Raw genomic sequence first — 72,089 nt, 5'->3', positions numbered from 1 at the left:
CCTCCCCTCAGCGTGACCTTTGCCCCCTCTGACCAGCAGCCACACTGGCTGTGCAACTGAGAGCAGGGTCAGGGGTCAATAGAGAGTGTGGAGGGAAAAGTCTGTTTCTCACCCTCTCTTGTTTTCTCTCTTTCTCTGCACAGCTCTGTCTTCTGTTTCTCTTGCGATTTCTTTCTTTCTTCACATCCTGTCGTCTGTTGTGTATATTGCTCACCCTTTCTTTGGTGCGGGCTATACCACTCTCTGTTTCACTACGTTTCTGCTTGTTTTACCCGTTTAGCCCAGTGTCCACAGCTGTCTCCTGCCAGGTGTGTATCTATGCCCACTTGAACGCCCCATGTTGCATAATGTATCTGTGGACAAAATGAAATTGTTGTGGTGGGCACATCAGTTTGTAGTGGACACATGTTTTTTGTGTACAAAAGTCAAAACATGCATTTGAACATACACATACAAAAATATCCTCCCTCATCCTTCCATCCTCTCATCATGGCTCATTTGTTTGAACATACACATCTAAAAATATCCTCCTCCTCCTCCTCCCCCCATCCCTCCATTCTCTCATCATGCCTCATTTTCTCAATTTCCTGTTCTCCCTGTTCCCCAATTAACTCTCCTGCTCTGCAGCCATTTGCTGAAGGGAGCTGGCCGAGGAAAGATTCTGATTCGACAATACCTTCTAGCCAATGGCCTACTACACAACACCCACATGACCAAGGTCCTCCCTCCAGCTTCATAACCACTCCCTCGTGTTAATCAAGTTCTTTATAGAGGCTCCTCCCTCATGCTCAGAAGTAAAAACATGGTGAGAGCTAAGAGATGTGTTTGAGCACCATCGTGTGGCTGTTACGTCTTTGAAATGAGACCCTTTCCTCACATCATGTTATTATTTTCCTTTTATTCTGTGCCCAACACAAAATTAAATGGTCTATGAATTACAAATACTCAGAAAGTCAATGTCAACACATTTTGTTATTGTTTTCAAAAATGTGGGAATTTTCTATTATTGTATCATCAATTTCTCATCAACTGGGTTGCCTGGGAGTGGAATATTTAAGTCATTGATGTGTTGAAGTATGCCATCTGCTGGCCAGAAAAAAATTAGCACAGTATCCCCACCCTACCACTCAAACACTTAAGGAGAAGTTTATCTTTAATCCTATGTATAACACTTGTATTTTCATGAACATTTATGAGTATTTCTGTAAATTGATGTGGCTCTCTGCAAAATCACCGGATGTTTTGTAGGCAAAACATTACTGAACACAACGCGCCAATGTAAACTGAGATTTTTGGATATAAATATGAACTTTATCGAACAAAACATACATGTATTGTGTAACGTGAAGTCCTATCCAGAACGCCGATGCCCGTCTGGTGTTCAACCTTCCCAAGTTCTCTCACGTCACCCCGCTCCTCCGCACACTCCACTGGCTTCCAGTTGAAGCTCGCATCTGCTACAAGACCATGGTGCTTGCCTATGGAGCTGTGAGGGGAACGGCACCTCCGTACCTTCAATTTCACTGAGTGTTGTCAAATCAATCCCGTTTACGGGAGCGGGAAGGGATCACTAAGAGGTGAAAACAAGTGAAAGGCACAAAAGACACCATGAAGAATCACTTACAAGAATATATCCCTGATAAGAAGAGATCACTTACAAGTATATATCCCTGACAATACATGATTTACAAGAATTATCCCTGAAAAGAAGAGATCACATACAATAATATATTCCTGACAAGACATCATTTACAAGAATTATCCCTGAAAAGAAGAGATCACATACAATAATATATTCCTGACAAGAAGAGATCACATACAAGTATATATCCCTGAAAAGAAGAGATAACTTACAAGAATATATCCCTGACATTAAGAGATCACTTACACCACTTTTCATCATGTCTTCCCATAGCCCCAACAGCTGATAGAAGCTTGAACGCTTTGACTGAAATCAAACCTGAACCCTTGAGTCCTTCAGTCTTCTCCTCACCCAACTGAACATCAATATTCAACATCAGAAACCTTTTGATTTTGAACGGTCCAAGCAGTACATACCACACAGTTATACTTCTTCCACTGCTCATGAACCCAGCAACCATGGAAACATATCTACTTGTTTATGAACCATTGGGTTGAGTCAGAGTATCAAGGCCACAGAAATCTAATTGGCTTTTAGATGTGGTGAATCTGCTGACTGGTGACTACCTGCTCCAGGGAGTCAGTGACCTGAGTGGGATCACAGAGCATAGAGATCGGATGATATGTATAAATCAGAAGTTACGATGGGGGGGTGCTGCATACAGGGATTTTAAAGATCATAATCTGAGGGTGAACAGTGTGTGTGTATGTGTGTGTGTGTCATGTTCTCAAACTGTCCACCATTATAATGACCCAGCCACATGTCTCAGTGAGAGAGGAGGAGGATATGATAAAACCATAAATCTACTCCCTGGGGGATTAAGCCACATTCCCATTCATCAGTGTCCCTACCTATGCACTGCCAGAATTCTGGGAACGCCGTCGGACATGTACCAGACAGACAGACCGACATGTTCCCGCGGTCTACCCATCTAATCCCTTTTTCACTCCTTCTTTCTCTCCTATCTTTCTCTCTCACTATCTTTCTTCTTCCATCGTTTGTCTCCTCTTGCTATCTAATTTCTTCTTTATGTCTGTTTCTCATATACTCCCTTTCTCTGACTCGGCCTTTCTCAATCTCCTTCTCGCAACGATTCTCACCGTCTTCTGCTAATAATAAAGGGAGAAGAAGAGATGAGTGGAGAAGAAGAGAGGGATAGTTACTGTAGAGGGACAAGAAAGAGAAGGATGGATATAGGGGGGATATCTGTCTGAGTGTAACTTAGAGAGACATGTAAATCCTGACCCATGTCTGTGTGTAAGAACTGGGGTCAGCTAGAGAGGGGGAGAGAGAGAAGAGAGAGGGAAAGAGCGCAATAGAGAGAGAGAGAGAGAGAGAGAGAAGAGAGAGTGACAGAGAGAGAGAGAGAGAGAGAGAGAGACAAAGAGAGAGACAGAGAGACCAAGACAGAGGAATAGGAGAGAGAGACCGAGACAGAAGCAGAGAGAGAGAGAGAGAGATCGAGACAGAAGAAGAGAGAGAGAGAGAGACAGAGAGCTCGAGACAGAAGAAGAGAGAGAGACAGAGAGAGAGAGAGACAGAAGGAGAGAGAGAGACAGAGAGATCGAGACAGAAGAAGAGAGAGAGAGAGACAGAGAGATCGAGACAGAAGAAGAGAGAGAGAGAGAGAGACAGCGAGATCGAGACAGAACGAGAGAGAGACAGAGAGAGAGACAGAAGAATAGAGACAGAGAGAGACAGAGAGAGAGAGACAGAAGAAGAGAGAGACAGAAGAAGAGAGAGAGACAGAGAGAGAAACAGAAGAAGAGAGAGAGAGACAGAAGAAGAGAGAGAGAGAGACAGAAGAAGAGAGAGAGAGAGAGAGAGAGAGACAGAAGAGAGAGAGAGACAGAAGAAGAGAGAGAGAGAGACAGAAGAGAGAGAGCGAGACAGAAGAAGAGAGAGAGAGAGAGAAGGGGGTGTTAATAATGTCAGGTTGTGACATTTGGATCAAATAAATATTTCCCTTTCGATTGTAATTAACTAATTAACATTTCTCTCATTCAGTGTCACCTCCATGAAAATACAAACCTAGTGAGTAAATAATTAATTCAAACAAAACCACTTTCACTCATAATCAGAATGTGGAATGACAGACGTCATGACGGTGAAGATGTTATTCGCTGAATAGTTAATTAAAGTGTTGTTGACCTATCAATCCCTCTCACAATTACCTTATTTTCCCACAGGAATATTTTACTGCATTCCACTAGCTGTTACCTAGATGCAGGCTACACCACCAAACAGGTCACCTGTGATACAAGTCAGGATTAGACGTCCATCCATGTCTGAGGAGGTCAGGAGATGACGTAGAAACCGTCCACTATGGGCAACAGTGAGCCATGTTACCTTTGAGTAGGTTTCGGTTTTGCCAGGGTGTTGTGGACAGGGATGGCAGATGGGCGTAAGCATCTGCCTCTGATGCAGAAGGTTGCATGTCAAGTTAATGCCTAACCTTAATATTTCTGAGTTAATGCCTAAATTTAACCTTAAACACTAAAAAAATTTGAAGTTTGGAACAACTTTGAAATGTGATGTTTGAGAAACATGGATGAACATCTAATTCTGCTGTGAGACTGAGAGCTTGTTGGACACCACACTATTTTCATTAACAGATGAGTAGTAATAGGCTATGGCAGGCAGGCCAATTATTGACAAAATATCTGATATAATTGGTCGAAAGACCAATTAGTGGCAAAAGATCAGAATGTTTTATTTAACCTTTGTTTTGACAGGGAGTCAGTGCTGAGACAGATATATTTTCCAGATGAGCCCTCTACAGCACCACAATACACAGGGAAAGAATGCTATAGACAGGCATTAATTACAAGCATAGTGTTGATAATTGTCGCCTGCTTTTCCCGACTATTAACAAGTCACATTCTTGTCTCTATCAACTAATAACTGAAATACACAGGAAGTTTGACTTTTTTTCCCAAAAATAAAATAAAAACTGAAATGAGATGCAAATTTCCTCCCCTGTCATCATGAGTGACCCAAGTGTCAAATATAACCTTGAGTTAATTGAACAATAAGAAGTCACAAATGCTCATGTACACCTTACACAGAACACAGAACACCTTACACAGAACACCTTACACAGAACACCTTACACCTTACACCTTACACCTTACACAGAACACAGAACACCTTACACCTTACACAGAACACCTTACACCTTACACAGAACACCTTACACAGAACACAGAACACCTTACACAGAACACAGAACACCTTACACAGAACACAGAACACCGTACACAGAACACAATAATAAATAACTATTTTTCATAAAATTGTAGTTATCTTAGCAAGCTGAATTGTTTACCAGTTGCTAAGCAGTTGCTAGGGACTCTTTTGGAAGAAGCTAGCTAGCTAACGAAGAATAACAAAGAATATCTAGTTAACAGAAGAAAAGAAAGAGAAAATCAGGACAGAAGAAAAAGGATATCAAAGTGAAACAGTTCTCTAAAGACACAGGAGACAATAATACAAGAAACAACACTTCTGTAGCTTGTCAACTATGTGTCTGTCTATCCCTGTTCTCTCCTCTCTGCACAGGCCATACAAACGCTCCACACCGCGTGGCCGCTGCCACTCTAACCTGGTGGTCCCAGCGCGCACGACCCACGTGGAGTTCCAGGTCTCCGGCAGCCTCTGGAACTGCCGGTCTGCAGCCAACAAGGCTGAGTTCATCTCAGCCTATGCTACCCTCCAGTCCCTAGACTTCCTGGCGCTGACGGAAACATGGATTACCACAGATAACACTGCTACTCCTACTGCTCTCTCTTCGTCTGCCCACGTGTTCTCGCATACCCCGAGAGCATCTGGCCAGCGGGGTGGTGGCACTGGAATCCTCATCTCTCCCAAGTGGACATTCTCTCTTTCTCCCCTGACCCATCTGTCTATCTCCTCATTTGAATTCCATGCTGTCACAGTTACCAGCCCTTTCAAGCTTAACATCCTTATCATTTATTGCCCTCCAGGTTCCCTTGGAGAGTTCATCAATGAGCTTGACGCCTTGATAAGTTCCTTTCCTGAGGATGGCTCACCTCTCACAGTTCTGGGTGACTTTAACCTCCCCACGTCTACCTTTGACTCATTCCTCTCTGCCTCCTTCTTTCCACTCCTCTCCTCTTTTGACCTCACCCTCTCACCTTTCTCCCCTACTCACAAGGCAGGCAATACGCTTGACCTCATCTTTACTAGATGCTGTTCTTCCACTAATCTCATTGCAACTCCCCTCCAAATCTCTGACCACTACCTTGTATCCTTTTCCCTCTTGCTCTCATCCAACACTTCTCACTCTGCCCCTACTCGGATGGTATTGCGCCGTCCCAACCCTCGCTCTCTCTCTCCCGCTACTCTCTCCTCTTCCATCCTATCATCTCTTCCCTCTGCTCAAACCTTCTCCAACCTATCTCCTGATTCTGCCTCCTCAACCCTCCTCTCCTCCCTTTCTGCATCCTTTGATTTTCTCTGTCCCCTATACTCCAGGCCGGCTCGGTCCTCCCCTCCTGCTCCGTGGCTCGACGACTCACTACGAGCTCACAGAACAAGGCTCCGGGCAGCCGAGCGGAAATGGAGGAAAACTCGCCTCCCTGCGGACCTGGCATCCTTTCACTCACTACTCTCTACATTCTCCTCTTCTGTCTCTGCTGCTAAAGCCACTTTCTACCACTCTAAATTCCAAGCATCTGCCTCTAACCCTAGGAAGCTCTTTGCTACCTTCTCCTCCCTCCTGAATCCTCCTCCCCCTCCCCCCCCTCCTCCCTCTCTGCGGATGACTTCGTCAACCATTTTGAAAAGAAGGTTGACGATATCCGATCCTCGTTTGCTAAGTCAAACGACACCGCTGGTCCTGCTCACACTGCCCTACCCTGTGCTTTGACCTCTTTCTCCCCTCTCTCTCCAGATTAAATCTCGCGTCTTGTGACGGCCGGCCGCCCAACAACCTGCCCACTTGACCCTATCCCCTCCTCTCTTCTCCAGACCATTTCCGGAGACCTTCTCCCCTTCCTCACCTCGCTCATCAACTCATCCTTGACCGCTGGCTACGTCCCTTCCGTCTTCAAGAGAGCGAGAGTTGCACCCCTTCTGAAAAAACCTACACTCGATCCCTCCGATGTCAACAACTACAGACCAGTATCCCTTCTTTCTTTTCTCTCCAAAACTCTTGAACGTGCCGTCCTTGGCCAGCTCTCCTGCTATCTCTCTCAGAATGACCTTCTTGATCCTAATCAGTCAGGTTTCAAGACTGGGCATTCAACTGAGACTGCTCTTCTCTGTGTCACGGAGGCTCTCCGCACTGCTAAAGCTAACTCTCTCTCCTCTGCTCTCATCCTTCTAGACCTATCTGCTGCCTTTGATACTGTGAACCATCAGATCCTCCTCTCCACCCTCTCCGAGTTGGGCATCTCCGGCGCGGCCCACGCTTGGATTGCGTCCTACCTGACAGGTCGCTCCTACCAGGTGGCGTGGCGAGAATCTGTCTCCGCACCATGCGCTCTCACCACTGGTGTCCCCCAAGGCTCTGTTCAAGGCCCTCTCCTATTCTCGCTATACACCAAGTCACTTGGCTCTGTCATATCCTCACATGGTCTCTCCTATCATTGCTATGTAGACGACACACAATTAATCTTCTCCTTTCCCCCTTCTGATAACCAGGCGGCGAATCGCATCTCTGCATGTCTGTCAGACATATCAGTGTGGATGACGGATCACCAGCTCAAGCTGAACCTCGGCAAGACGGAGCTGCTCTTCCTCCCGGGGAAGGACTGCCCGTTCCATGATCTCGCCATCACGGTTGACAACTCCCTTGTGTCCTCCTCCCAGAGTGCTAAGAACCTTGGCGTGATCCTGGACAACACCCTGTCGTTCTCCACTAACATCAAGGCGGTGACCCGATCCTGTAGGTTCATGCTCTACAACATTCGCAGAGTACGACCCTGCCTCACACAGGAAGCGGCGCAGGTCCTAATCCAGGCACTTGTCATCTCCCGTCTGGATTACTGCAACTCGCTGTTGGCTGGGCTCCCTGCCTGTGCCATTAAACCCCTACAACTCATCCAGAACGCCGCAGCCCGTCTGGTGTTCAACCTTCCCAAGTTCTCTCACGTCACCCCGCTCCTCCGCTCTCTCCACTGGCTTCCAGTTGAAGCTCGCATCCGCTACAAGACCATGGTGATTGCCTACGGAGCTGTGAAGGGAACGGCACCTCCATACCTTCAGGCTCTGATCAGGCCCTACACCCAAACAAGGGCACTGCGTTCATCCACCACTGGCCTGCTGGCCCCCCTACCTCTGAGGAAGAACAGTTCCCGCTCAGCCCAGTCAAAACTGTTCGCTGCTCTGGCACCCCAATGGTGGAACAAGCTCCCTCACGACGCCAGGACAGCGGAGTCAATCACCACCTTCCGGAGACACCTGAAACCCCACCTCTTTAAGGAATACCTAGGATAGGATAAAGTAATCCTTCTAACCCCCCCCCCCCCCCCCCCCCTTAAAAGATTTAGATGCACTATTGTAAAGTGGTTGTTCCACTGGATATCATAAGGTGAATGCACCATTTTGTAAGCTAAATGACTTAAATGTAAATGTAATGTAAACACAGAACACCTTACACAGAACACCTTACACCTTACACAGAACACCTTACACAGAACACAGAACACCTTACACAGAACACAGAACACCTTACACAGAACACAGGACACAGAACACCTTACACAGAACACAGAATCCTTACACAGAACACAGAATCCTTACACAGAACACAGAACACAGAACACCTTACACAGAACACAGAACACCTTACACAGAACACAGGACACAGAACACCTTACAGAGAACACAGAATCCTTACACAGAACACAGAATCCTTACACAGAACACAGAACACAGAACACCTTACACAGAACACCTTACACAGAACACAGAACACCTTACACAGAACACAGAACACCTTACACAGAACACAGAACACCTTACACCTTACACAGAACACCTTACACAGAACACAGAACACCTTACACAGATCACAGAATCCTTACACGGAACATAGTACACAGAACACCTTACACAGAACACAGAACACAGAACACCTTACACAGAACACAGAATCCTTACCCAGAACACAGAACACCTTATACAGAACACAGAATCCTTACACAGAACACAGAACACCTTACACAGAACACAGAACCCCTTACACAGAACACAGAATCCTTACACAGAACACAGAACACCTTACACAGAACACAGAATCCTTACACAGAACACAGAACACAGAACACCTTACACAGAACACAGAATCCTTACACAGAACACAGAACACAGAACACCTTACACAGAATACAGAACACCTTACACAGAACACAGAACACAGAACACAGAACACCTTACACAGAACACAGAACACCTTACACCTTACACAGAACACCTTACACAGAACACCTTACACAGAACACCTTACACAGAACACAGAAACACACCGGTTCTTAGAATGTCTCTGTGATTGGATGACTGAGGTATTCACTGACTAATAATTTATCACACCATGTGAAGGACCGTACACAACCACGGCAATACAATCAGGTCATCTTACATTTACATCGTTTAGAAGACGATCTCATCCAGAGCGACTTACAGGAACAATTAGGGTTAAGTGCCTTGCTCAAGGGCAGATCGCCAGATTTTTCACCTAGCTGGCTCGGGGATTCATACCTGCGACCTTTCGGTTACTTAACCGCTAGGCTACGATAAGTGCCATGGGATCTTTAGTGACCACGGAGAGTCAGGACATCAGTTTAACGTCCCATCCAAAGAACGGCACCCTACATAGGGCAATGTCTCCAATCTCTGCCCTGGGGCATTGGGATATTATTCTACTGGTCCTCCAGCACCACTTCCAGCAGCATCTGGTCTCCCATCCAGATAACAACCAGGACCAACCCTGCTTAGCTTCAGAGGCCTTAGAGATCCTATTAAATTGTTAGCATTCTAATTCCTAATTATATGGTTCCAAACCTTACACACAGGAAATGATGAGTTCAGAAGAGGACGTTTCCTCCAATGTTCCTTGCAAGGCTCTCTGTTACCATGACCACAAAGAAGCTCTACTAATTAGTAAATGAATGCTCACCTGTCACAAATACTCTTCTCATGCATTTTAGTGTGTGTGTGTGTGTGTGTGTGTGTGTGTGTGTGTGTGTGTGTGTGTGTGTGTGTGTGTGTGTGTGTGTGTGTGTGTGTGTGTGTGTGTGTGTGTGTGTGTGTGTGTGATACACATGTCCAGCATGGCAGATGGGACACTGTTCAATGACTGGTTCATTCCGGTTATGTAATTGTATGTGTGTCTAATGTGTGAGGGCTTAATGAGCATCCGCTCATATGGGCTCATGTATGGTTCTGTGGTGTATTGGGAATTTGTGTGTATGTAATATGTTTTGTACGTGGGCCAAATTAGGAAATTCCGGGGTGGGCAATACGTTCATTCATGATTCTGGTTGGTGAATGGTGTGTGTGTGTGTGTGTGTGTGTGTGTGTGTGTGTGCGTGTGCGTGCGCGTGTGCGTGCGTGTTTCTGCACCCTTTAAGAGCAGGTGACGGTCAGGGAGAGAGGCTATAAGTGTTGTACTCAGTGTTCCACAGAGACAAGATGCTTCCTGCCACTGCGACTAGGATGATGGTGATATTCACCTTGGTTATTTTGGGATGTGTGGAGTTCCAAGGGGTGATGGCCTCTGACTCTGGGGTGTACAGAATGTCCATGACCGACGACAACAACAGACACACCACCAGACAGCGACAGCATCCTCAGGTAAGCATAAACCTACACCCAAAATGATCTCTAAAGTAGTAGTGTTGGCTATAGGGGTCTTGAAAAAAATAGATAAAATGTAGCGAAATACATCTTTATGTCAATTAGAAAATAAAGTAGGCATTCTAAGAGATGGCTATTTGATAGCCTATATTATTGCTATTTAAAGTGACAATAACTTTTTAGCAACCAGACCAAATTCACATAGAAATGTGCGTTATAGTGAAAGCAAGTCTAAGAAGAGGTGGATATGTTCTATGTGTACTATTTCTATGCTTCCATTCTTAAGTTTCGTTTTTGCATTTTTTACATTTGGTTTTGTACACCAGCTTCAAACAGCTGAAAACACAACATTAGTGGTTATGGAAAATATATTTCCCAGCGGTTTAGATGTTACAATGATTATCTACACTATAATAGCTTGTTTTGTCACATAAACTGAAGTTAGGTAAACTATTAGAGTTTTAGAAACCAGGAAATGGCGGAGCGATTTCTGCATAGTGCATCTTAATAATTATTATTTTCGAAGTAAACTTTATTTAGAGCAATTGGTAAATAATTGCAGCTCATAGTGATGAATGAGCACTTACAAGAAGCATAAAGTAAGTAATAAAAGCAGAGAAAACTAGCATAATTAGCATAACAAAATAAAAATTGTAAATCAGTCCGTAAAGCTAGAGATATCTGTTTGCATGGACTGCGTTTCAATCCAATGCATCCACCTATGTCGTCCTTCCGCATCTGCAGTGGAAGGTGGCACAGCTACAGCGATGTTTGTCAGACCAGGAGACATATAATATACTGAAATTTAGTGCCCAGAAAAAGGGGTTAAATATTGGTCAATTAAAATGTTTTAATAAATCTGATCTTTCTTGTACTGTATCTCTCAGATATAGGACAGACACTTCAAAACATACTCCCTTTTGATTAATTTTTTGACCATCTGTTTTGCCATGTATGAATCTATTATTCAATACATTTCTATGGGCTAATAGTGGTAAGATCAAATTAAATGTTTCATCAAATACTTCAAAAAATATTTTTGGGTGATACTTATTGGGGCCCTAAAATTCTAAATGAAATAACTAAATGATCCTTCATATGACCATCTTAAAGGTTCTACTAATTTAAATGAATTCTTTATAATGGACAGAAAAGGCTAGCCTATGTCTTTCTTATGTGCTCTATCCTGTTCTGATAAGCTATCAGTCTGACAATGATGCACACCATGAACTAAAACGCAATCTGGCCTTAATGACCACATGTAAAATATTATTTTTTATAATTATTTCTATATTTTATACACACTCAAATAACTGAAGGGGTGAAATATTTCATGGGTTTTTCTGCGTTTTGCTTTTCAGACGAACAATGAAATATTACGGAGTCTCGAGGTGGATGATTTCAAAATCAACGTAGTCCCAACCAGCGGAAAAGTCAGCTCAGCACCTACCATGGTCCGACTCTACCCGCCACCGGTTAAACCTTTACACCTTCACGCCAACCTCCCACTGCGCTTCGGCCGGAACTCCCAACCTGAGGACACGCACTCACCCAAATCCACCCTCAATTTACCACAACGGTTTGGAAGAGCACAGGGGTCTGGTGCAACGTTTATGACCTCATGTATTGAATGTCCCCGGATCGGGACAGTGCCCTCTGCCACCTTGCCACCGAGGTTTGGCAGGAATGAGTTCTACCACAGGTATCCTTTCCGAGCCATGGCCTTTTACTCACACATGTCCGAACCCGTGCCAAATGGAAACATTAGGTAGGCCTACATTTACACATAATGCAGACTGGGCTCATAGACTAGACATAACATAGTAAGCATAAATCTACTAACTACTTTTCACTTACTTTGCAACTACTTAGCATGTTAGTTTACCCTTCCCTTAATCCTAACCTTAACCTGAACCCTTTTAGCTATCCCTTTCCCTTTCCCTAACCCCAACCTTAACCCTTTAACCTAACTCCTAACCTTAACCCTAACCTTAACACCTAACTCTAACCCCTAGCTAAATTTAGCGACAACAAATTGGAATTCATAACATATCATACACTTTGCAAATTTGTAACATATTGTACGTTTTGCAAATTCACAATATATTGTACGAATTGCAATTCATAACATATTGAAAACGTTAGCCATTTAGCTAATGTTAATATTAGCCACCTAGCCATCCCTAGCTAACATTAGCCACAACAACTTGGAATTCGTAACATTTCATACGTTTTGCAAATTCGTGACATATTTTACATTTTGCAAATTCGTAACATATTGTACGAATTGAAATTCGTAACATATGATACGAAATGGATGATGGACATCCACAAATGAATACATACCATATGAAACATAACATATCATACTAAATGGAGTGTCTCAGAATAATACAAAATGCTTTGAGACCATGTTGCATAATGGTGTTTTTGTTGCATGTTTAACATAAGGTATGATGACTGACTATAAAAAATAGTAACCTAAGGAAAAAAGATTAGATACAATATTGACTTTCGGATGGGGCAATATTACTTTTCTATAAGCCTATGATTTCAAAATGTAAATATGTTTTCATTCCTCCGGCATCAAGACTATTATATTATGATTTTGGCTCAGAGGAAGAAGAGACTCTAACCCCTAGCTAAAGTTAGCAACAACAAATTGGAATTTATAACATATACATTTTGCAAATTTGTAACATATTGTAAAGAGGTCAAAGTTGGATTTACTCTTCTGAACTTTAAATGACCTCTGACTCCACAGAAGAGCGTGCTGTTTCCACAACGTGGCTTGTGGCTTTTCCTCATATTTATCCAATAGCCTATGTAATGTATGAATATTGTTCAATTGGTGCCATATTGTTACTTAATCATGTAAAGCACAAATTAAAATGACTATACCGATTATACCGCTGATTTGGATGTCATTTGTTTGAATCATTTCAGCACCACGGACAGGTCCTGAATGTGGTCTACCGAATGTCAACTTCTCAAAGTTCCACTTCTTGAAACAGCAATGTAGCCTATCAAACAACAATACATCATACATGTAGTATATCGATATACACTACACTGTGTATATACAAAAGTATATGGACACCCCTTCAAATTACTGGATTTGGCTATTTCAGGTAGGTGTATAAAATCGAGCACACAGCCATGCAATCTCCATAGACAAACATTGGCAGTAGAAGGGTTTTACTGAAGAGCTCAGTGACTTTCAACGTGGCACCATCGTAGGATGCCACCATTCCAACAAGTGAGTTGTTCAAATTTCTGCCCTGCTAGAGCTGCCCCAGTCAACTGTAAGTGCTGTTATTGTGAAGTGGAAACATCTAGGAGCAACAGAAACTGTGCCGCGAAGTGATAGGCCACACAAGCTCACAGAACAGGACAGGCGAGTGCTGAAGCGCGTAGCGCATAAAATCGTCTGTCCTCGGTTGCAACACTCACTACCGAGTTCCAAACTGTCTTTGGAAGCAATGTCAGCACCATAACTGTTTGTCAGCCACACACAAGCCTAAGATCACCATGCGCCATACCAAGTGTTGGCTGGAGTGGTGTAAAGCTTGATGCTATGACTCTAGAGCAGTAGAAACGCGTTCTCTGGTGTGATGAATCACACTTCACCATCTGGCAGTCCGACGGACGAATCTGGGTTAGGCGGATGCCAGGAGAACGCTACCTGCCGCAATGCATAGTGACAACTGTAAAGTTTGGTGGAGGAGGAATAATGGTCTGGGGCTGTTTTTCATGGTTCGGGCTAGGCCCCTTAGTTCCAGTGAAGGGAAATCTTAATGCTACAGCATACAATGTCATTCTAGACGATTCCATGCTTCCAACTTTGTGGAAACAGTTTGGGGAAGGCCCATTCCTGTTTCAGCAATGCCCTCATGCACAAAGACAGGTCCATACATAAATGGTTTGTCGAGATGTGGAAGAACTTGACTGGCCTGCGCAGAGCACTGACCTCAACCCTATCGAACATCTTTGGGATTAATTGGAACGGCAACTGTGAGCCAGGCCTAATCGCCCAACATCAGTGCCCGACCTCACTAATGCTCTTGTGGCTGAATGGAAGCAAGTCCCCACAGCAATGTTCCAACATCTAGTGCAAAGCCTTCCCAAAAGAGTGGAGGCTGTTATAGCAGAAAAGGGGGGACCAACTCCATATTAATGCACATTATTTAGGAATTAGATTTTTGACAAGCAGGTGTCCACATACTTTTGGTCATGTAGTGTAGCTAATGTGATGACCTAATCCATTACACCCAGGCCTATCTTTACCATCTGATGAAATAATGGAGCTCTGGTGGGAATGGTGTCATACATTATATTCACCATGATCAACATCGTGAAGCGATGTAGGCAATACAATTAAAAAAGATTTGGGGAAATATTAAAGTGAGCTCATTGTTGGCCAGGCTACAGGGAGTTTGTCAAGGCAAAGAGAGCGACAGAGGGGGTCTCAAGGGATTCACTGAACCGTCCTTATGAGACGGCGACCTCACGTGAGAGCTCCCTCCCCCTCCTCGGAATTGGAAGAAAAAGTTATACATAGTACTTAAATAGATAATGTAATATCTGGAGAAAAAAACAGGTACACAGTCAGTGCTTGACGTGCAGCTCCTGCAACTAAATATAAACAGTACCGGCACCCAAAATGAGTACTGGCATCTATTTCAATCCAAGTCAAGCACAGTACTTAGCTAATGATAGATAGGTTAGTGTAATAGCTAGACCATGTGAGTGAGGGGTCATATCACTTCCCACTGGGCACAGATGTCAGTTCAACGTCTAGTTTTGATTTGTCAACTAACGTGAATTCAACATGAAATCAACAAAACACTTCACCATGCCATTGGATTTAGGATAAAAGTTAGGTGAAAAAAACGACAAAATTATTTTACATTGATGATTTTCTGCAATGGCAATCAGTTTTCCACATTGATTCAATGTAATCACATAGATTTTTTTTTAATGGCGTGGAAACACTGTTGATTCAACCAGTTTTTGCTCAACCTGTTACTGTAAAGGGTGTACTGCAGCAGCGTATCCAGAGGAGTATACATTGTAGCTAGCAAGGTCTCTGGAGTTCACATTCAGAAGTTTTGCCTCAGATGAAGAGTGCACATTGTAGGCTTCCTCCACACAGGCTGGGAAGTCCCCGGCAGAGCGAAGTGAGACACCCCCGTTTCCTGGTCCCAGAATACACTGAGACACTCGCAAGGGACACTTCCACTATGGCTACAGAGGAAATATCCTACCTGAGTTCTTATAAAATACAACAAACCTAGAATCAATCAATAACAACCTATAGTCAATCAATATTGATATATGACTCAAATACTCAAATATGTACTCAAATACATTTTTTTTAAAGGGACTGTAGTAAATCTGTAAAACTGAAGCATTACAGATTCCAAGATAGAAATGTGAAGGTAATTTCTGATTTAGCCAATGTTTAATGTGAATACAGTCTCCGCCAGCACTTCGATCACACCGTCATTGCATTTTGGTACACCAGAATAAATGAAACGCTGCATTTGCCTTGCAGCATTGCGTTGCAGAGGCAGTTGCAGTGCGTTTTGTTTGATGCATATGTTGGATTTATCGAACGTATGTGTCAAACTGTCTGCGTAGACGGCTTAACAGAAATGGTAGCAGAAGGTGAATGTTGAACTTTTGTTGGATACATATCCAGATGATGCTGCTTATTATTTTGCACAATAACGCTGCGATGGGGATTGAATAGAGCCCAATATGTATACAGTGGTGTAAAGTACCCAAGTAAAAATACTTTAAAGAACTACTAAAGTCGTTTTTGGGGGATATCTGTACTTTACTTTACTATTTATATTTTTGACAACTTTTACTTTCACTCCACTACATTCCTTAAGAAAATAATGTACTTTTTACTCCATACATTTTCCCTGACACCCAAAAGTACTCCTTACATTTTTGAATGCTTAGCAGGACAATGGTCCAATTCACTTTTACTGTATTTTACTGGGTGACTTTCACTTTTATTTAAGTCATTTTCTATTAAGTTATCGTTACTTTTACTGAAGTTTGACAATTGGGTCCTTTTTCAGGCACTGCATATTCTAATAATTCTCATGTGCCAACATATTGCCATGGATTTAGAATCACATGTGGAGTGGAGCTTTATAGTTAGGGTAGTAGGGGTAACTAGCTCCCTGGGGTAGCCCCCCCCCCCCCCCCCTTGTAATTTACATAAAGATCACAACATGTCACCACATTATTTTCCCAACACTTTCTGGAGATATTTCAACAAAATGATTTTGTGGTAAATTGATCACATTTTTTGAAATGTTGAAGTTGTAGATATATTCCAAAGAACTTAGATCTCTATATATTTTTTAAATATACAAGTAGGAAAGTCTTAAGATAAATAATCCACTTGTTTAGAGAGAAAATGTAGATACTTTTTTAGTAAAGTAGTAATATGTTGGATGAGTGTGTTGGGGTCAACTCGCCCAATTCCCCTACTAGAAAATGACTAGCCCAGTTAGCACTAGTTTATGCTAACTTGCTATCTAGCAACTTCACTAGCCATAAATGCTAGCCATTTGCTAGTTAACATAAGATGCTTGGCGTACTACCTAGCAACCTTACTACCAGATTGTCTGAGGTAAAATATACTGCTCAAAAAAATAAAGGGAACACTTAAACAACACAATGCAACTCCAAGTCAATCACACTTCTGTGAAATCAAACTGTCCACTTAGGAAGCAACACTGATTGACAATACATTTCACATGCTGTGGGGCAAATGGAATAGACAACAGGTGGAAATTATACGCAATTAGCAAGACACCCCCAATAAAGGAGTGGTTCTGCAGGTGGTGACCACAGACCACTTCTCAGTTCCTATGCTTCCTGGCTGATGTTTTGGTCACTTTTGAATGCTGGCGGTGCTTTCACTCTAGTGGTAGCATGAGACGGAGTCTGCAACCCACACAAGTGGCTCAGGTAGTGCAGCTCATCCAGGATGGCACATCAATGCGAGCTGTGGCAAGAAGGTTTGCTGTGTCTGTCAGCGTAGTGTCCAGAGCATGGAGGCGCTACCAGGAGACAGGCCAGTACATCAGGAGACGTGGAGGAGGCCGTAGGAGGGCAACAACCCAGCAGCAGGACCACTACCTCCGCCTTTGTGCAAGGAGGAGCAGGAGGAGCACTGCCAGAGCCCTGCAAAATGACCTCCAGCAGGCCACAAATGTGCATGTGTCTGCTCAAATGGTCAGAAACAGACTCCATGAGGGTGGTATGAGGGCCCGACGTCCACAGGTGGGGGTTGTGCTTACAGCCCAATACCGTGCAGGACGTTTGGCATTTTCCAGAGAACACCAAGATTGGCAAATTCACCACTGGCGCCCTGTGCTCTTCACAGATGAAAGCAGGTTCACACTGAGCACGTGACAGACGTGACAGAGTCTGGAGACGCCGTGGAGAACGTTCTGCTGCCTGCAACATCCTCCAGCATGACCGGTTTGGCGGTGGGTCAGTCATGGTGTGGGGTGGCATTTCTTTGGGGGGCCGTACAGCCCTCCATGTGCTCGCCAGGGGTAGCCTGACTGCCATTAGGTACCGAGATGAGATCTTCAGACCCCTTGTGAGACCATATGCTGGTGCGGTTGGCCCTGGGTTCCTCCTAATGCAAGACAATGCTAGACCTCATGTGGCTGGAGTGTGTCAGCAGTTCCTGCAAGAGGAAGGCATTGATGCTATGGACTGGCCCGCCCGTTCCCCAGACCTGAATCCAATTGAGCACATCTGGGACATCATGTCTCACTCCATCCACCAACGCCACGTTGCACGACAGACTGTCCAGGAGTTGGCGGATGCTTTAGTCCAGGTCTGGGAGGAGATCCCTCAGGAGACCATCCGCCACCTCATCAGGAGCATGCCCAGGCGTTGTAGGGAGGTCATACAGGCACGTGGAGACCACACACACTACTGAGCCTCATTTTGACTTGTTTTAAGGACATTACATCAAAGTTGGATCAGCCTGTAGTGTGGTTTTCCACACAGCCATGTCACTGGCAGGCGACAGTTGTTCTACTTCCATAACTGAGGCTAATGTATAATTCACACACACACACACACACACACACACACACACACACACACACACACACACACACACACACACACACACACACACACACACACACACACACACACACACACACACACACACAACACAACACAACACAACACACATCCCAAACATCTAGCTGTGAGGTTTCCTGCTAAATGAAGAGAGATACCTTACAAAGTACAAGAAACAAAGATTAGTTCATTTGTTTTACTGTCAACAAAATAAACATCTGGTTGCAAACATTATTAGCTACCAATTTCTAGTCCCTTTTCTGCCTGCTATATCTTAGTTTTCCATTGTTTCACACAAGCTGCTTAGAGTCTATTATTCCTACAACTGTTTCAGTTATTCAATAGGTTTAATAGGCTTACCATAGGAAATGGGTGTGACTCGCATAGCTGGCATCGCTTCCAAGATATTGCTCAATCGACGCACTTCTAAAATATGTTTTTTTCAGCATGGTGATTCATGGCTTATTCAACAGGGATCATCGTGAAATTTGAGAAAGTTGTGTTTGACAGCTCTACTTTCCAATCCTAATGGTTTATCTTGGGGCGTAGCCACGAGAAGGTATGGAATATGCACTGTGTCAAGTTTCTGACACACTTTTTAAAGGTGTGGTAATTTACCTGAGAATCAGACACACTTTCATCTTTCAACAGGTGAGCTGCTGTTTGTTGCCTTTACCTCTTAATAAATCCATTTAGACAACTTTTATCTATTCATTTGTATTTTGGAGTTTGTGCTCCTCAAAACAAACCAACAACTATCAATTGTAGGTGTTTCCTATTTTCTCTGTTTTTGTAGCCTTCAGTCGAAACCGAAACAACATTTTGTGAATATCTATGTAGTTCTCTGGATACAACATTTGTGAGACCATGTATGGTTATTTTATGAACTATTTCTAAATAGACTGATTATATTTTATCCGGATTAAATGTACTGGGTATTTTCCTACCTGAGGTGGGCGTTAACTCAACTTGGTCTCAGAGCATTTCATATTATTCTGTAACTAAATAAGAGATACTCCATTTAGTGTGATATGTTATGTTTCGTATGGTCACCCAGGATACAAGTCAGTTTTCAATGTCCGTTTATGTGGGAGGATGTTGGGGGGATGCTGCTCCTTCATATAAGTTTCAGTTTGCTAGGGCATAAGCATCTGCCTCTGATTCCAAGGGTTTCTAGTTTGAATCCAGCGATAGAAAGTTGTTTTTGAGATGTATGTTTTAAGCCTTTCCAAAACCTTAACCTTTACCTTAACCATTTGGAGTTAATGCCTAACCTTAATATTTTTTTTATTTCACCTTTATTTAACCAGGTAGGCAAGTTGAGAACAAGTTCTCATTTACAATTGCGACCTGGCCAAGATAAAGCATAGCAGTTCGACAACATACAAAAACACAGAGTTACACATGGAGTAAAACAACATACAATCAATGATACAGTAGACAAAAATAAGACTATATACAATGTGAGCAAATGATGTGAGATAAGGGAGGTAAAGGCAAAAAAGGCCATGGTGGCAAAGTAAATAAAGTATAGCAAGTAATGGTAGAATGGTAGAATTATAATTTGAAGAAAGTTCAAAGTTAAAATATAAATAATATGGTGCAAAGGAGCAAAATAATAAATAAAATAAATAAATACAGTAGGGGAAGAGGTAGTAGTTTGGGCTAAATTATAGATGGGCTATGTACAGGTGCAGTGATCTGGGAGCTGCTCTGATAGCTGGTGCTTAAAGCTAGTGAGGGAGATAAGTGTTTCCAGTTTCAGAGATTTTTGTAGTTCGTTCCAGTCATTGGCAGCAGAGAACTGGAAGGAGAGACGACCAAAGGAGGAGTTGGCTTTAGGGGTGACCAGAGAGATATACCTGCTGGAGCGCGTGCTACAGGTGGGTGCTGCTATGGTGACCAGTGAGCGGAGATAAGGGGGGACTTTACCTAGCAGGGTCTTGTAGATGACCTGGAGCCAATGTGTTTGGCGACGACTATGAAGCGAAGGCCAGCCAACGAGAGCGTACAGGTCGCAGTGGTGGGTAGTATATGGGGCTTTGGTGACAAAACGGATGGCACTGTGATAGACTGCATCCAGCTTGTTGAGTAGGGTATTGGAGGCTATTTTGTAAATGACATCGCCGAAGTCGAGGATTGGTAGGATGGTCAGTTTTACAAGGGTATGTTTGGCAGCATGAGTGAAGGATGCTTTGTTGCGAAATAGGAAGTCAATTCTAGATTTAACTTTGGATTGGAGATGATTGATGTGAGTCTGGAAGGAGAGTTTACAGTCTAACCAGACACCTAGGTATTTGTAGTTATCCACAAATTCTAAGTCAGAACCGTCCAGAGAAGTGATGCTGGACAGGCGGGCAGGTGCAGGCAGCGATCGGTTGAAGAGCATGCATTTAGTTTTACTTGTATTTAGGAGCAGTTGGAGACCACGGAAGGAGAGTTGTATGGCATTGAAGCTCGTCTGGAGGGTTGTTAACACAGTGTCCAAAGATGGGCCAGAAGTATACAGAATGGTGTCGTCTGCGTAGAGGTGGATCAGAGATTCACCAGCAGCAAGAGCGACATCATTGATGTATACAGAGAAAAGAGTTGGCCCAAGAATTTAACCCTGTGGTACCCCCATAGAGACTGCCAGAGGTCCGGACAGCAGGCCCTCCGATTTGACACACTGAACTCTATCAGAGAAGTAGTTGGTGAACCAGGCGACGCAATCGTTTGAGAAACCAAGGCTACTGAGTCTGCCGATAAGGATGTGGTGATTAACAGAGTCAAAAGCTTTGGCCAGGTCAATGAATACGGCAGCACAGTATTGTTTCTTTTCGATGGCGGTTACGATGTCGTTTAGGACCTTGAGCGTGGCTGAGGTGCACCCATGACCAGCTCTGAAACCAGATTGCATAGCGGAGAGGGTGCGGTGGGATTCGAAATGGTCGGTAATCTGTTTGTTGACTTGGCTTTCGAAGACCTTAGAAAGGCAGGGTAGGATGGATATAGGTCTGTAGCAATTTGGGTCAAGAGTGTCACCTCCTTTGAAGAGGGGGATGACAGCAGCTGCTTTCCAATCTATGGGAATCTCAGACGACACGAAAGAGAGGTTGAACAGGCTAGTAACAGGGGTTGCAATAATTTCGGCAGATAATTTTAGAAAGAAAGGGTCCAGATTGTCAAGCCCAGCTGATTTGTAGGGGTCCAGATTTTGCAGCTCTTTCAGAACATCAGCTGAATGGATTTGGGAGAAGGAGAAATGGGGGAGGCTTGGGCGAGTAGCTGTGGGGGGTGCAGTGCTGTTGAATGCAGTAGGGGTAGTTAGGTGGAAAGCATGGCCAGCCGTAGAAAAATGCTTATTGAAATTCTCAATTATAGTGGGCTTATCGGTGGTGACAGAGTTTCCTATCCTCAGTGCAGTGGGCAGTTGGGAGGAGGTGTTCTTATTCTCAATGAACTTTACAGTGTCCCAGAACTTTTTAGAGTTTGAGTTGCAGGAAGCAAATTTCTGTTTGAAAAAGCTAGCCTTGGCGTTTCTAACTGCCTGTGTGTATTGGTTTCTAACTTCTCTGAAAAGTTGCATATCGCGGGGGCAGTTCGATGCTAATGCAGAACGCCACAGGATATTTTTGTGTTGGTTAAGGGCAGTCAGGTCTGGGGAGAACCAAGGGCTATATCTGTTCCTGGTTCTAAATTTCTTGAAAGGGGCATGCTTATTTAAGATGGTGAGGAAGGCATTTAAAAAAAATAACCAGGCATCCTCTACTGACGGGATGAGGTCAAAATCTTTCCAGGATACCAGGGCCAGGAAGATTAGAAAGGCTTGCTCGTTGAAATGTTTCAGGGAGCGTTTGACAGTGATGAGTGGAGGGCGTTTGACCTCTGAACCATTACGGGTGCAGGCAATGAGGCAGTGATCGCTGAGATCTTGGTTGAAAACAGCAGAGGTGTATTTAGAGGGCACGTTGGTTAGGATGATATCTATGAGGGTGCCAGTGTTTGCGGCTTTGGGCTTGTACCTGGTGGGTTCATTAATAATTTGTGTGAGATTGAGGGCATCAAGCTTGGATTGTAGGATGGCTGGGGTGTTAAGCATGTCCCAGTTTAGGTCACCTAGTAGCACGAGCTCTGAAGATAGATGGGGGGCAATCAGTTCACATATGGTGTCCAGAGCACAGCTAGGGGCCGAGGGGGGTCTATAGCAGGCGGCGACGGTGAGAGACTTGTTTTTGGAGAGGTGGATTTTTAAAAGTAGAAGTTCAAATTGTTTGGGTACAGACCTGGATAGCAGGACAGAGCTCTGCAGGCTATCTCTGCAGTAGATTGCAACACCACCCCCTTTGGTCGTTCTATCTTGTCTGAAAACGTTGTAGTTAGGGATGAAGATTTCAGAGTTTTTGGTGGACTTCCTAAGCCAAGATTCAGACACAGCTAGGACATCCGGGTTGGCAGAGTGTGCTAAAGCAGTGAATAAAACAAACTTAGGGAGGAGGCTTCTAATGTTAACATGCATGAAACCAAGGCTATTACGGTTACAGAAGTCATCAAAAGAGAGCGCCTGGGGAGTAGGAGTGGAATCCAGGCACTGCAGGGCCTGGATTCACCTCTACATCCCCAGAGGAGCAGAGAAGAATGAGTATAAGGGTACGGCTAAAAGCTATAAGAATTGGTCTTCTGTGACGTCCAGAATAGAGAGAAAAAGGAGCAGGTTTCTGGGGGCGATAAAATAGCTTCAAGGTATAATGTACAGACAAAGGTATTGTTGGGATGTGAATACAGAGGAGGTAAACCTAGGCATTTAGTGATGATGAGAGAGATATTGTCTCTAGAAACATCATTGAAACCAGAAGATGTCATAGCATGTGTGGGTGGAGGAACTGAGAGGTTGGATAAGGTATAATGAGCAGGGCTAGAGGCTCTACAGTGAAATAAGCCAATAAACACTAACCAGAACAGCAATGGACATTGCATATTGACATTGAGGAGAGGCATGCTTAGCCGAGTGATCAAAGGGTCCAGTGAGATTCAGACAGCTAGCCGGGCCATAGGTAGCAAGCTGGTGGAAGATGGAGGGAGGTCTGTTTTTAGCCACCTCGTGCGTTTCCGTCTGTGGGTTAGTGGGGTTCCGTGTGGAAGGGGGGACCAGTCCAAGTTGGCAAAATAGTTAGTTATAGTGGCCCAAGAAAAGTGTCCGATAGACCTATTCAGATCGCAGCCGATAAGACAGCTAACGATTAATGATTAGTGGGCCGCAGATGGGCGATCAGGTTACGTCGCGACGGAGGGGCCAGTTGGATAACTCCCTCGGGCAGATAACGTTGGTGGTCCAGTCGTGAGGGCCCGATGGGGATCCGCATCGGCAGTAAAACGGGTCAGGATAGGTGATTGTAGCCCAGGGGACACTTCAGCTGGCTAGCTCAGGAAAAACCCACGAGTGGCTGACGGAACTCTTCAGCTTGCTAGCTCCGGGATAATGTGTGTTAATTCCGGGACCGACGTTGCCAATAGTCACTCAGGTAGCAGCTAGATTGCTGCAAGATCCAGGTGTAAATGTCCAGAGCCTGCGGTAGAAATCGGGGAAAGGAGAGAGAATAGGTCCGGTATGCTCTGGTCTGAGTCGCGCTGTACAAAAACTGCCGATAGCTTTTCGAGCTAATGGATAGCTGAGGACAGCTAACCGTGGCTAGCTGAACTCCAACGTTAGCCAGTGAAAATGGCTAACCTCTGGCTAGCTTCTGTTGTGGATTTCGGATTTGAGGTAAATAATACTTTCTTTTTTAAATTGGTGAGGTGGGTTGCAGGAGAGTGCTTTGAGGTTGAGTTTTAGAAGAAATAAATGTAAAAAGATAATGCGAAGAAAAATATGTAAATATATATATACACGGGACACGACAAGAGGAGGGTAAAGGACGTCTGAACTGCTACGCCATTGTGGAAATTAAATATGTCAGCATTAATGCCTGAACTTAACCCTAGCATTAAACATTTTACTTAAACTTAACCTTAAACACTTTGAAATTTGACATTTGCAACAACTTCAACATTTAAGAAACATTGATGAGCATCTAATTAGGGTTAGGGGTTAAGGTTAGGGTTAAGGTTAGGAGTTAGGTTGAAGAGTTAAGGTTAGGGTTAGGGGAAGGGTTTGCTAACATGCTAAGCAATTGCAAAGTAGATTAAAGTAGTAAGTAGTTATAAAGTTGCTAATTATCTAAGATGCAAAAGTTGTCCGTGTTGAGATTCGAACACGCATGCTAGATATTCTCATTATATGCCAACCTATCCATCCGACTAACCACCCTCCTTTCGTTTTTGCCTTAACCCTTGTGTTGTCTTACGGGTCAAAAATGACCCGCCACTATGTTTAACAGCAGAGAAAAACCCCTAAATGATATTTTTTCAACTTGAAGTTTGATTACTTTTCCTAGAGTGACCACAACATTAGAAAAAGTGAAACATTACCTTTGTTCATATTTCCATGAAAGCTGTACACCACCAGGGTACAAAGATTATCTTAGGGTAGTTTTTGACCCGGCAGTTATAAAATAATTTACACACCTCAAAAACCACAAAGACACACAGACACAGACACAGACACAGACACAGACACAGACACAGACACACACACACACACACACACACACACACACACACACACACACACACACACACACACACACACACACACACACACACACACACACACACACACACACACACACACACACACACACAAAATGAGAAATTGAGATTATGTGTGCTACTGATAGAACTCAGCCAGCAGCTCCTGAAGAGGAAGTCCACCATGGTTGGCACAGTTAGAAAGAACACGACTGAGCTCCCCCCCTGCACTCCTCGCAACAAGGGGGAGAGAGGCCTTCTCATCAAAGTTTGCCTTCACCCCCACCCCCACTCTAGTTTCTTACCTCTCAAAGAGGAACAAGAATGTCGTCCTCCTGAGCACACAAAATGACTGAGATCAGTGATCGTGAGGACAGGAAGCAAGCCATCATCCTGGACCACAACCACAACAAAGGAGGCGTGGACAACCAAGACAAGGTAATTGGAACTTACAGCTGCAGGAGGATGACTGCCCGCCAGCTCCTGGTCATCTTCCTTAACATCATTGATGTGTCCTCATACAATGCCTTTGTGATATGGAACAAGATCAACCCTACCTAGATGCCTGATAAGCGGAACAAGAGGAGGGTGTTCCTGGAGCAGCTGGGAAATGCACTTGTAACCCCACACATTCAAAGAACGGAGCGCCTCCCCCGCACAGCAGCCTCTGCAGCGCTTGTGAAAGCTGTTCAGGGGTCTGAATCTTGTCCTGATCCACCTGAGGCTGCAGCTGGGACAGGCAAGGGAAGGAGCTGCCAATTTTGCCCCCCAAAGAAGAACTGTAAAACAAATACTGTGTGCTACACATGTGAGAAATATATCTGCAAAGTCCATGCACACACACTTGCATATTATCCTACATGTGCTAATTAGAGTTGATTGATTTATGTTCTTCATGTTTTTGTTTTGTATATATTATCTTATTTTATTCTTGTTTATTGTAGTTGTTTACACACCTTGTGGGTGTGGGCAATGGTTAAAAAATGTGAAAAGACTAGTATTTTGCAGTTGAATTCCTCATTGTACAGTATATACAGTTGAAGTAAGTTTACATACACTTAGGTTGGAGTCATTAAAACTCATTTTCCAGCACTCCACAAATTTCTTCTAAGGAAACTATAGCTTTGGCAAGTCGGTTAGGACATCTACTTTGTGCATGACACATGTAATTTTTCCAACAATTGTTTACAGACAGATTATTTCACTTATAATTCACTGTATCACAATTCCAGTGGGTCAGAAGTTTACATACACTAAGTTGACTGTGCATTTACACAGCTTGGAAAATTCCAGAAAAAGATGTCATGGCTTTAGAAGCTTCTGATAGGCTAATTGACATAATTTGAGTCAATTGGAGGTGTACCTGTGGAGGTATTTCAAGGCCTACCTTCAAACTTAGTGCGTCTTTGCTTGACATCATGGGAAAATCAAAAGAAATCAGCCAAGACCTCAGAAAAACAATTGCAGACCTCCACAAGTCTGGTTCATCGTTGGAAGCAATTTCAAATGCCTGAAGGTACCATGCTCATCTGTACAAACAATAGAACGCAAGTATAAACACCATGGGACCACGCAGCCGTCATACCGCTCAGGAAGGAGACTCGTTCTGTCTCCTAGAGATGGACATACTTTGGTGTGAAAAGTGCAAATCAATCCCAGAACAACAGCAAAGGACCCTGTGAAGATGTTGGAGGAAACAGGTTCAAAAGTATCTATATCCACAGTAAAACGAGTCCTATTTCGACATAACCTGAAAGGCCGCTCAGCAAGTAAGAAGTCACTGCTCCAAAAGCCAGACTACGGTTTGCAACTGCACATAAGGAAAAATATTGTATTTTTTGGAGAAATGTCCTCTGGTCTGATGAAACAAAAATAGAACTGTTTGGCCATAATGATGGCCATAATGACCATCGTTATGTTTGTAGGAAAAAGTGGGAGGCTTGCAAGCCGAAAAACATCATCCCAACCGTGAAGCATGGGGGTGGCAGCATTATGTTGTGGGGGTGCTTTGCTGCAGGAGGGACTGGTGCACTTCACAAAATAGATGGCATCATGAGGAGGAAAATTATGTGGACATATTGAAGCAACATCTCAAGAGAAAATGGCTTAAGGACATCAAAGTCAAGGTATTGGAGTGGCCGTCACAAAGCTCTGACCTCAACCTATAGAAAATTGGTGCGCAGAACTGAAAAAGTGTGTGCGAGTAAGGAGGCCTACAAACCTGATTCAGTTACACCAGCTCTGTCAGGAGGAATGGGGCACAATTCACCCAACTCATTGTGGGAAGCTTGTGTAAGGTTACCCAAAATGACTCAAGCTAATCAATTTAAAGGCAATGCTACCAAATACTAATTGAGTGTATGTAAACTTTTGACCCACTGGGAATGTGATGAATGAAATAAAAGCGGAAATATATCATTCTCTCTACTATTATTCTGACATTTCACATTCTTAAAATAAAGTGGTGAACCTAACTGACCCAAGACAGGGAATTTTTACTAGGATGAAATGTCAGGGATTGTGAAAACTGAGTTTTAAATGTATTTGGCTAAGTTATATTTAAACTTCCATCTTCAACTGTAAGAATTTATCACTATGTTGCCAAAAATGTTCAAGACTGTTATTGTTTTCCTTCAGTAAAATGCATTCAAAACTACTTTCTGCACATTTCTGCTACTTTCTTAGGCTATACAAGTGCTTTCTCATGCTAAAAAATGTATGTTTACACCTATGGAGTACCTTTAGCAATAATAATAATAAACCTCTACTTCAGTAAAGAAATCAATTATTACAGGTGTGTTGTAATAAAAACAAGTGTCTTCATGCAAAATATATTTTGGGTTTAAAATTCAGTTAAGCTGCTTTATTTTGGGGGTTTAGAGAAGGCGGGTCATTATCCTTAGCACAAGGGGAGTATACAGAATGTTAAGACTACACAAGGGTTAAGTAACCTTCTGTCTTATGTAACCATACCAAACATAACATATCATACTCATTTGAGTAATTTGGATTTACATTTACTATGATACGTCTAGTCTATTAGACCAGGCTGGTTAATAACTTGGTTCTTCACTGTGCAAGGGGCGAAAATGTACCGCACACAAAATATAGTGACATCATTTGGAGAAATGGGACATGTCAATAGTAATCGAGGACACATATCCTGACATGCATAATATAGGTTATATATTGGTGTCATGAGGATACATGTAACTACACAGTAACTACACTAAATGTAGCTTGTTTCCATAATTGCTACTCAACCTTTGTTTTATTTAGGCAGACAGCAGAGTTCTTCTTCTGTCCAGGACAGAGAGCAAGTTGCAATGGGGGACACAGAGAAAGGGAAGAAGGCTTTTGTCCAGAAGTGTTCCCAGTGCCACACGGTGGATGAGGGGGGACGACACAAGGTGGGACCTAACCTCTGGGGCCTGTTTGGCCGGAAGACAGGACAGTCACCTGGATACTCCTACACACAGGCCAACACCAACAAGGGTAAGGGTCACTCTGTGTGTGTGTGTGTGGTGTGTGTGTGTGTGTGTGTGTGTGTGTGTGTGTGTGTGTGTGTGTGTGTGTGTGTGTGTGTGTGTGTGTGTGTGTGTGTGTGTGTGTGTGTGTGTGTGTGTGTGTGTGTGTGTGTGTGTGTGTGTGCGTGCGTGATTGCGTGTGTGTGTCAGTGTCAATTTTCATATCTAGCAAATCTGTATGGATGACACTTTCTCTCTATCATAAGATAATCATAAGAAGAATGGTTTGACCATATCTCATGTAGTGGATACCAATGAAGTATTCAGAAATGTACAGTAGCAGTGTGTGATGTCATTAAAGTGGAGCACTGGTACATTTCCATTATGTCTTACAGTCTGACAGTCAGATAGAGCTACATGTCTGGACAGGCAGGATAGACTGTCAGATGGAGCTACATGTCTGGACAGGCAGGATAGACTGTCAGATACAGCTACATGTCTGGACAGGCAGGATAGACTGTCAGATACAGCTACATGTCTGGACAGCCAGGATAGACTGTCAGATACAGCTACATGTCTGGACAGGCAGGATAGACTTTCAGATTAAGCTACATGTCTATACAGGCAGGATAGACTGTCAGATCCAGCTACATGTCTGGACAGGCAGGATAGACTGTCAGATTAAGCTACATGTCTGGACAGGCATGATAGACTGTCAGATACAGTTACATGTCTGGACAGGCAGAATAGAATGTCAGATACATCTACATGTCTGGAGAGCCAGATAGACTGTCAGATACAGCTACATATCCTGACAGGCAGGATTGACTGTCAGATACAGCTACATGTCTGGACAGGCTGGATAGACTGTCAGATGGAGTCACATGTCTGGACAGGCAGGATAGACTGTCAGATACAGCTACATGTCTGGAGAGCCAGATAGACTGTCAGATACAGCTACATATCTTGACAAGCAGGATTGACTGTCAGATACAGCAACATGTCTGGACAGGCAGGATAGACAATCAGATGGAGTCACATGTCTGGACAGGCAGGATAGACTGTCAGATACAGCTACATGTCTGGACAGGCAGGATAGACTGTCAGATACAGCTACATATCTGGACAGGCAGGATAGACTGTCAGATGGAGCAACATGTCTGGACAGGCAGGATAGACTGTCAGATGGAGCTACATGTCTGGACAGGCAGGATAGGCAGTCAGCTACATGTCTTGACAGCCAGGATAGACTGTCAGATAAAGCTACATGTCTGGACAGGCAGGATAGACTGTCAGATGGAGCTACATGTCTGAACAGGCAGGATAGACTCAGATGGAGTTACATGTCTGGACAGGAGGGATAGACTGTCAGATGGAGTTACATGTCTGGACAGGCAGGATAGACTGTCAGATACATCTACATGTCTGGACAGACAGATAGATTGTCAGATACAGCTACATGTCTGGACAGGCAGGATAGACTGTCAGATACAGCTACATGTCTGGACAGGCAGAATTGTCTGAAAGATACAGCTACATGTCTGGACAGACAGGATAGACTGTCAGATACAGCAACATGTCTGGACAGGTAGGATAGACTGTAAGATGGAGTCACATGTCTGGACAGGCAGGATAGACTGTCAGATACAGCTACATAACTGGACAGGCAGGATAGACTGTCAGATTAAGCTACATGTCTGGACAAGCAGGATAGACTGTCAGATACAGCTTCATGTCTGGACAGGCAGGATAGACTGTCAAATACAGCTACATCTCTGGACAGCCAGGATAGACTGTCAGATACAGCTACATGTCTGGAAAGGCAGGGTAGACTGTCAGATACAGCTACATGTCTTGACAGCCAGGATAGACTGTCAGATACAGCTACATGTCTGGAAAGGCAGTATAGACTGTCAGATGGAGCTACATGTCTGAACAGGCAGGATAGACTCAGATGTAGTTACATGTCTGGACAGGCAGGATAGACTGTCAGATGGAGTTACATGTCTGGACAGGCAGGATAGACTGTCAGATACATCTACATGTCTGGACTGACAGATAGATTGTCAGATACAGCTACATGTCTGGACAGGCAGGATAGACTGTCAGATATAGCTACATGTCTGGACAGGCAGAATTGACTGAAAGATACAGCTACATGTCTGGACAGACAGGGTAGACTGTCAGATACAGCAACATGTCTGGACAGGGAGGATAGTCTGTCAGATACAGCTACATGTCTGGACAAGCAGGATAGACTGTCAGATACAGCTTCATATCTGGACTGGCAGGATAGACTGTCAGATACAGCTACATGTCTGGACAGGCAGGATAGACTGTCAGATACAGCTACATGTCTTGACAGCCAGGATAGACTGTCAGATACAGCTACATGTCTGAACAGGCAGGATAGACTCAGATGTTGTTACATGTCTGGACAGGCAGGATAGACTGTCAGATGGAGTTACATGTCTGGACAGGCAGGATAGACTGTCAGATACAGCTACATGTCTGGACAGCATGGATAGAGTGTCAGATTAAGCTACATGTCTGGACAGGCAGGATAGACTGTCAGATGGAGCTACATGTCTGGACAGGCAGGATAGACTGTCCGAAGAAGCTTCATGTCTGGACAGGCAGGATAGACTGTCAGATACAGCTACATGTCTGGACAGGCAGGATAGACTGTCAGATGGAGCTACATGTCTGGACAGGCAGGATAGACTGTCAGATACAGCTACATGTCTGGACAGCCAGGATAGACTGTCAGATTAAACTATATGTCTGGACAGGCAGGATAGACTGTCAGATTCAGCTACATGTCTGGACAGGCAGTATAGACTGTCAGATACAGCTATATGTCTAGACAGGCCGGATAGACTGTCAGATACAGCTACATGTCTGGACAGGCAGGAGAGACTGTCAGATAGAGCTATATGTCTGGACAGGAAGGATAGACTGTCAGATTCAGCTACATGTCTGGACAGGCCCGATAGACTGTCAGATAGAGCTATATGTCTGGACAGGCAGGATGGACTGTCAGATGGAGTTACATTTCTGGACAGGCAGGATAGACTGTAAGGTACAGCTACATGTCTGGACAGGCAGGATATACTGTTAGATTAAGCTACATGTCTGGACAGGCATGATAGACTCTAAGATACAGTAACATGTCTGGACAGGCAGAATAGACTGTCAGATACATCTACATGTCTGGACAGACAGACAGACTGTCAGATACAGCTACATGTCTGGACAGCCTGATAGACTGTCAGATACAGCTACATGTCTTGACAGGCAGGATTGATTGTCAGATACAGCTACATGTCTGGACAGGCAGGATAGACAATCAGATGGAGTTACATGTCTGGACAGGCAGGATAGACTGTCAGATATAGCTACATGTCTGGACAGGCAGGATAGACTGTCAGATGGAGCTACATGTCTGGACAGCATGGATAGAGTGTCAGATTAAGCTACATGTCTGGACAGGCAGGATAGACTGTCAGATGGAGCTACATGTCTGGACAGGCAGGATAGACTGTCAGATACATCTACATGTCTGGACTGACAGATAGATTGTCAGATACAGCTACATGTCTTGACAGCCAGGATAGACTGTCAAATACAGCTACATGTCTGGAAAGGCAGTATAGACTGTCAGATGGAGCTACATGTCTGAACAGGCAGGATAGACTCAGATGTAGTTACATGTCTGGACAGGCAGGATAGACTGTCAGATGGAGTTACATGTCTGGACAGGCAGGATAGACTGTCAGATACATCTACATGTCTGGACTGACAGATAGATTGTCAGATACAGCTACATGTCTGGACAGGCAGGATAGACTGTCAGATATAGCTACATGTCTGGACAGGCAGAATTGACTGAAAGATAAAGCTACATGTCTGGACAGACAGGGTAGACTGTCAGATACAGCAACATGTCTGGACAGGGAGGATAGTCTGTCAGATACAGCTACATGTCTGGACAAGCAGGATAGACTGTCAGATACAGCTTCATGTCTGGACTGGCAGGATAGACTGTCAGATACAGCTACATGTCTGGACAGGCAGGATAGACTGTCAGATACAGCTACATGTCTTGACAGCCAGGATAGACTGTCAGATACAGCTACATGTCTGAACAGGCAGGATAGACTCAGATGTTGTTACATGTCTGGACAGGCAGGATAGACTGTCAGATGGAGTTACATGTCTGGACAGGCAGGATAGACTGTCAGATACAGCTACATGTCTGGACAGCATGGATAGAGTGTCAGATTAAGCTACATGTCTGGACAGGCAGGATAGACTGTCAGATGGAGCTACATGTCTGGACAGGCAGGATAGACTGTCCGAAGAAGCTTCATGTCTGGACAGGCAGGATAGACTGTCAGATACAGCTACATGTCTGGACAGGCAGGATAGACTGTCAGATGGAGCTACATGTCTGGACAGGCAGGATAGACTGTCAGATACAGCTACATGTCTGGACAGCCAGGATAGACTGTCAGATTAAACTATATATCTGGACAGGCAGGATAGACTGTCAGATTCAGCTACATGTCTGGACAGGCAGTATAGACTGTCAGATACAGCTATATGTCTAGACAGGCCGGATAGACTGTCAGATACAGCTACATGTCTGGACAGGCAGGAGAGACTGTCAGATAGAGCTATATGTCTGGACAGGAAGGATAGACTGTCAGATTCAGCTACATGTCTGGACAGGCCCGATAGACTGTCAGATAGAGCTATATGTCTGGACAGGCAGGATGGACTGTCAGATGGAGTTACATTTCTGGACAGGCAGGATAGACTGTAAGGTACAGCTACATGTCTGGACAGGCAGGATATACTGTTAGATTAAGCTACATGTCTGGACAGGCATGATAGACTCTAAGATACAGTAACATGTCTGGACAGGCAGAATAGACTGTCAGATACATCTACATGTCTGGACAGACAGACAGACTGTCAGATACAGCTACATGTCTGGACAGCCTGATAGACTGTCAGATACAGCTACATGTCTTGACAGGCAGGATTGATTGTCAGATACAGCTACATGTCTGGACAGGCAGGATAGACAATCAGATGGAGTTACATGTCTGGACAGGCAGGATAGACTGTCAGATATAGCTACATGTCTGGACAGGCAGGATAGACTGTCAGATGGAGCTACATGTCTGGACAGCATGGATAGAGTGTCAGATTAAGCTACATGTCTGGACAGGCAGGATAGACTGTCAGATGGAGCTACATGTCTGGACAGGCAGGATAGACTGTCAGATACATCTACATGTCTGGACTGACAGATAGATTGTCAGATACAGCTACATGTCTTGACAGCCAGGATAGACTGTCAGATACAGCTACATGTCTGGAAAGGCAGTATAGACTGTCAGATGGAGCTACATGTCTGAACAGGCAGGATAGACTCAGATGTAGTTACATGTCTGGACAGGCAGGATAGACTGTCAGATGGAGTTACATGTCTGGACAGGCAGGATAGACTGTCAGATACATCTACATGTCTGGACTGACAGATAGATTGTCAGATACAGCTACATGTCTGGACAGGCAGGATAGACTGTCAGATATAGCTACATGTCTGGACAGGCAGAATTGACTGAAAGATAAAGCTACATGTCTGGACAGACAGGGTAGACTGTCAGATACAGCAACATGTCTGGACAGGGAGGATAGTCTGTCAGATACAGCTACATGTCTTGACTGGCAGGATAGACTGTCAGATACAGCTACATGTCTTGACAGCCAGGATAGACTGTCAGATACAGCTACATGTCTGAACAGGCAGGATAGACTCAGATGTTGTTACATGTCTGGACAGGCAGGATAGACTGTCAGATGGAGTTACATGTCTGGACAGGCAGGATAGACTGTCAGATACAGCTACATGTCTGGACAGCATGGATAGAGTGTCAGATTAAGCTACATGTCTGGACAGGCAGGATAGACTGTCAGATACAGCTACATGTCTGAACAGGCAGGATAGACTCAGATTAAGCTACATGTCTGGACAGGCAGGATAGACTGTCAGATGGAGCTACATGTCTGGACAGGCAGGATAGACTGTCAGATACATCTACATGTCTGGACTGACAGATAGATTGTCAGATACAGCTACATGTCTTGACAGCCAGGATAGACTGTCAGATACAGCTACATGTCTGGAAAGGCAGTATAGACTGTCAGATGGAGCTACATGTCTGAACAGGCAGGATAGACTCAGATGTAGTTACATGTCTGGACAGGCAGGATAGACTGTCAGATGGAGTTACATGTCTGGACAGGCAGGATAGACTGTCAGATACATCTACATGTCTGGACTGACAGATAGATTGTCAGATACAGCTACATGTCTGGACAGGCAGGATAGACTGTCAGATATAGCTACATGTCTGGACAGGCAGAATTGACTGAAAGATAAAGCTACATGTCTGGACAGACAGGGTAGACTGTCAGATACAGCAACATGTCTGGACAGGGAGGATAGTCTGTCAGATACAGCTACATGTCTGGACAAGCAGGATAGACTGTCAGATACAGCTTCATGTCTGGACTGGCAGGATAGACTGTCAGATACAGCTACATGTCTGGACAGGCAGGATAGACTGTCAGATACAGCTACATGTCTTGACAGCCAGGATAGACTGTCAGATACAGCTACATGTCTGAACAGGCAGGATAGACTCAGATGTTGTTACATGTCTGGACAGGCAGGATAGACTGTCAGATGGAGTTACATGTCTGGACAGGCAGGATAGACTGTCAGATACAGCTACATGTCTGGACAGCATGGATAGAGTGTCAGATTAAGCTACATGTCTGGACAGGCAGGATAGACTGTCAGATGGAGCTACATGTCTGGACAGGCAGGATAGACTGTCCGAAGAAGCTTCATGTCTGGACAGGCAGGATAGACTGTCAGATACAGCTACATGTCTGGACAGGCAGGATAGACTGTCAGATGGAGCTACATGTCTGGACAGGCAGGATAGACTGTCAGATACAGCTACATGTCTGGACAGCCAGGATAGACTGTCAGATTAAACTATATGTCTGGACAGGCAGGATAGACTGTCAGATTCAGCTACATGTCTGGACAGGCAGTATAGACTGTCAGATACAGCTATATGTCTAGACAGGCCGGATAGACTGTCAGATACAGCTACATGTCTGGACAGGCAGGAGAGACTGTCAGATAGAGCTATATGTCTGGACAGGAAGGATAGACTGTCAGATTCAGCTACATGTCTGGACAGGCCCGATAGACTGTCAGATAGAGCTATATGTCTGGACAGGCAGGATGGACTGTCAGATGGAGTTACATTTCTGGACAGGCAGGATAGACTGTAAGGTACAGCTACATGTCTGGACAGGCAGGATATACTGTTAGATTAAGCTACATGTCTGGACAGGCATGATAGACTCTAAGATACAGTAACATGTCTGGACAGGCAGAATAGACTGTCAGATACATCTACATGTCTGGACAGACAGACAGACTGTCAGATACAGCTACATGTCTGGACAGCCTGATAGACTGTCAGATACAGCTACATGTCTTGACAGGCAGGATTGATTGTCAGATACAGCTACATGTCTGGACAGGCAGGATAGACAATCAGATGGAGTTACATGTCTGGACAGGCAGGATAGACTGTCAGATATAGCTACATGTCTGGACAGGCAGGATAGACTGTCAGATGGAGCTACATGTCTGGACAGCATGGATAGAGTGTCAGATTAAGCTACATGTCTGGACAGGCAGGATAGACTGTCAGATGGAGCTACATGTCTGGACAGGCAGGATAGACTGTCAGATACATCTACATGTCTGGACTGACAGATAGATTGTCAGATACAGCTACATGTCTTGACAGCCAGGATAGACTGTCAGATACAGCTACATGTCTGGAAAGGCAGTATAGACTGTCAGATGGAGCTACATGTCTGAACAGGCAGGATAGACTCAGATGTAGTTACATGTCTGGACAGGCAGGATAGACTGTCAGATGGAGTTACATGTCTGGACAGGCAGGATAGACTGTCAGATACATCTACATGTCTGGACTGACAGATAGATTGTCAGATACAGCTACATGTCTGGACAGGCAGGATAGACTGTCAGATATAGCTACATGTCTGGACAGGCAGAATTGACTGAAAGATAAAGCTACATGTCTGGACAGACAGGGTAGACTGTCAGATACAGCAACATGTCTGGACAGGGAGGATAGTCTGTCAGATACAGCTACATGTCTTGACTGGCAGGATAGACTGTCAGATACAGCTACATGTCTTGACAGCCAGGATAGACTGTCAGATACAGCTACATGTCTGAACAGGCAGGATAGACTCAGATGTTGTTACATGTCTGGACAGGCAGGATAGACTGTCAGATGGAGTTACATGTCTGGACAGGCAGGATAGACTGTCAGATACAGCTACATGTCTGGACAGCATGGATAGAGTGTCAGATTAAGCTACATGTCTGGACAGGCAGGATAGACTGTCAGATGGAGCTACATGTCTGGACAGGCAGGATAGACTGTCCGAAGAAGCTTCATGTCTGGACAGGCAGGATAGACTGTCAGATACAGCTACTTGTCTGGACAGGCAGAAATGACTGAAAGATACAGCTACATCTCTGTACAGCCAGGATAGACTGTCAGATGGAGCTACATGTCTGGACAGCATGGATAGAGTGTCAGATTAACCTACATGTCTGGACAGGCAGGATAGACTGTCAGATACAGCTTCATTTCTGGACAGGCAGGATAGTATTTCAGATACAACTACATCTCTGGAGAGCCAGGATAGAATGTCAGATGGAGCTACATGTCTGGACAGCATGGATAGAGTGTCAGATTAACCTACATGTCTGGACAGGCAGGATAGACTGTCAGATACAGCTTCATTTCTGGACAGGCAGGATAGTATTTCAGATACAACTACATCTCTGGAGAGCCAGGATAGAATGTCAGATACAGCTACATGTCTGAACAGGCAGGATAGACTCAGATTAAGCTACATGTCTGGACAGGCAGGATAGACTGTCAGATGGAGCTACATGTCTGGACAGGCAGGATAGACTGTCAGATACATCTACATGTCTGGACTGACAGATAGATTGTCAGATACAGCTACATGTCTTGACAGCCAGGATAGACTGTCAGATACAGCTACATGTCTGGAAAGGCAGTATAGACTGTCAGATGGAGCTACATGTCTGAACAGGCAGGATAGACTCAGATGTAGTTACATGTCTGGACAGGCAGGATAGACTGTCAGATGGAGTTACATGTCTGGACAGGCAGGATAGACTGTCAGATACATCTACATGTCTGGACTGACAGATAGATTGTCAGATACAGCTACATGTCTGGACAGGCAGGATAGACTGTCAGATATAGCTACATGTCTGGACAGGCAGAATTGACTGAAAGATAAAGCTACATGTCTGGACAGACAGGGTAGACTGTCAGATACAGCAACATGTCTGGACAGGGAGGATAGTCTGTCAGATACAGCTACATGTCTGGACAAGCAGGATAGACTGTCAGATACAGCTTCATGTCTGGACAGGCAGGATAGACTGTCAGATACAGCTACATGTCTTGACAGCCAGGATAGACTGTCAGATACAGCTACATGTCTGAACAGGCAGGATAGACTCAGATGTTGTTACATGTCTGGACAGGCAGGATAGACTGTCATATGGAGTTACATGTCTGGACAGGCAGGATAGACTGTCAGATACAGCTACATGTCTGGACAGCATGGATAGAGTGTCAGATTAAGCTACATGTCTGGACAGGCAGGATAGACTGTCAGATGGAGCTACATGTCTGGACAGGCAGGATAGACTGTCCGAAGAAGCTTCATGTCTGGACAGGCAGGATAGACTGTCAGATACAGCTACATGTCTGGACAGGCAGGATAGACTGTCAGATGGAGCTACATGTCTGGACAGGCAGGATAGACTGTCAGATACAGCTACATGTCTGGACAGCCAGGATAGACTGTCAGATTAAACTATATGTCTGGACAGGCAGGATAGACTGTCAGATTCAGCTACATGTCTGGACAGGCAGTATAGACTGTCAGATACAGCTATATGTCTAGACAGGCCGGATAGACTGTCAGATACAGCTACATGTCTGGACAGGCAGGAGAGACTGTCAGATAGAGCTATATGTCTGGACAGGAAGGATAGACTGTCAGATTCAGCTACATGTCTGGACAGGCCCGATAGACTGTCAGATAGAGCTATATGTCTGGACAGGCAGGATGGACTGTCAGATGGAGTTACATTTCTGGACAGGCAGGATAGACTGTAAGGTACAGCTACATGTCTGGACAGGCAGGATATACTGTTAGATTAAGCTACATGTCTGGACAGGCATGATAGACTCTAAGATACAGTAACATGTCTGGACAGGCAGAATAGACTGTCAGATACATCTACATGTCTGGACAGACAGACAGACTGTCAGATACAGCTACATGTCTGGACAGCCTGATAGACTGTCAGATACAGCTACATGTCTTGACAGGCAGGATTGATTGTCAGATACAGCTACATGTCTGGACAGGCAGGATAGACAATCAGATGGAGTTACATGTCTGGACAGGCAGGATAGACTGTCAGATATAGCTACATGTCTGGACAGGCAGGATAGACTGTCAGATGGAGCTACATGTCTGGACAGCATGGATAGAGTGTCAGATTAAGCTACATGTCTGGACAGGCAGGATAGACTGTCAGATGGAGCTACATGTCTGGACAGGCAGGATAGACTGTCAGATACATCTACATGTCTGGACTGACAGATAGATTGTCAGATACAGCTACATGTCTTGACAGCCAGGATAGACTGTCAGATACAGCTACATGTCTGGAAAGGCAGTATAGACTGTCAGATGGAGCTACATGTCTGAACAGGCAGGATAGACTCAGATGTAGTTACATGTCTGGACAGGCAGGATAGACTGTCAGATGGAGTTACATGTCTGGACAGGCAGGATAGACTGTCAGATACATCTACATGTCTGGACTGACAGATAGATTGTCAGATACAGCTACATGTCTGGACAGGCAGGATAGACTGTCAGATATAGCTACATGTCTGGACAGGCAGAATTGACTGAAAGATAAAGCTACATGTCTGGACAGACAGGGTAGACTGTCAGATACAGCAACATGTCTGGACAGGGAGGATAGTCTGTCAGATACAGCTACATGTCTTGACTGGCAGGATAGACTGTCAGATACAGCTACATGTCTTGACAGCCAGGATAGACTGTCAGATACAGCTACATGTCTGAACAGGCAGGATAGACTCAGATGTTGTTACATGTCTGGACAGGCAGGATAGACTGTCAGATGGAGTTACATGTCTGGACAGGCAGGATAGACTGTCAGATACAGCTACATGTCTGGACAGCATGGATAGAGTGTCAGATTAAGCTACATGTCTGGACAGGCAGGATAGACTGTCAGATGGAGCTACATGTCTGGACAGGCAGGATAGACTGTCCGAAGAAGCTTCATGTCTGGACAGGCAGGATAGACTGTCAGATACAGCTACATGTCTGGACAGGCAGGATAGACTGTCAGATGGAGCTACATGTCTGGACAGGCAGGATAGACTGTCAGATACAGCTACATGTCTGGACAGCCAGGATAGACTGTCAGATTAAACTATATGTCTGGACAGGCAGGATAGACTGTCAGATTCAGCTACATGTCTGGACAGGCAGTATAGACTGTCAGATACAGCTATATGTCTAGACAGGCCGGATAGACTGTCAGATACAGCTACATGTCTGGACAGGCAGGAGAGACTGTCAGATAGAGCTATATGTCTGGACAGGAAGGATAGACTGTCAGATTCAGCTACATGTCTGGACAGGCCCGATAGACTGTCAGATAGAGCTATATGTCTGGACAGGCAGGATGGACTGTCAGATGGAGTTACATTTCTGGACAGGCAGGATAGACTGTAAGGTACAGCTACATGTCTAGACAAGCAGGATAAACTGTCAGATACAGCTTCATTTCTGGACTGGCAGGAGAGTCTTTCAGATACAGCTACATCTCTGGACAGCCAGGATAGACTGTCAGATACAGCTACATGTCTGGACAGGCAGGATAGACTGTCAGATGGAGCTACATGTCTGAACAGGCAGGATAGACTCAGATGTAGTTACATGTCTGGACAGGCAGGATAGACTGTCAGATGGAGTTACATGTCTGGACAGGCAGGATAGACTGTCAGATACTTCTACATGTCTGGACTGTCAGGATAAACTGTCAGATACAGCTACTTGTCTGGACAGCATGGATAGACTGTCAGATACAGCTACATGTCTGGACAGGCAGGATTGACTGAAAGATACAGCAACATGTCTGGACTGTCAGGATAGACTGTCAGATGTAGTCACATGTCTGGACAGGCAGGATAGACTGTCAGAATAAGCTACATGACTGGAAAGCAGGATAGACTGTCAGATACAGCTTCATTTCTGGACAGGCAGGATAGTATTTCAGATACAGCTACATATCTGGAGAGCCAGGATAGACTGTCAGATACAGCTACATGTCTTGACAGCCAGGATAGACTGTCAGATACCGCTACATGTCTGGACAGGCAGGATAGACTGTCAGATGGAGCTACATGTCTGAACAGGCAGGATAGACTCAGATGGAGTTACATGTCTGGACAGGCAGGATAGACTGTCAGATACAGCTACATGTCTGGACAGGCAGGATAGACTGTCAGATACAGCAACATTTCTGGACTGTCAGGATAAACTTTCAGATACAGCTACATGTCTGGACAGGCCAGATAGACTGTCAGATACAGCTACATGTCTGGACAGCATGGATAGAGTGTCAGATTAAGCTACATGTCTGGACAGGCAGGATAGACTGTCAGATGGAGGTACATGTCTGGACAGGCAGGATAGACTGTCCGATGAAGCTTCATGTCTGGACATGCAGGATAGACTGTCAGATACAGCTACATGTCTGGACAGGCAGGATAGACTGTCAGATGGAGCTACATGTCTGGACAGGCAGGATAGACTGTCAGATACAGCTACATGTCTGGACAGCCAGGATAGACTGTCAGATTAAACTATATGTCTGGACAGGCAGGATAGACTGTCAGATTCAGCTACATGTCTGGACAGGCAGTATAGACTGTCAGATACAGCTATATGTCTAGACAGGCTGGATAGACTGTCAGATACAGCTACATGTCTGGACAGGCAGGATAGACTGTCAGATGGAGCTACATGTCTGAACAGGCAGGATAGACTCAGATGTAGTTACATGTCTGGACAGGCAGGATAGACTGTCAGATGGAGTTACATGTCTGGACAGGCAGGATAGACTGTCAGATACTTCTACATGTCTGGACTGTCAGGATAAACTGTCAGATACAGCTACTTGTCTGGACAGCATGGATAGACTGTCAGATACAGCTAAATGTCTGGACAGGCAGGATTGACTGAAAGATACAGCAACATGTCTGGACAGCCAGGATAGACTGTCAGATGTAGTCACATGTCTGGACAGGCAGGATAGACTGTCAGATACAGCTACATAACTGGACAGGCAGGATAGACTGTCAGAATAAGCTACATGACTGGAAAGCAGGATAGACTGTCAGATACAGCTTCATTTCTGGACAGGCAGGATAGTATTTGAGATACAGCTACATATCTGTAGAGCCAGGATAGACTGTCAGATACAGCTACATGTCTGGACAGGCAGGATATACTGTCAGATACAGCTACATGTCTTGACAGCCAGGATAGACTGTCAGATACAGCTACATGTCTGGACAGGCAGGATAGACTGTCAGATGGAGCTACATGTCTGAACAGGCAGGATAGACTCAGATGGAGTTACATGTCTGGACAGGCAGGATAGACTGTCAGATACAGCTACATGTCTGGACAGGCAGGATAGACTGTCAGATACAGCAACATTTCTGGACTGTCAGGATAAACTTTCAGATACAGCTACATGTCTGGACAGGCCAGATAGACTGTCAGATACAGCAACATGTCTGGACAGCATGGATATAGTGTCAGATTAAGCTACATGTCTGGACAGGCAGGATAGACTGTCAGATGGAGGTACATGTCTGGACAGGCAGGATAGACTGTCCGATGAAGCTTCATGTCTGGACAGGCAGGATAGACTGTCAGATACAGCTACATGTCTGGACAGGCAGGATAGACTGTCAGATGGAGCTACATGTCTAGACAGGCAGGATAGACTGTCAGATACAGCTACATGTCTGGACAGCCAGGATAGACTTTCAGATTAAACTATATGTCTGGACAGGCAGGATAGACTGTCAGATTCAGCTACATGTCTGGACAGGCAGTATAGACTGTCAGATACAGCTATATGTCTAGACAGGCTGGATAGACTGTCAGATACAGCTACATGTCTGGACAGGCAGGATAGACTGTCAGATACAGCTACATAACTGGACAGGCAGGATAGACTGTCAGAATAAGCTACATGACTGGAAAGCAGGATAGACTGTCAGATACAGCTTCATTTCTGGACAGGCAGGATAGTATTTGAGATACAGCTACATATCTGTAGAGCCAGGATAGACTGTCAGATACAGCTACATGTCTGGACAGGCAGGATATACTGTCAGATACAGCTACATGTCTTGACAGCCAGGATAGACTGTCAGATACAGCTACATGTCTGGACAGGCAGGATAGACTGTCAGATGGAGCTACATGTCTGAACAGGCAGGATAGACTCAGATGGAGTTACATGTCTGGACAGGCAGGATAGACTGTCAGATACAGCTACATGTCTGGACAGGCAGGATAGACTGTCAGATACAGCAACATTTCTGGACTGTCAGGATAAACTTTCAGATACAGCTACATGTCTGGACAGGCCAGATAGACTGTCAGATACAGCAACATGTCTGGACAGCATGGATATAGTGTCAGATTAAGCTACATGTCTGGACAGGCAGGATAGACTGTCAGATGGAGGTACATGTCTGGACAGGCAGGATAGACTGTCCGATGAAGCTTCATGTCTGGACAGGCAGGATAGACTGTCAGATACAGCTACATGTCTGGACAGGCAGGATAGACTGTCAGATGGAGCTACATGTCTAGACAGGCAGGATAGACTGTCAGATACAGCTACATGTCTGGACAGCCAGGATAGACTTTCAGATTAAACTATATGTCTGGACAGGCAGGATAGACTGTCAGATTCAGCTACATGTCTGGACAGGCAGTATAGACTGTCAGATACAGCTATATGTCTAGACAGGCTGGATAGACTGTCAGATACAGCTACATGTCTGGACAGGCAGGATAGACTCTCAGATACAGTAACATGTCTGGACAGGCAGAATAGACTGTCAGATACATCTACATGTCTGGACAGACAGACAGACTGTCAGATACAGCTACATGTCTGGACAGCCTGATGGACTGTCAGATACAGCTACATGTCTTGACAGGCAGGATTGATTGTCAGATACAGCTACATGTCTGGACAGGCAGGATAGACAATCAGATGGAGTTACATGTCTGGACAGGCAGGATAGACTGTCAGATATAGCTACATGTCTGGACAGGCAGGATAGACTGTCAGATGGAGCTACATGTCTGGACAGGCAGGATGGACTGTCAGATGGAGTTACATTTCTGGACAGGCAGGATAGACTGTCAGGTACAGCTACATGTCTGGACAGGCAGGATATACTGTTAGATTAAGCTACATGTCTGGACAGGCATGATAGACTCTCAGATACAGTAACATTTCTGGACAGGCAGGATAGACTGTCAGATACAGCTACATGTCTGAACAGGCAGGATAGACTCAGATTAAGCTACATGTCTGGACAGGCAGGATAGACTGTCAGATGGAGCTACATGTCTGGACAGGCAGGATAGACTGTCAGATACATCTACATGTCTGGACTGACAGATAGATTGTCAGATACAGCTACATGTCTTGACAGCCAGGATAGACTGTCAGATACAGCTACATGTCTGGAAAGGCAGTATAGACTGTCAGATGGAGCTACATGTCTGAACAGGCAGGATAGACTCAGATGTAGTTACATGTCTGGACAGGCAGGATAGACTGTCAGATGGAGTTACATGTCTGGACAGGCAGGATAGACTGTCAGATACATCTACATGTCTGGACTGACAGATAGATTGTCAGATACAGCTACATGTCTGGACAGGCAGGATAGACTGTCAGATATAGCTACATGTCTGGACAGGCAGAATTGACTGAAAGATAAAGCTACATGTCTGGACAGACAGGGTAGACTGTCAGATACAGCAACATGTCTGGACAGGGAGGATAGTCTGTCAGATACAGCTACATGTCTGGACAAGCAGGATAGACTGTCAGATACAGCTTCATGTCTGGACTGGCAGGATAGACTGTCAGATACAGCTACATGTCTGGACAGGCAGGATAGACTGTCAGATACAGCTACATGTCTTGACAGCCAGGATAGACTGTCAGATACAGCTACATGTCTGAACAGGCAGGATAGACTCAGATGTTGTTACATGTCTGGACAGGCAGGATAGACTGTCAGATGGAGTTACATGTCTGGACAGGCAGGATAGACTGTCAGATACAGCTACATGTCTGGACAGCATGGATAGAGTGTCAGATTAAGCTACATGTCTGGACAGGCAGGATAGACTGTCAGATGGAGCTACATGTCTGGACAGGCAGGATAGACTGTCCGAAGAAGCTTCATGTCTGGACAGGCAGGATAGACTGTCAGATACAGCTACATGTCTGGACAGGCAGGATAGACTGTCAGATGGAGCTACATGTCTGGACAGGCAGGATAGACTGTCAGATACAGCTACATGTCTGGACAGCCAGGATAGACTGTCAGATTAAACTATATGTCTGGACAGGCAGGATAGACTGTCAGATTCAGCTACATGTCTGGACAGGCAGTATAGACTGTCAGATACAGCTATATGTCTAGACAGGCCGGATAGACTGTCAGATACAGCTACATGTCTGGACAGGCAGGAGAGACTGTCAGATAGAGCTATATGTCTGGACAGGAAGGATAGACTGTCAGATTCAGCTACATGTCTGGACAGGCCCGATAGACTGTCAGATAGAGCTATATGTCTGGACAGGCAGGATGGACTGTCAGATGGAGTTACATTTCTGGACAGGCAGGATAGACTGTAAGGTACAGCTACATGTCTGGACAGGCAGGATATACTGTTAGATTAAGCTACATGTCTGGACAGGCATGATAGACTCTAAGATACAGTAACATGTCTGGACAGGCAGAATAGACTGTCAGATACATCTACATGTCTGGACAGACAGACAGACTGTCAGATACAGCTACATGTCTGGACAGCCTGATAGACTGTCAGATACAGCTACATGTCTTGACAGGCAGGATTGATTGTCAGATACAGCTACATGTCTGGACAGGCAGGATAGACAATCAGATGGAGTTACATGTCTGGACAGGCAGGATAGACTGTCAGATATAGCTACATGTCTGGACAGGCAGGATAGACTGTCAGATGGAGCTACATGTCTGGACAGCATGGATAGAGTGTCAGATTAAGCTACATGTCTGGACAGGCAGGATAGACTGTCAGATGGAGCTACATGTCTGGACAGGCAGGATAGACTGTCAGATACATCTACATGTCTGGACTGACAGATAGATTGTCAGATACAGCTACATGTCTTGACAGCCAGGATAGACTGTCAGATACAGCTACATGTCTGGAAAGGCAGTATAGACTGTCAGATGGAGCTACATGTCTGAACAGGCAGGATAGACTCAGATGTAGTTACATGTCTGGACAGGCAGGATAGACTGTCAGATGGAGTTACATGTCTGGACAGGCAGGATAGACTGTCAGATACATCTACATGTCTGGACTGACAGATAGATTGTCAGATACAGCTACATGTCTGGACAGGCAGGATAGACTGTCAGATATAGCTACATGTCTGGACAGGCAGAATTGACTGAAAGATAAAGCTACATGTCTGGACAGACAGGGTAGACTGTCAGATACAGCAACATGTCTGGACAGGGAGGATAGTCTGTCAGATACAGCTACATGTCTTGACTGGCAGGATAGACTGTCAGATACAGCTACATGTCTTGACAGCCAGGATAGACTGTCAGATACAGCTACATGTCTGAACAGGCAGGATAGACTCAGATGTTGTTACATGTCTGGACAGGCAGGATAGACTGTCAGATGGAGTTACATGTCTGGACAGGCAGGATAGACTGTCAGATACAGCTACATGTCTGGACAGCATGGATAGAGTGTCAGATTAAGCTACATGTCTGGACAGGCAGGATAGACTGTCAGATGGAGCTACATGTCTGGACAGGCAGGATAGACTGTCCGAAGAAGCTTCATGTCTGGACAGGCAGGATAGACTGTCAGATACAGCTACATGTCTGGACAGGCAGGATAGACTGTCAGATGGAGCTACATGTCTGGACAGGCAGGATAGACTGTCAGATACAGCTACATGTCTGGACAGCCAGGATAGACTGTCAGATTAAACTATATGTCTGGACAGGCAGGATAGACTGTCAGATTCAGCTACATGTCTGGACAGGCAGTATAGACTGTCAGATACAGCTATATGTCTAGACAGGCCGGATAGACTGTCAGATACAGCTACATGTCTGGACAGGCAGGAGAGACTGTCAGATAGAGCTATATGTCTGGACAGGAAGGATAGACTGTCAGATTCAGCTACATGTCTGGACAGGCCCGATAGACTGTCAGATAGAGCTATATGTCTGGACAGGCAGGATGGACTGTCAGATGGAGTTACATTTCTGGACAGGCAGGATAGACTGTAAGGTACAGCTACATGTCTGGACAGGCAGGATATACTGTTAGATTAAGCTACATGTCTGGACAGGCATGATAGACTCTAAGATACAGTAACATGTCTGGACAGGCAGAATAGACTGTCAGATACATCTACATGTCTGGACAGACAGACAGACTGTCAGATACAGCTACATGTCTGGACAGCCTGATAGACTGTCAGATACAGCTACATGTCTTGACAGGCAGGATTGATTGTCAGATACAGCTACATGTCTGGACAGGCAGGATAGACAATCAGATGGAGTTACATGTCTGGACAGGCAGGATAGACTGTCAGATATAGCTACATGTCTGGACAGGCAGGATAGACTGTCAGATGGAGCTACATGTCTGGACAGCATGGATAGAGTGTCAGATTAAGCTACATGTCTGGACAGGCAGGATAGACTGTCAGATGGAGCTACATGTCTGGACAGGCAGGATAGACTGTCAGATACATCTACATGTCTGGACTGACAGATAGATTGTCAGATACAGCTACATGTCTGGACAGGCAGGATAGACTGTCAGATACAGCTACTTGTCTGGACAGGCAGAAATGACTGAAAGATACAGCTACATCTCTGTACAGCCAGGATAGACTGTCAGATGGAGCTACATGTCTGGACAGCATGGATAGAGTGTCAGATTAACCTACATGTCTGGACAGGCAGGATAGACTGTCAGATACAGCTTCATTTCTGGACAGGCAGGATAGTATTTCAGATACAGCTACATCTCTGGAGAGCCAGGATAGAATGTCAGATGGAGCTACATGTCTGGACAGCATGGATAGAGTGTCAGATTAACCTACATGTCTGGACAGGCAGGATAGACTGTCAGATACAGCTTCATTTCTGGACAGGCAGGATAGTATTTCAGATACAACTACATCTCTGGAGAGCCAGGATAGAATGTCAGATACAGCTACATGTCTGAACAGGCAGGATAGACTCAGATTAAGCTACATGTCTGGACAGGCAGGATAGACTGTCAGATGGAGCTACATGTCTGGACAGGCAGGATAGACTGTCAGATACATCTACATGTCTGGACTGACAGATAGATTGTCAGATACAGCTACATGTCTTGACAGCCAGGATAGACTGTCAGATACAGCTACATGTCTGGAAAGGCAGTATAGACTGTCAGATGGAGCTACATGTCTGAACAGGCAGGATAGACTCAGATGTAGTTACATGTCTGGACAGGCAGGATAGACTGTCAGATGGAGTTACATGTCTGGACAGGCAGGATAGACTGTCAGATACATCTACATGTCTGGACTGACAGATAGATTGTCAGATACAGCTACATGTCTGGACAGGCAGGATAGACTGTCAGATATAGCTACATGTCTGGACAGGCAGAATTGACTGAAAGATAAAGCTACATGTCTGGACAGACAGGGTAGACTGTCAGATACAGCAACATGTCTGGACAGGGAGGATAGTCTGTCAGATACAGCTACATGTCTGGACAAGCAGGATAGACTGTCAGATACAGCTTCATGTCTGGACAGGCAGGATAGACTGTCAGATACAGCTACATGTCTTGACAGCCAGGATAGACTGTCAGATACAGCTACATGTCTGAACAGGCAGGATAGACTCAGATGTTGTTACATGTCTGGACAGGCAGGATAGACTGTCATATGGAGTTACATGTCTGGACAGGCAGGATAGACTGTCAGATACAGCTACATGTCTGGACAGCATGGATAGAGTGTCAGATTAAGCTACATGTCTGGACAGGCAGGATAGACTGTCAGATGGAGCTACATGTCTGGACAGGCAGGATAGACTGTCCGAAGAAGCTTCATGTCTGGACAGGCAGGATAGACTGTCAGATACAGCTACATGTCTGGACAGGCAGGATAGACTGTCAGATGGAGCTACATGTCTGGACAGGCAGGATAGACTGTCAGATACAGCTACATGTCTGGACAGCCAGGATAGACTGTCAGATTAAACTATATGTCTGGACAGGCAGGATAGACTGTCAGATTCAGCTACATGTCTGGACAGGCAGTATAGACTGTCAGATACAGCTATATGTCTAGACAGGCCGGATAGACTGTCAGATACAGCTACATGTCTGGACAGGCAGGAGAGACTGTCAGATAGAGCTATATGTCTGGACAGGAAGGATAGACTGTCAGATTCAGCTACATGTCTGGACAGGCCCGATAGACTGTCAGATAGAGCTATATGTCTGGACAGGCAGGATGGACTGTCAGATGGAGTTACATTTCTGGACAGGCAGGATAGACTGTAAGGTACAGCTACATGTCTGGACAGGCAGGATATACTGTTAGATTAAGCTACATGTCTGGACAGGCATGATAGACTCTAAGATACAGTAACATGTCTGGACAGGCAGAATAGACTGTCAGATACATCTACATGTCTGGACAGACAGACAGACTGTCAGATACAGCTACATGTCTGGACAGCCTGATAGACTGTCAGATACAGCTACATGTCTTGACAGGCAGGATTGATTGTCAGATACAGCTACATGTCTGGACAGGCAGGATAGACAATCAGATGGAGTTACATGTCTGGACAGGCAGGATAGACTGTCAGATATAGCTACATGTCTGGACAGGCAGGATAGACTGTCAGATGGAGCTACATGTCTGGACAGCATGGATAGAGTGTCAGATTAAGCTACATGTCTGGACAGGCAGGATAGACTGTCAGATGGAGCTACATGTCTGGACAGGCAGGATAGACTGTCAGATACATCTACATGTCTGGACTGACAGATAGATTGTCAGATACAGCTACATGTCTTGACAGCCAGGATAGACTGTCAGATACAGCTACATGTCTGGAAAGGCAGTATAGACTGTCAGATGGAGCTACATGTCTGAACAGGCAGGATAGACTCAGATGTAGTTACATGTCCGGACAGGCAGGATAGACTGTCAGATGGAGTTACATGTCTGGACAGGCAGGATAGACTGTCAGATACATCTACATGTCTGGACTGACAGATAGATTGTCAGATACAGCTACATGTCTGGACAGGCAGGATAGACTGTCAGATATAGCTACATGTCTGGACAGGCAGAATTGACTGAAAGATAAAGCTACATGTCTGGACAGACAGGGTAGACTGTCAGATACAGCAACATGTCTGGACAGGGAGGATAGTCTGTCAGATACAGCTACATGTCTTGACTGGCAGGATAGACTGTCAGATACAGCTACATGTCTTGACAGCCAGGATAGACTGTCAGATACAGCTACATGTCTGAACAGGCAGGATAGACTCAGATGTTGTTACATGTCTGGACAGGCAGGATAGACTGTCAGATGGAGTTACATGTCTGGACAGGCAGGATAGACTGTCAGATACAGCTACATGTCTGGACAGCATGGATAGAGTGTCAGATTAAGCTACATGTCTGGACAGGCAGGATAGACTGTCAGATGGAGCTACATGTCTGGACAGGCAGGATAGACTGTCCGAAGAAGCTTCATGTCTGGACAGGCAGGATAGACTGTCAGATACAGCTACATGTCTGGACAGGCAGGATAGACTGTCAGATGGAGCTACATGTCTGGACAGGCAGGATAGACTGTCAGATACAGCTACATGTCTGGACAGCCAGGATAGACTGTCAGATTAAACTATATGTCTGGACAGGCAGGATAGACTGTCAGATTCAGCTACATGTCTGGACAGGCAGTATAGACTGTCAGATACAGCTATATGTCTAGACAGGCCGGATAGACTGTCAGATACAGCTACATGTCTGGACAGGCAGGAGAGACTGTCAGATAGAGCTATATGTCTGGACAGGAAGGATAGACTGTCAGATTCAGCTACATGTCTGGACAGGCCCGATAGACTGTCAGATAGAGCTATATGTCTGGACAGGCAGGATGGACTGTCAGATGGAGTTACATTTCTGGACAGGCAGGATAGACTGTAAGGTACAGCTACATGTCTAGACAAGCAGGATAAACTGTCAGATACAGCTTCATTTCTGGACTGGCAGGAGAGTCTTTCAGATACAGCTACATCTCTGGACAGCCAGGATAGACTGTCAGATACAGCTACATGTCTGGACAGGCAGGATAGACTGTCAGATGGAGCTACATGTCTGAACAGGCAGGATAGACTCAGATGTAGTTACATGTCTGGACAGGCAGGATAGACTGTCAGATGGAGTTACATGTCTGGACAGGCAGGATAGACTGTCAGATACTTCTACATGTCTGGACTGTCAGGATAAACTGTCAGATACAGCTACTTGTCTGGACAGCATGGATAGACTGTCAGATACAGCTACATGTCTGGACAGGCAGGATTGACTGAAAGATACAGCAACATGTCTGGACTGTCAGGATAGACTGTCAGATGTAGTCACATGTCTGGACAGGCAGGATAGACTGTCAGAATAAGCTACATGACTGGAAAGCAGGATAGACTGTCAGATACAGCTTCATTTCTGGACAGGCAGGATAGTATTTCAGATACAGCTACATATCTGGAGAGCCAGGATAGACTGTCAGATACAGCTACATGTCTTGACAGCCAGGATAGACTGTCAGATACCGCTACATGTCTGGACAGGCAGGATAGACTGTCAGATGGAGCTACATGTCTGAACAGGCAGGATAGACTCAGATGGAGTTACATGTCTGGACAGGCAGGATAGACTGTCAGATACAGCTACATGTCTGGACAGGCAGGATAGACTGTCAGATACAGCAACATTTCTGGACTGTCAGGATAAACTTTCAGATACAGCTACATGTCTGGACAGGCCAGATAGACTGTCAGATACAGCTACATGTCTGGACAGCATGGATAGAGTGTCAGATTAAGCTACATGTCTGGACAGGCAGGATAGACTGTCAGATGGAGGTACATGTCTGGACAGGCAGGATAGACTGTCCGATGAAGCTTCATGTCTGGACATGCAGGATAGACTGTCAGATACAGCTACATGTCTGGACAGGCAGGATAGACTGTCAGATGGAGCTACATGTCTGGACAGGCAGGATAGACTGTCAGATACAGCTACATGTCTGGACAGCCAGGATAGACTGTCAGATTAAACTATATGTCTGGACAGGCAGGATAGACTGTCAGATTCAGCTACATGTCTGGACAGGCAGTATAGACTGTCAGATACAGCTATATGTCTAGACAGGCTGGATAGACTGTCAGATACAGCTACATGTCTGGACAGGCAGGATAGACTGTCAGATGGAGCTACATGTCTGAACAGGCAGGATAGACTCAGATGTAGTTACATGTCTGGACAGGCAGGATAGACTGTCAGATGGAGTTACATGTCTGGACAGGCAGGATAGACTGTCAGATACTTCTACATGTCTGGACTGTCAGGATAAACTGTCAGATACAGCTACTTGTCTGGACAGCATGGATAGACTGTCAGATACAGCTAAATGTCTGGACAGGCAGGATTGACTGAAAGATACAGCAACATGTCTGGACAGCCAGGATAGACTGTCAGATGTAGTCACATGTCTGGACAGGCAGGATAGACTGTCAGATACAGCTACATAACTGGACAGGCAGGATAGACTGTCAGAATAAGCTACATGACTGGAAAGCAGGATAGACTGTCAGATACAGCTTCATTTCTGGACAGGCAGGATAGTATTTGAGATACAGCTACATATCTGTAGAGCCAGGATAGACTGTCAGATACAGCTACATGTCTGGACAGGCAGGATATACTGTCAGATACAGCTACATGTCTTGACAGCCAGGATAGACTGTCAGATACAGCTACATGTCTGGACATGCAGGATAGACTGTCAGATGGAGCTACATGTCTGAACAGGCAGGATAGACTCAGATGGAGTTACATGTCTGGACAGGCAGGATAGACTGTCAGATACAGCTACATGTCTGGACAGGCAGGATAGACTGTCAGATACAGCAACATTTCTGGACTGTCAGGATAAACTTTCAGATACAGCTACATGTCTGGACAGGCCAGATAGACTGTCAGATACAGCAACATGTCTGGACAGCATGGATATAGTGTCAGATTAAGCTACATGTCTGGACAGGCAGGATAGACTGTCAGATGGAGGTACATGTCTGGACAGGCAGGATAGACTGTCCGATGAAGCTTCATGTCTGGACAGGCAGGATAGACTGTCAGATACAGCTACATGTCTGGACAGGCAGGATAGACTGTCAGATGGAGCTACATGTCTAGACAGGCAGGATAGACTGTCAGATACAGCTACATGTCTGGACAGCCAGGATAGACTTTCAGATTAAACTATATGTCTGGACAGGCAGGATAGACTGTCAGATTCAGCTACATGTCTGGACAGGCAGTATAGACTGTCAGATACAGCTATATGTCTAGACAGGCTGGATAGACTGTCAGATACAGCTACATGTCTGGACAGGCAGGATAGACTGTCAGGTACAGCTACATGTCTGGACAGGCAGGATATACTGTTAGATTAAGCTACATGTCTGGACAGGCATGATAGACTCTCAGATACAGTAACATGTCTGGACAGGCAGAATAGACTGTCAGATACATCTACATGTCTGGACAGACAGACAGACTGTCAGATACAGCTACATGTCTGGACAGCCTGATGGACTGTCAGATACAGCTACATGTCTTGACAGGCAGGATTGATTGTCAGATACAGCTACATGTCTGGACAGGCAGGATAGACAATCAGATGGAGTTACATGTCTGGACAGGCAGGATAGACTGTCAGATATAGCTACATGTCTGGACAGGCAGGATAGACTGTCAGATGGAGCTACATGTCTGGACAGGCAGGATGGACTGTCAGATGGAGTTACATTTCTGGACAGGCAGGATAGACTGTCAGGTACAGCTACATGTCTGGACAGGCAGGATATACTGTTAGATTAAGCTACATGTCTGGACAGGCATGATAGACTCTCAGATACAGTAACATTTCTGGACAGGCAGAATAGACTGTCAGATACATCTACATGTCTGGACAGACAGACAGACTGTCAGATACAGCTACATGTCTGGACAGCCTGATAGACTGTCAGATACAGTTACATGTCTGGACAGGCAGGATAGACTGTCAGATATAGCTACATGTCTGGACAGGCAGGATAGACTGTCAGATGGAGCTACATGTCTGGACAGGCAGGATGGACTGTCAGATGGAGTTACATTTCTGGACAGGCAGGATAGTATTTCAGATACAGCTACATCTCTGGAGAGCCAGGATAGACTGTCAGATGGAGCTACATGTCTGGACAGGCAGGATAGACTGTCCGAAGAAGCTTCATGTCTGGACAGGCAGGATAGACTGTCAGATACAGCTACATGTCTGGACAGCCAGGATAGACTGTCAGATGGAGCTACATGTTTGGACAGGCAGGATAGACTGTCAGATACAGCTACATGTCTGGACAGCCAGGATAGACTGTCAGATTAAACTATATGTCTGGACAGGCAGGATAGACTGTCAGATACAGCTACATGTCTGCACAGGCCGGAGAGACTGTCAGATTAAGCTACATGTCTGGACAGGCAGGAAAGACTGTCAGATAGAGCTATATGTCTGGACAGGAAGGATAGACTGTTAGATTCAGCTACATGTCTGGACAGGCAGGATAGACTGTCAGGTACAGCTACTTGTCTGGACAGGCAGGATATACTGTTAGATTAAGCTACATGTCTGGACAGGCATGATAGACTCTCAGATACAGTAACATGTCTGGACAGGCAGAATAGACTGTCAGATACATCTACATGTCTGGACAGACAGACAGACTGTCAGATACAGCTACATGTCTGGACAGCCAGATAGACTGTCAGATACAGCTACATGTCTTGACAGACAGTATTGACTGTCAGATACAGCTACATGTCTGGACAGGCAGGATAGACAATCAGATGGAGTTACATGTCTGGACAGGCAGGATAGACTGTCAGATATAGCTAGTTGTGTGGACAGGCAAGATAGACTGTCAGATACAGCTACATATCTGGACAGCCAGGATAGAATGTCAGATGGAGCTACATGTCTGAACAGGCAGGATAGACTCAGATGGAGTTACATGTCTGGACAGGCAGGATATACTGTCATATTAAGCTACATGACTGGACAAGCAGGATAATCTGTCAGATACAGCTTCATTTCTGGACGGGGCAGGATAGTCTTTCAGATACAGCTACAGCTCTGGACAGGCAGTATAGACTATCAGATACAGCTACATGTCTGGACAGGCCGGATAGACTGTCAGATTAAACTACATGTCTGGACAGGCAGGATAGACTGTCAGATAGAGCTATATGTCTGGACAGGATGAATATACTGTCAGATTCAGCTACATGTCTGGACAGCCAGATAGACTGTCAGATACAGCTACATGTCTGGACAGGCAGGATAGACAATCAGATGGAGTTACATGTCTGGACAGGCAGGATAGACTGTCAGATATAGCTACATGTCTGGACAGGCAGGATAGACTGTCAGATTAAGCTACATGACTGGACAAGCAGGATAGACTGTCAGATACAGCTTCATTTCTGGACAGGCAGGATAGTATTTCAGATCCAGTTACATCTCTGGAGAGCCAGGATAGACTGTCAGATACAGCTACATGTCTGGACAGGCAGGATATACTGTCAGATACAGCTACATGTCTTGACAGCCAGGATAGACTGTCAGATACAGCTACATGTCTGGACAGGCAGGATAGACTGTCAGATGGAGCTACATGTCTGGACAGGCAGGATAGACTGTCCGAAGAAGCTTCATGTCTGGAGAGCCAGGATAGACTGTCAGATACAGCTACATGTCTGGACAGGCAGGATAGACTGTCAGATGGAGCTACATGTCTGGACAGGCAGGATAGACTGTCCGATGAAGCTTCATGTCTGGACAGGCAGTATAGACTGTCAGATACAGCTACATGTCTGGACAACTGGGATAGACTGTCAGATTAAACTATATGTCTGGACAGGCAGGATAGACTGTCAGATTCAGCTACATGTCTGGACAGGCAGTATAGACTGTCAGATACAGCTACATGTCTGGACAGGCCGGATAGACTGTCAGATTAAGCTACATGTCTGGACAGGAAGGAAAGACTGTCAGATAGAGCTATATGTCTGGACAGGAAGGATAGACTGTTAGATTCAGCTACATGTCTGGACAGGCAGGATATAGTGTTAGATTAAGCTACATGTCTGGACAGGCATGATAGACTCTCAGATACAGTAACATGTCTGGACAGGCAGATAGACTGTCAGATACAGCTACATGTCTTGACAGACAGGATTGACTGTCAGATACAGCTACATGTCTGGACAGGCAGGATAGACAATCAGATGGAGTTACATGTCTGGACAGGCAGGATAGACTGTCAGATATAGCTAGTTGTGTGGACAGGCAAGATAGACTGTCAGATACAGCTACATATCTGGACAGCCAGGATAGAATGTCAGATGGAGCTACATGTCTGAACAGGCAGGATAGACTCAGATGGAGTTACATGTCTGGACAGGCAGGATAGACTGTCATATTAAGCTACATGACTGGACAAGCAGGATAATCTGTCAGATACAGCTTCATTTCTGGACAGGCAGGATAGTCTTTCAGATACAGCTACAGCTCTGGACAGGCAGTATAGACTATCAGATACAGCTACATGTCTGGACAGGCCGGATAGACTGTCAGATTAAACTACATGTCTGGACAGGCAGGATAGACTGTCAGATAGAGCTATATGTCTGGACAGGATGAATATACTGTCAGATTCAGCTACATGTCTGGACAGCCAGATAGACTGTCAGATACAGCTACATGTCTGGACAGGCAGGATAGACAATCAGATGGAGTTACATGTCTGGACAGGCAGGATAGACTGTCAGATATAGCTACATGTCTGGACAGGCAGGATAGACTGTCAGATTAAGCTACATGACTGGACAAGCAGGATAGACTGTCAGATACAGCTTCATTTCTGGACAGGCAGGATAGTATTTCAGATACAGTTACATCTCTGGAGAGCCAGGATAGACTGTCAGATACAGCTACATGTCTGGACAGGCAGGATATACTGTCAGATACAGCTACATGTCTTGACAGCCAGGATAGACTGTCAGATACAGCTACATGTCTGGACAGGCAGGATAGACTGTCAGATGGAGCTACATGTCTGGACAGGCAGGATAGACTGTCCGAAGAAGCTTCATGTCTGGAGAGCCAGGATAGAATGTCAGATGGAGCTACATGTCTGAACAGGCAGGATAGACTCTCAGATGGAGCTACATGTCTGGACAGGCAGGATAGACTGTCCGATGAAGCTTCATGTCTGGACAGGCAGGATAGACTGTCAGATACAGCTACATGTCTGGACAACTGGGATAGACTGTCAGATTAAACTATATGTCTGGACAGGCAGGATAGACTGTCAGATTCAGCTACATGTCTGGACAGGCAGTATAGACTGTCAGATACAGCTACATGTCTGGACAGGCCGGATAGACTGTCAGATTAAGCTACATGTCTGGATAGGTAGGAAAGACTGTCAGATGGAGTTACATGTCTGGACAGGCAGGATAGACTCTCAGATGGAGCTACATGTCTGGACAGGCAGGATAGACTGTCCGATGAAGCTTCATGTCTGGACAGGCAGGATAGACTGTCAGATACTTCTACATGTCTGGACTGTCAGGATAAACTGTCAGATACAGCTACTTGTCTGGACAGCATGGATAGACTGTCAGATACAGCTAAATGTCTGGACAGGCAGGATTGACTGAAAGATACAGCAACATGTCTGGACAGCCAGGATAGACTGTCAGATGTAGTCACATGTCTGGACAGGCAGGATAGACTGTCAGATACAGCTACATAACTGGACAGGCAGGATAGACTGTCAGAATAAGCTACATGACTGGAAAGCAGGATAGACTGTCAGATACAGCTTCATTTCTGGACAGGCAGGATAGTATTTGAGATACAGCTACATATCTGTAGAGCCAGGATAGACTGTCAGATACAGCTACATGTCTGGACAGGCAGGATATACTGTCAGATACAGCTACATGTCTTGACAGCCAGGATAGACTGTCAGATACAGCTACATGTCTGGACAGGCAGGATAGACTGTCAGATGGAGCTACATGTCTGAACAGGCAGGATAGACTCAGATGGAGTTACATGTCTGGACAGGCAGGATAGACTGTCAGATACAGCTACATGTCTGGACAGGCAGGATAGACTGTCAGATACAGCAACATTTCTGGACTGTCAGGATAAACTTTCAGATACAGCTACATGTCTGGACAGGCCAGATAGACTGTCAGATACAGCTACATGTCTGGACAGCATGGATAGAGTGTCAGATTAAGCTACATGTCTGGACAGGCAGGATAGACTGTCAGATGGAGGTACATGTCTGGACAGGCAGGATAGACTGTCAGATACAGCTACATGTCTGGACAGCCAGGATAGACTTTCAGATTAAACTATATGTCTGGACAGGCAGGATAGACTGTCAGATTCAGCTACATGTCTGGACAGGCAGTATAGACTGTCAGATACAGCTATATGTCTAGACAGGCTGGATAGACTGTCAGATACAGCTACATGTCTGGACAGGCAGGATAGACTGTCAGGTACAGCTACATGTCTGGACAGGCAGGATATACTGTTAGATTAAGCTACATGTCTGGACAGGCATGATAGACTCTCAGATACAGTAACATGTCTGGACAGGCAGAATAGACTGTCAGATACATCTACATGTCTGGACAGACAGACAGACTGTCAGATACAGCTACATGTCTGGACAGCCTGATAGACTGTCAGATACAGCTACATGTCTTGACAGGCAGGATTGATTGGCAGATACAGCTACATGTCTGGACAGGCAGGATAGACAATCAGATGGAGTTACATGTCTGGTCAGGCAGGATAGACTGTCAGATATAGCTACATGTCTGGACAGGCAGGATAGACTGTCAGATGGAGCTACATGTCTGGACAGGCAGGATGGACTGTCAGATGGAGTTACATTTCTGGACAGGCAGGATAGACTGTCAGGTACAGCTACATGTCTGGACAGGCAGGATATACTGTTAGATTAAGCTACATGTCTGGACAGGCATGATAGACTCTCAGATACAGTAACATTTCTGGACAGGCAGAATAGACTGTCAGATACATCTACATGTCTGGACAGACAGACAGACAGACTGTCAGATACAGCTACATGTCTGGACAGCCTGATAGACTGTCAGATACAGCTACATGTCTTGACAGGCAGGATTGATTGGCAGATACAGCTACATGTCTGGACAGGCAGGATAGACAATCAGATGGAGTTACATGTCTGGACAGGCAGGATAGACTGTCAGATATAGCTACATGTCTGGACAGGCAGGATAGACTGTCAGATGGAGCTACATGTCTGGACAGGCAGGATGGACTGTCAGATGGAGTTACATTTCTGGACAGGCAGGATAGACTGTCAGGTACAGCTACATGTCTGGACAGGCAGGATATACTGTTAGATTAAGCTACATGTCTGGACAGGCATGATAGACTCTCAGATACAGTAACATTTCTGGACAGGCAGAATAGACTGTCAGATACATCTACATGTCTGGACAGACAGACAGACTGTCAGATACAGCTACATGTCTGGACAGCCTGATAGACTGTCAGATACAGCTACATGTCTTGACAGGCAGGATTGATTGTCAGATACAGCTACATGTCTGGACAGGCAGGATAGACAATCAGATGGAGTTACATGTCTGGACAGGCAGGATAGACTGTCAGATATAGCTACATGTCTGGACAGGCAGGATAGACTGTCAGATGGAGCTACATGTCTGGACAGCATGGATAGAGTGTCAGATTAAGCTACATGTCTGGACAGGCAGGATAGACTGTCAGATGGAGCTACATGTCTGGACAGGCAGGATAGACTGTCAGATACATCTACATGTCTGGACTGACAGATAGATTGTCAGATACAGCTACATGTCTGGACAGGCAGGATAGACTGTCAGATACAGCTACTTGTCTGGACAGGCAGAAATGACTGAAAGATACAGCTACATCTCTGTACAGCCAGGATAGACTGTCAGATGGAGCTACATGTCTGGACAGCATGGATAGAGTGTCAGATTAAGCTACATGTCTGGACAGGCAGGATAGACTGTCAGATACAGCTTCATTTCTGGACAGGCAGGATAGTATTTCAGATACAGCTACATCTCTGGAGAGCCAGGATAGACTGTCAGATGGAGCTACATGTCTGGACAGGCAGGATAGACTGTCCGAAGAAGCTTCATGTCTGGACAGGCAGGATAGACTGTCAGATACAGCTACATGTCTGGACAGCCAGGATAGACTGTCAGATGGAGCTACATGTTTGGACAGGCAGGATAGACTGTCAGATACAGCTACATGTCTGGACAGCCAGGATAGACTGTCAGATTAAACTATATGTCTGGACAGGCAGGATAGACTGTCAGATACAGCTACATGTCTGCACAGGCCGGAGAGACTGTCAGATTAAGCTACATGTCTGGACAGGCAGGAAAGACTGTCAGATAGAGCTATATGTCTGGACAGGAAGGATAGACTGTTAGATTCAGCTACATGTCTGGACAGGCAGGATAGACTGTCAGGTACAGCTACTTGTCTGGACAGGCAGGATATACTGTTAGATTAAGCTACATGTCTGGACAGGCATGATAGACTCTCAGATACAGTAACATGTCTGGACAGGCAGAATAGACTGTCAGATACATCTACATGTCTGGACAGACAGACAGACTGTCAGATACAGCTACATGTCTGGACAGCCAGATAGACTGTCAGATACAGCTACATGTCTTGACAGACAGGATTGACTGTCAGATACAGCTACATATCTGGACAGCCAGGATAGAATGTCAGATGGAGCTACATGTCTGAACAGGCAGGATAGACTCAGATGGAGTTACATGTCTGGACAGGCAGGATATACTGTCATATTAAGCTACATGACTGGACAAGCAGGATAATCTGTCAGATACAGCTTCATTTCTGGACGGGCAGGATAGTCTTTCAGATACAGCTACAGCTCTGGACAGGCAGTATAGACTATCAGATACAGCTACATGTCTGGACAGGCCGGATAGACTGTCAGATTAAACTACATGTCTGGACAGGCAGGATAGACTGTCAGATAGAGCTATATGTCTGGACAGGATGAATATACTGTCAGATTCAGCTACATGTCTGGACAGCCAGATAGACTGTCAGATACAGCTACATGTCTGGACAGGCAGGATAGACAATCAGATGGAGTTACATGTCTGGACAGGCAGGATAGACTGTCAGATATAGCTACATGTCTGGACAGGCAGGATAGACTGTCAGATTAAGCTACATGACTGGACAAGCAGGATAGACTGTCAGATACAGCTTCATTTCTGGACAGGCAGGATAGTATTTCAGATCCAGTTACATCTCTGGAGAGCCAGGATAGACTGTCAGATACAGCTACATGTCTGGACAGGCAGGATATACTGTCAGATACAGCTACATGTCTTGACAGCCAGGATAGACTGTCAGATACAGCTACATGTCTGGACAGGCAGGATAGACTGTCAGATGGAGCTACATGTCTGGACAGGCAGGATAGACTGTCCGAAGAAGCTTCATGTCTGGAGAGCCAGGATAGACTGTCAGATACAGCTACATGTCTGGACAGGCAGGATAGACTGTCAGATGGAGCTACATGTCTGGACAGGCAGGATAGACTGTCCGATGAAGCTTCATGTCTGGACAGGCAGGATAGACTGTCAGATACAGCTACATGTCTGGACAACTGGGATAGACTGTCAGATTAAACTATATGTCTGGACAGGCAGGATAAACTGTCAGATTCAGCTACATGTCTGGACAGGCAGTATAGACTGTCAGATACAGCTACATGTCTGGACAGGCCGGATAGACTGTCAGATTAAGCTACATGTCTGGACAGGAAGGAAAGACTGTCAGATAGAGCTATATGTCTGGACAGGAAGGATAGACTGTTAGATTCAGCTACATGTCTGGACAGGCAGGATATAGTGTTAGATTAAGCTACATGTCTGGACAGGCATGATAGACTCTCAGATACAGTAACATGTCTGGACAGGCAGATAGACTGTCAGATACAGCTACATGTCTTGACAGACAGGATTGACTGTCAGATACAGCTACATGTCTGGACAGGCAGGATAGACAATCAGATGGAGTTACATGTCTGGACAGGCAGGATAGACTGTCAGATATAGCTAGTTGTGTGGACAGGCAAGATAGACTGTCAGATACAGCTACATATCTGGACAGCCAGGATAGAATGTCAGATGGAGCTACATGTCTGAACAGGCAGGATAGACTCAGATGGAGTTACATGTCTGGACAGGCAGGATAGACTGTCAGATAGAGCTATATGTCTGGACAGGATGAATATACTGTCAGATTCAGCTACATGTCTGGACAGCCAGATAGACTGTCAGATACAGCTACATGTCTGGACAGGCAGGATAGACAATCAGATGGAGTTACATGTCTGGACAGGCAGGATAGACTGTCAGATATAGCTACATGTCTGGACAGGCAGGATAGACTGTCAGATTAAGCTACATGACTGGACAAGCAGGATAGACTGTCAGATACAGCTTCATTTCTGGACAGGCAGGATAGTATTTCAGATCCAGTTACATCTCTGGAGAGCCAGGATAGACTGTCAGATACAGCTACATGTCTGGACAGGCAGGATATACTGTCAGATACAGCTACATGTCTTGACAGCCAGGATAGACTGTCAGATACAGCTACATGTCTGGACAGGCAGGATAGACTGTCAGATGGAGCTACATGTCTGGACAGGCAGGATAGACTGTCCGAAGAAGCTTCATGTCTGGAGAGCCAGGATAGACTGTCAGATACAGCTACATGTCTGGACAGGCAGGATAGACTGTCAGATGGAGCTACATGTCTGGACAGGCAGGATAGACTGTCCGATGAAGCTTCATGTCTGGACAGGCAGGATAGACTGTCAGATACAGCTACATGTCTGGACAACTGGGATAGACTGTCAGATTAAACTATATGTCTGGACAGGCAGGATAGACTGTCAGATTCAGCTACATGTCTGGACAGGCAGTATAGACTGTCAGATACAGCTACATGTCTGGACAGGCCGGATAGACTGTCAGATTAAGCTACATGTCTGGACAGGAAGGAAAGACTGTCAGATAGAGCTATATGTCTGGACAGGAAGGATAGACTGTTAGATTCAGCTACATGTCTGGACAGGCAGGATAGACTGTCAGGTACAGCTACTTGTCTGGACAGGCAGGATATACTGTTAGATTAAGCTACATGTCTGGACAGGCATGATAGACTCTCAGATACAGTAACATGTCTGGACAGGCAGAATAGACTGTCAGATACATCTACATGTCTGGACAGACAGACAGACTGTCAGATACAGCTACATGTCTGGACAGCCAGATAGACTGTCAGATACAGCTACATGTCTTGACAGACAGGATTGACTGTCAGATACAGCTACATATCTGGACAGCCAGGATAGAATGTCAGATGGAGCTTCATGTCTGAACAGGCAGGATAGACTCAGATGGAGTTACATGTCTGGACAGGCAGGATATACTGTCATATTAAGCTACATGACTGGACAAGCAGGATAATCTGTCAGATACAGCTTCATTTCTGGACGGGCAGGATAGTCTTTCAGATACAGCTACAGCTCTGGACAGGCAGTATAGACTATCAGATACAGCTACATGTCTGGACAGGCCGGATAGACTGTCAGATTAAACTACATGTCTGGACAGGCAGGATAGACTGTCAGATAGAGCTATATGTCTGGACAGGATGAATATACTGTCAGATTCAGCTACATGTCTGGACAGCCAGATAGACTGTCAGATACAGCTACATGTCTGGACAGGCAGGATAGACAATCAGATGGAGTTACATGTCTGGACAGGCAGGATAGACTGTCAGATATAGCTACATGTCTGGACAGGCAGGATAGACTGTCAGATTAAGCTACATGACTGGACAAGCAGGATAGACTGTCAGATACAGCTTCATTTCTGGACAGGCAGGATAGTATTTCAGATCCAGTTACATCTCTGGAGAGCCAGGATAGACTGTCAGATACAGCTACATGTCTGGACAGGCAGGATATACTGTCAGATACAGCTACATGTCTTGACAGCCAGGATAGACTGTCAGATACAGCTACATGTCTGGACAGGCAGGATAGACTGTCAGATGGAGCTACATGTCTGGACAGGCAGGATAGACTGTCCGAAGAAGCTTCATGTCTGGAGAGCCAGGATAGACTGTCAGATACAGCTACATGTCTGGACAGGCAGGATAGACTGTCAGATGGAGCTACATGTCTGGACAGGCAGGATAGACTGTCCGATGAAGCTTCATGTCTGGACAGGCAGGATAGACTGTCAGATACAGCTACATGTCTGGACAACTGGGATAGACTGTCAGATTAAACTATATGTCTGGACAGGCAGGATAGACTGTCAGATTCAGCTACATGTCTGGACAGGCAGTATAGACTGTCAGATACAGCTACATGTCTGGACAGGCCGGATAGACTGTCAGATTAAGCTACATGTCTGGACAGGAAGGAAAGACTGTCAGATAGAGCTATATGTCTGGACAGGAAGGATAGACTGTTAGATTCAGCTACATGTCTGGACAGGCAGGATATAGTGTTAGATTAAGCTACATGTCTGGACAGGCATGATAGACTCTCAGATACAGTAACATGTCTGGACAGGCAGATAGACTGTCAGATACAGCTACATGTCTTGACAGACAGGATTGACTGTCAGATACAGCTACATGTCTGGACAGGCAGGATAGACAATCAGATGGAGTTACATGTCTGGACAGGCAGGATAGACTGTCAGATATAGCTAGTTGTGTGGACAGGCAAGATAGACTGTCAGATACAGCTACATATCTGGACAGCCAGGATAGAATGTCAGATGGAGCTACATGTCTGAACAGGCAGGATAGACTCAGATGGAGTTACATGTCTGGACAGGCAGGATAGACTGTCATATTAAGCTACATGACTGGACAAGCAGGATAATCTGTCAGATACAGCTTCATTTCTGGACAGGCAGGATAGTCTTTCAGATACAGCTACAGCTCTGGACAGGCAGTATAGACTATCAGATACAGCTACATGTCTGGACAGGCCGGATAGACTGTCAGATTAAACTACATGTCTGGACAGGCAGGATAGACTGTCAGATAGAGCTATATGTCTGGACAGGATGAATATACTGTCAGATTCAGCTACATGTCTGGACAGCCAGATAGACTGTCAGATACAGCTACATGTCTGGACAGGCAGGATAGACAATCAGATGGAGTTACATGTCTGGACAGGCAGGATAGACTGTCAGATATAGCTACATGTCTGGACAGGCAGGATAGACTGTCAGATTAAGCTACATGACTGGACAAGCAGGATAGACTGTCAAATACAGCTTCATTTCTGGACAGGCAGGATAGTATTTCAGATACAGTTACATCTCTGGAGAGCCAGGATAGACTGTCAGATACAGCTACATGTCTGGACAGGCAGGATATACTGTCAGATACAGCTACATGTCTTGACAGCCAGGATAGACTGTCAGATACAGCTACATGTCTGGACAGGCAGGATAGACTGTCAGATGGAGCTACATGTCTGGACAGGCAGGATAGACTGTCCGAAGAAGCTTCATGTCTGGAGAGCCAGGATAGAATGTCAGATGGAGCTACATGTCTGAACAGGCAGGATAGACTCTCAGATGGAGCTACATGTCTGGACAGGCAGGATAGACTGTCCGATGAAGCTTCATGTCTGGACAGGCAGGATAGACTGTCAGATTAAGCTACATGTCTGGACAGGAAGGAAAGACTGTCAGATATAGCTACATGTCTGGACAGGCAAGATAGACTGTCAGATACAGCTACATATCTGGACAGGCAGGATAGAATGTCAGATGGAGCTACATGTCTGAACAGGCAGGATAGACTCAGATGGAGTTACATGTCTGGACAGCTTCATGTTTGGACAGGCAGGATAGACTGTCAGATTCAGCTACATGTCTGAACAAGCAGTATAGACTGTCAGATACAGCTTCATGTCTGGACAGGCAGGATAGACAGTCAGATACAGCTACATGTCTGGACAGGCAGGATAGACTTTTAAATTAAGATACATGTCTGGACAAGCAGGATAGATTGTCAGATACAGCTTCATGTCTGGACTGGCAGGACAGACTGTCAGATACAGCTACATGTCTGGACAGGCAGGATAGACTGTCAGATACAGCTACATTTCTGGACAGGCAGGATAGACTGTCAGATACAGCTACATGTCTGGACAGGCAGGATAGACTGTCAGATACAGATTAATGTCTGGACAGGCAGGATAGACTGTCAGATGGTTGTAAAATGTCTGGACAGGCAGGATACACTGTCAGATACAGCTACATGTCTGTACAGCTTGGATAGACTGTCAGATTAAGCTACATGTCTGGACAGGCAGGATAGACTGTCAGATGGAGCTACATGTCTGGACATGCAGGATAGACTGTCCGATGGAGCTACATGTCTGGACAGGCAGGATAGACTGTCAGATTCAGCTACATGTCTGGACAGGCAGGATAGACTGTCAGATACAGCTACATGTCTGGACAGGCCAGATAGACTGTCAGATTAAGCTTCATGTCTGGACAGGCAGGATAGACTGTCAGATACAGCTACATGTCCGGACAGGCAGGATAGACTGTCAGATGGAGTTACATTTCTGGACAGGCAGGATAAACTGTCAGATACAGCTACATGTCTGGACAGGCAGGATAGACTTTAAGAAAAGGAGCTACATGTCTGGACAGACAGGATAGACTCTCAGATGGAGCTACATGTCTGGACAGGCAGGATAGACTGTCAGATACAGCTACATGTCTGGACAGGCAGGATAGACTGTCAGATACAGCTGCATGTCTGGACAGGCATGATAGACTGTCAGATGGAGCTACATGTCTGAACAGGCAGGATAGACTCAGATGGATTTACATGTCTGGACAGGCAGGATAGACTGTCAGATATAGCTACATGTCTGGACAGCCAGGATAGACTGTCAGATTAAGCTACATGTCTGGACAGGCAGGATATACTGTCAGATGGAGCTACATGTCTGAACATGCAGGATAGACTCAGATGGAGTTACATGTCTGGACATGCAGGATAGACTGTCAGATGGAGTTACATGTCTGGACAGGCAGGATAGACTGTCAGATACAGCTACATGTCTAGACAGTCAGGATAGACTGTCAGATACAGCTACATGTCTGGACAGGCAGGATAGATTGTCAGATACAGCTTCATGTTTGGACAGGCAGGATAGACTGTCAGATACAGCTACATGTCTGGACAGGCAGGATAGATTGTCAGATACAGCTACATGTCTGGACAGGCAGGATAGATTGTCAGATACAGCTTCATGTTTGGACAGGCAGGATATACTGTCAGATACAGCTTCATGTCTGGACATGCAGGATAGACTGTCAGATACAGCTACATGTCTGGACAGGCAGGATAGACTGTCAGATACAGCTACATGTCTGGACAGGCAGGATAGACTGTCAGATACAGCTACATGTCTGGACAGGCAGGATAGACTGTCAGATACAGCTCTTTCTTGAACTGCATTGTTGGTTATTAAGGGCTAGCAAGTAAGCATTTCACAGTAAGGTCTACACCTGTTGTATTCGGCGGATGTGACAACTAAAGTTTGATTTCATTTGATACCTGAACAGTAATATTGGACAGTAAGCCTTACTGTGGGAACTGAAACCTGAGCAGGAAAATAGGACAGTTAGCCTTACTGTGGGGACTGAAATCTGAACAGTAAAATAGGACACTAAGCCTTACTGTGGGGACTGAAATCTGAACAGTAAAATAGGACACTAAGCCTTACTGTGGGGACTGAAACCTGAACAGTAAAATTGCGCAGAAAGCCGTACTGTGGGGACTGACACACTGACTCATTAATATGTATGTACTGTATTCTAGTCAAGTTCACTCCGACATTGCTCGTCCTAATATTTATATATTTTATTTATATTTATATATTTTTAAATTCCATGACTTTACTTTGAGATGTGCGTATTGTTGTGAATTGTTAGATACTACTGCACTGTTGGAGCTAGGAACACAACCATTATGCTACACCCGCAATAACATCTGCGAAATATGTGTATGTGACCAATACAATTTGATTTGATTTGATTTGACTGACACACTGGCTGTACATATAAGTACACATCTTCATTACAAACACATGCCTACATAACCACGTTTCTCACTGTCTCTCATTCTCTCTCTCTCTCTGTTCATCTGTTGTAGGTGTAGTCTGGGAGGAGAAGACACTAATGGTCTATCTAGAGGACCCTAAGAAGTACATCCCAGGTACCAAGATGATCTTTGCTGGTATCAAGAAGAAGAAAGAGAGAGAGGACCTGATAGCCTACTTAAAGGATGCCACTTCGTAGACAGACACACGGCATGCACACACACCGTATGATACTGTACACGCACACACACACACACACACACACACACACACACACACACACACACACACACACACACACACACACACACACACACACACACACACACACACACACACACACACACACACACACTTTCCTTCCTATACATGCACACCTCTCTAACACACACCTGTCATTCTCTACTACCTTACTCCCACTCCTGGTACACATGTTCTTCTGACACACATAAGGACACACCTTAACACACAAACAAACATACAGCACACTCTACTGTACACTACCACACACACTACAACCCACACTACCATACACTACCATACACTACCATACACACTACCACACACACTACAACACACACTACTGTACGCTACCACACACACTACAACCCACACTACCATACTCTACCATACACACTACCACACACACTACAACACACACTACCATACACTACCATACACACTACCACACACACTACAACATACTCTACTGTACACCACCACACACACTACCACACACACACACACACTACTATTCACACTACCACACACACTACCATACACTACCATACACACTACCACACACACACTACCATACACACTACCACACACACACACACTACTATACACACTACCACACACACTACCACACACACTACCACACATTACCACACACACACACACACTACCATGCACATGACAATACACACTACCACACACACATTACCATACACACTACCATACACACTACCACACACACTAACACACACTACCATACACACTGCCACACACACTACCATACACACTACCACAAACTACCACACACACTACCACACACACTACCATACACACTGCCACACACTACCATACACACTACCACACACACACACTACCACACACACTACCATACACACTGCCACACACTACCATACACACTACCATACACACTACCACACACACTACCATACACACTACCACACATTACCACACACACACACACACACTACCATGCACATGACAATACACACTACCACACACACATTACCATACACACTACCATACACACTACCACACACACTACCACACACACTACCACACACACTACCATACACACTACCACACACACTACAACACACACTACTGTACACTACCACACACACTACAACCCACACTACCATACTCTACCATACACACTACCACACACACTACAACACACACTACCATACACTACCATATACACTACCACACACACTACAACACACTCTACTGTACACCACCACACACACTACCACACACACACACACACTACTATTCACACTACCACACACACTACCATACACTACCATACACACTACCACACACACACTACCATACACACTACCACACACACACACACTACTATACACACTACCACACACACTACCATACACTACCATACACACTACCACACACACTACCACACACACTACCACACATTACCACACACACACACACACTACCATGCACATGACAATACACACTACCACACACACATTACCATACACACTACCATACACACTACCACACACTACCACACAGATTACCATACACACTGCCACACACACTACCATACACACTACCACACACTACCACACACACTACCACACACACTACCACACACACTACCATACACACTGCCACACATTACCATACACACTACCACACACACACTACCACACACACTACCATACACACTGCCACACATTACCACACACACACACACACACACTACCATGCACATGACAATACACACTACCACACACACATTACCATACACACTACCATACACACTACCACACACACTACCACACACACTACCACACACTACCATACACACTGCCACACACACTACCATACACACTACCACACACTACCACACACACTACCACACACACTACCACACACACTACCATACACACTGCCACACACTACCATACACACTACCACACACACACACTACCACACACACTACCATACACACTGCCACACACTACCATACACACTACCATACACACTACCACACACACTACCATACACACTACCACACATTACCACACACACACACACACACACTACCATGCACATGACAATACACACTACCACACACACATTACCATACACACTACCACACACACTACCACACACACTACCACACACTACCATATACACTGCCACACACACTACCATACACACTACCACACACTACCACACACACTACCACACACACTACCACACACACTACCATACACACTGCCACACACTACCATGCACACTACCACACACACACACTACCACACACACTACCATACACAATGCCACACACTACCATACACACTACCATACACACTACCACACACACTACCATACACACTACCACACATTACCACACACACACACACACTACCATGCACATGACAATACACACTACCACACACACATTACCATACACACTACCATACACACTACCACACACACTACCACACACACTACCATACACACTACCATACACACTACCACACACACTACAACACACACTACTGTACACTACCACACACACTACAACCCACACTACCATACTCTACCATACACACTACCACACACACTACAACACACACTACCATACACTACCATACACACTACCACACACACTACAACACACTCTACTGTACACCACCACACACACTACCACACACACACACACACTACTATTCACACTACCACACACACTACCATACACTACCATACACACTACCACACACACA

At 45.1% G+C, this 72,089-nt stretch overlaps 1 protein-coding gene across 1 annotated transcript; it reads left to right on the top strand.

The window, feature by feature from the left end:
* Positions 1-28,500: 28,500 nt before the first annotated feature.
* On the top strand, positions 28,501-69,355 carry LOC106588840 (cytochrome c iso-1/iso-2). Its single transcript, XM_014178316.3, has 2 exons — positions 28,501-28,702; positions 69,123-69,355. The coding sequence occupies exons 1-2, from the start codon at positions 28,534-28,536 to the stop codon at positions 69,266-69,268; spliced, it is 315 nt and encodes a 104-aa protein (XP_014033791.1). The 5' UTR covers positions 28,501-28,533; the 3' UTR covers positions 69,269-69,355.
* Positions 69,356-72,089: the final 2,734 nt, after the last annotated feature.

The sequence above is a fragment of the Salmo salar genome, chromosome 27 (assembly GCF_965601325.2).
Source record: "Salmo salar chromosome 27, fSalSal1, whole genome shotgun sequence".
In the NCBI taxonomy this organism is placed as follows: Eukaryota; Metazoa; Chordata; class Actinopteri; order Salmoniformes; family Salmonidae; genus Salmo; species Salmo salar.
This window is presented reverse-complemented; position numbering and strand designations above follow the sequence as displayed.

Bases quoted from the DNA above. Each gene is read 5' to 3' on its own strand.
- LOC106588840 (XM_014178316.3), top strand. From the start codon at position 28,534: ATGGGGGACACAGAGAAAGGGAAGAAGGCTTTTGTCCAGAAGTGTTCC. The intron at 28,703-69,122 runs GTAAGGGTCACT...CATCTGTTGTAG, and splicing joins ACAGGCCAACACCAACAAGG to GTGTAGTCTGGGAGGAGAAG.